The sequence below is a fragment of the Chenopodium album genome, chromosome 8 (genome assembly GCF_948465745.1).
Source record: "Chenopodium album chromosome 8, dcCheAlbu1.1, whole genome shotgun sequence".
Lineage (NCBI taxonomy): Eukaryota > Viridiplantae > Streptophyta > Magnoliopsida > Caryophyllales > Amaranthaceae > Chenopodium > Chenopodium album.
In genome coordinates, this window is record NC_137841.1 from 67,382,580 (window position 1) to 67,438,832 (window position 56,253).

General features: G+C 36.1%; 5 protein-coding genes across 10 annotated transcripts; 3 read left to right on the plus strand and 2 right to left on the minus strand.

The window, feature by feature from the left end:
* Positions 1-4,657: 4,657 nt before the first annotated feature.
* LOC145555382 (uncharacterized) lies at positions 4,658-5,596 on the minus strand. The gene has a single exon (XM_081617129.1). It carries the CDS (start codon positions 5,594-5,596, stop codon positions 4,658-4,660), a length of 939 nt encoding a protein of 312 aa, XP_081473255.1.
* A 4,082-nt stretch (positions 5,597-9,678) lies between these two features.
* On the plus strand, positions 9,679-17,039 carry LOC145556352 (uncharacterized). Its single transcript, XM_081618003.1, has 4 exons — positions 9,679-9,706; positions 13,534-13,646; positions 15,597-15,669; positions 16,231-17,039. The coding sequence occupies exon 4, from the start codon at positions 16,240-16,242 to the stop codon at positions 16,837-16,839; it is 600 nt and encodes a 199-aa protein (XP_081474129.1). The 5' UTR covers positions 9,679-9,706; positions 13,534-13,646; positions 15,597-15,669; positions 16,231-16,239; the 3' UTR covers positions 16,840-17,039.
* An 8,770-nt stretch (positions 17,040-25,809) lies between these two features.
* Positions 25,810-29,345, plus strand: LOC145555383 (splicing factor Cactin-like). Its single transcript, XM_081617130.1, has 2 exons — positions 25,810-27,032; positions 29,204-29,345. The coding sequence occupies exons 1-2, from the start codon at positions 25,810-25,812 to the stop codon at positions 29,343-29,345; spliced, it is 1,365 nt and encodes a 454-aa protein (XP_081473256.1).
* LOC145642067 (protein REVERSION-TO-ETHYLENE SENSITIVITY1-like) lies at positions 28,543-32,034 on the plus strand. The gene is made up of 3 exons (XM_081693146.1): positions 28,543-28,699; positions 30,399-30,811; positions 31,468-32,034. The coding sequence occupies exons 2-3, from the start codon at positions 30,515-30,517 to the stop codon at positions 31,888-31,890; spliced, it is 720 nt and encodes a 239-aa protein (XP_081549272.1). The 5' UTR covers positions 28,543-28,699; positions 30,399-30,514; the 3' UTR covers positions 31,891-32,034.
* Positions 32,035-37,043: 5,009 nt separating this feature from the next.
* On the minus strand, positions 37,044-44,104 carry LOC145642068 (uncharacterized). Of its 6 annotated transcripts, XM_081693150.1 has the most exons (9): positions 43,919-44,103; positions 43,202-43,358; positions 41,776-41,884; positions 39,813-41,666; positions 39,657-39,715; positions 39,340-39,562; positions 38,886-39,260; positions 38,408-38,602; positions 37,044-37,966 (listed from the first exon to the last, which is right to left on the minus strand). In XM_081693150.1, exons 4-9 carry the CDS (start codon positions 41,593-41,595, stop codon positions 37,290-37,292), a joined length of 3,312 nt encoding a protein of 1,103 aa, XP_081549276.1. In that variant the 5' UTR covers positions 41,596-41,666; positions 41,776-41,884; positions 43,202-43,358; positions 43,919-44,103; the 3' UTR covers positions 37,044-37,289. The 6 variants fall into 6 exon arrangements, with proteins under 6 accessions (XP_081549276.1, XP_081549277.1, XP_081549274.1 ...); XM_081693151.1 differs by lacking the exon at positions 41,776-41,884 and having other exon boundaries at positions 43,202-43,342; XM_081693148.1 differs by lacking the exon at positions 41,776-41,884.
* Positions 44,105-56,253: the final 12,149 nt, after the last annotated feature.

Sequence of the window (56,253 nt, forward strand, 5' to 3'; positions counted from 1 at the left end):
GAAATTGGCACCGGTTCAAACCCGGCCTAAGGCACCGGTTTGAACCGGTGTCAATGTGGGGGGTGCCAATAAGTGGTTTAAAAAGACACCGGTTCAAATCGGTGCCAAAACTCGAAATTGGCACCGGTTAACCGGTGCCAAAAATGGCCAAAAAAATTTTTTTGTTGTTTTTACCGGTGCCAAAAGTGCCAAAAAATATATAATTTTTTTTCCACTTAAATTAAATAGACTAAAATACATAACAACATCAAAACATAAAGCGAATATCGATTAAAACAACATCAATATTATCAAAAATTTGCAACATCAATATCATCGAAAATTTGCAATACATAATCAAAAAAAAATTACAACATATAAATACAAAAAAAATTACAATATAAATCAAAAAAAAAAAACCCATTCATTCTTGTATCTTTCTTCTTCGATTTCAGATCTAATTAACATACCTGCACTAATTAAAACAAAAAAAAAATCCATTAAAATAATTAAGCTTCGAAAAAAAAACCCATAATTTAATGCCAAAAATTGAAAAAAAAAAATCAAACCCAGAAAAAATTGAAATCGAAAAAACCCAGGAAAAAAATTAGAAATCGAAAAAAACAAGTATTCGAAAAAACCCATAAAACAAAAAAAAATTGAAATCGAAAAAAAAACGATTAAAATCTGAAAAAAAAAATCAAAATCGAAATTGATTAAAAATTTGATGAAAATAAAAAAATCGATTAAAAATTCGATTAAAATTAAAATCGATTAAAAATTCGATCAAAACAATAACCCAGAAAAAAAAAACAGAATTAAAATCGATTAAAATTTTTTTAAAAAAAAATCGATTAAAAAATCAATTAATAAAACAAAAACGTAGAAAATCGATTACAACAAAAACCCAGAAAATCAATTACAACAAAAACCCAGAAAATCGATTAAAACAAAACCCAGAAATTCGATTGAAATCGGTGTTGCATGTGGTCTTCAAAAACCCAGAAAATCGTTTAAAATTAGTGTTGCATGTGGTCTTCGTGGTGGTGAGGGAGAAGGAGATCGAAAAAGAAAAATAGAAATAGAAGGAGGAGAAGGAGATCGAGAAGGGAGAAGAGAAGAGGAGAGGAGAGAGAAAGAGGATGAGAGGGGAGAAAGAAGCTGAGAGGAGCGTTAGGGTTGGGGGGGTTTATTAAATGGGACAAGTTTTTTTAAAAATATGTTTATTGCTCCGGTTCACAAAGGCACCGGTTCAAACCGGTGGCCTTTAAGTTTTTGGCACCGGTTTGAAGTGAATCGGTGCCATATGTCTTGGTTCATTAAGCCGCGCATTTTTTAGCCCATTTTTGCCACCGGTTTGGCCTGAACCGGTGCCATTTGGGGGTTGTCTTTTTGTATTTTTCTACTAGTGTATTGGAACTGGTTTTAAAAGCATGTTTGTAAATAAATTGAGTTTACACTATCTTGCACTTATCGTACTTAGCATAATTTGCTAATTCGTATTTCATATTTGTTTTGGTTCGCCCTGTTTACCGTAATGGTAAGTAGTGTTGATTATTTTCACGTGGAGTCATGAATGAGCATATGGGAGTCATGAGATTTGCTTCACCTAGTTTAGAAATGTTGTCTTGTCTTTATTTTTTAGCACTCATAACAATGTTACTATTTTTATAAGTATTGATAAAAGAAAGTTGAGTTTCCGCTACAAGTTTTGTTGTTGAGTTAAGTATTTTGAGTAGCCTTGCGTAATCACGCGGCGGTAATACGCCCAAGTCTATCTCTACAATATAATTATGCGTATTATACTAGTATTTTCGTAGAGGAAGATTTGGGGGTGTTACAAAGGTACTTGCACTTTAGCAAAACAATTAGCACTTAGCTAGACAAAACATCTCAAAGAGTTCTCATCTCAAGGTTTTCACCAACATGAAAAAGACTAACTCAACCCCCACATTGCAGTGTAATACATCATAATAATAAATTATGCATACTCGGGGCACATATAATAAACATATATTATATAAAGTTAGAAAATATCAACAACAATAAATTTGAGAGGAACTTTCCTGATGTTTGGGACGAGTCCGATCACTGTTGCTACTTGCTAGCTAACATGATCAAATTCTCCTAGGCTCCTTTACTGGACCAAACTTGCTACTTGGAAAAGACCGAAAGGCTATTTCGAGCCTCGATAAATAACAACTCATAAGTCGCAGCTACATCTTCGACACCGTCACTTGCAACACCATTGTTACACTCGTCAATCTTGGAGTATTATTTTGACGCCCATCGTCAAAACAAGGACCCAGTTGATGGCACTCCATTGCATGATCATTACAATAACGTAATACTAAAATATTGCAGCAAGCAATTCCTTTTACACACTTTAATAAAGATCTCCAATTAGATGCAAGATTCCACTATCAACATCTTATAATTTTGGGATCATAGGAAACTTTTAAAAAATTGAATATTAATGATCAGTAAAGGGAATACAATTTTTTTCGATTGTCGTAGAGCCTTGATCACTTGATAATTCATATTCATATATACAATGGTTGGTTCGTACATCCGGGAATACCATGTGCATGGTACACTCGGATTAAAACAGAAAGAACATAACTTATAAATATATAGAATATCATTAAATTATAAAAGAACACATCATTGAAATATAAAGAACATGGTAAGTTATGAGAAACTAATTTAAAAAAATTTAATAGATAGTTACTAATTGATTTTTACCACGCATTTAATGTTAAATCATTTCAAAATATCGAGTTTTCCAGAATTATGTAGAATGTATTCCCCTAATGGATAAACAAAAACAAAAATGTTGCAAGCAAATGTACTTCAATACATACATAGCTAGAAATTGAAGGAAAAAAAACCGTCCATTTGTTCTTTTTTATTTGAAATCTTCAGTTCGAGAAAGGAGAAACTTTAATGAAATAGGTTTTTTTTAGGGAGAAATGATTTTTTTAGGGAAAAATGATTTTTCTTTAATACTGACTTAACTTAAGTCGGTCATTTTGCGCGCTTCCCCACATAATTTAACCTCATTTTACCCTAACTAAGGTTAATTCTAAATCAATTAACCATACCAACCTTAGGTAGCTTGTAATTGGACCACGTGTCAAACTTACCCCTAATGTTTACTGTTGTAGGTCCCTAATGTTTGACGTTTGAGTTCCAAATCAACAAACGTTTCCCTCAAGTTTGGTGTTTCAGATCCAAATCATCAAACGTTTCCCTCACGTTTGTCCTAGTCAACATCTAGACCACCCTAAGTAGTGGTTGAGGGACTAAATCCAACCATTTCAAGCATTAGGGACTAAATTCAAACAAACCCCAAACATAAAGGACCTTTTGTATACTTAACTCGAACCACTGATATCATTTGTAATGAAATTGTATTGAATGTTCCTTCGTTACATATTATGTGCAACATATTCCATAAACAGAAATTACACATTATGTGCAACAAATTAAAACTTTTTTTTTAGTAAACTTTTTTAAATAAATATTTGGAAATTTTGACAATTACCACCTTCTGTTTAGTCCATTTTAGCAATTACCACCTTGTATTTTTTTTTTTTTGAAAATTACCACCTTCTATTTTCAAAAACATCAAAAGTTACCACCTTCTTGCCTCTCAACTACCACATGACGTCATTTTGGTCTCATTCTTTCCCTTTCCTCCCTATTTCCCTCACATTTCTCATTCCTAACTCGATTCTCATCCCTCCTTTCACTTTTTTTCCCCCAAACAATAAAAAACACTTCAATTCACTCCTCCAAATCAAAATTGACGAACAATTATTGGTGGTTTGGGGGAAAAAAAGTGAAAGGGGAGATGAGAATCCAAATAAGAATGAGAAATGTGAGGGAAATAGGGAGGGAAGGGAAAGAATGAGCCCAAAATGACGGCATGTGGTAGTTGGGGGGCAAGAAGGTGGTAACTTTTGATGTTTTTGAAAGTAGAAGGTGGTAATTTTCAAAAAAAAAAAAATACAAGGTGGTAATTGCTAAAATAGACATAACAGAAGGTGGTAATTGTCAAAATTTCCTAAATATTTTTAAGTTATTAATAACTCAAATTAATCTACTCTGTAATAATTTTTAGCTACTTTAACCCCAAACTAATCATTCTTCAAAAAAAAAGGGAAATCTCATTGGTATACCCGTGGTTTTGACTTTTCCCATTGATACACTCCTAAATTTTTGTCTTCTCATCAGTACACCCATGGTTTGGTCTTTTTCCCAACCGTGACTAACATCGTTAAAAAGTATTTCCACTAAGTTAAAATAATTAAGGAAAAGACTATAATACCCCTTTTAAACATTTAATGTCTCGATTTGTGTGTCGAAAATTGTCCGGTTAAAGTTTTAGCAGTCATGTTAGTCCATAATGATCCAAATTAACCCCAAATTAGCAAAAAAAAATAACGTAAATGTCTCATATGTGTATAAAAAAATGTCTTGATTTGTGTGTCGTTACTTTTTTGTGATAGTAATTGTTCGGTTAAGATTTTAGGGGTCATTTTGACCCTTTGTGGGTCTAAATCGAACTCGAAATTGTCAAAAAATTAACGAAAATATCTCATTGCATGTCTCTGATTGCTTCTCTGTTGACATTTTGAATGACTTTTGTTTCCATTGTGCCTGCCTCTCTGTTTTAGCTTTTTTTCTTTGCTCTTTCATACTTCACAAAAGGGAATAGTCCATACTTCCCTGAGTGAAGTAGAGTCTCATCCTCACCATAAAGAGGCTTCCCTATCATCCCCATGAACATTGCCTTCAATTTGAACCTCTTTGATTGTTGTGCTCTGTAAGGTACCTCTTCATTAGGTCTTAGGTAAAAGGTCTTTGTCTTTGGGTTCAAGTAGAACCACTTTTCATCAATGTGAATTTGATGTTGCATGTCCATAAATGATGGGTCCCCTTCACTTGGTACTGGATTGATATGCTGCAACACCCATTTTAGCCTTGCAACTTTGTGATTATCACTTGAAGTTGGGTGATTAGTTGCTGTGATTGCCCTTAGTCTGCCTTTTTTCTTTAATCTGTGTATGACCACATGATTTACATTAAGTGCTGCACCATAGCTTATGTTTGTGGTCCTCTTGTACAGTGGCACAGACATAAGCCACTCATCAGAGTATTCCTTAGGCTTGGGACCAGTCTTGCCTAACTTCTTGCTCATGACATCTACAACATCACCCAATTGAATGTGTTTCTTAATTTCTTGGAACCATCTGCCTGTTGTTGATCTATGTACTCCATGTTTTCTTGCCAAAGAGGACAACATGCCACGTGGAAGAGAGTCCCTTTCCATGTGTAGTAGGATGCCATCTACTATTTGCCTCTTTTCATTGATGTTGAGTTCTCTGTTCTGCCTTGCATTCTGTTCTTCTTGATTATGACCCTCTGCCTCTGCATCCGAGTCCCCTGTTTCTGTGGACTCTGTCTCTTGCTGAGTACTTGCTTCACTGCTGCCTGAAATTGTTTCTATACTGTTGGATTCATGACCCAATTCTGTACTCTCTTGCATTTCTCTGTCCTGCTCCATGAGCAGTTGGCTGATGTTGTAAAATTCATCAAATTCGTCTTTCATGAGTCCCTTTTTTTTCAGATCTGTTGATAGGTGATGAAGTGGAGCTGTTCTGCCTTTTTTTGGGAGCTTACAATGGAGCCTAATTCTGTACAAAGGACTAATGCTGCTACTAACTCAGCAATTAGGAATTAGGACTAATTTTAGTGGACGGATGTTTTTGTAATTTGCAAACAATGGCAACTTTTGGTTTGTAATCTAACTTTGAATTATGCTTCCCCCCTCCCCCCCCAACCCCAAAACCGAAAACAGTGTTGTTGATGATGTATGGGAAATGAATGAAACATGTAATTCCCCTTTAAATAAGGAGCTTTTGGTATTGAAATTAGGAATGTCCCAAAAATTTAAAAGTGTTTTCTATTGATTTCAAACTTTTCATGAAAAGTTTGGAGGGAAATTAATTGGATGGAAAAAAAAACCCCTCTAATTTGTTGCCAGCCAAAAAGAGAGGGAAATAGGTAAGAAAAAAAAAGGGGTCACATGGGTCTCCTTAGAAATTGGGATCACATAATTTCCCTCTCTTTTTAACTCACCTAATTACACACCCTTACTATTTAATACACCCCCTTAAAAGTTTTGCATTGGAGTCCGCAATTCCTCCCTTTGTTGCGAGTAACTCGTAACGGAGGGAGTAAAAAGATTCTATTTTAAAATAAATTCTAACAAAAAAAATTAAATAAAATAAAAATATGAATTATGGTCCCTAAACTAATGCTGACTAGGCTAAGTCCCTAAACTATTTGATAAGAAAACACCACTCAAGGTGATTGAGGGACCAAAAATGCACATACAAAAGTCGAGGGGCTAAATATAAAGACTAGAATAGACCCGGTCTACAATAACTTATTGTAGATCCAACCTTCTAGTATACCATACGAATGTGATTATATCATACGAAATGTGATTATATTATTACAAATGTGATTATATTATTACAAATGTGATTATATCATCTTGAAACTGTTATGTAAATGTATCACTCAAAAAGTGAATTTATCATTATAAAAAGTATCAAATTAATAAATTACATCATTCATTATATAATCTCATTAAATGGTTTGATATGAGATCAAAATATGACTCACAAAAAGATAATTATATCATCTAAAAGAGTGATTATATCATCCAGAGTGTGATTATATTATTTGAAAGTATCAAATTTTGGGTCCACAATAATTTATTGTAGACCGGGTCCATACAAGACCAATTGGGGACTAAAAGTGCACAAATACAATAGTTTAGGGACTGTACTTGTGCTTTACTCTATTGATATGTACAGATGGTGACCTGGCTAAGGTAACGGACAATTTAGGACGTTAGAAAGGCCTTTAGTTACGTCGTAAAAAGAAAAAGAAACGTGAATCTTCATCCACAACAAAAGATTCGTGGATCTTCATTTGCATACCTCTGGTAGTCAATTTGGCCATTTGAAGAGATGACAGAGCTCGCAACAGAAAAGTCAATTTGGTCAGCATACAAGTTTGCCATTTGTGACACTACGATATATACAAATTCGCCATTGTTGTACAAGCTTGCTCTGAAAAACCTCCAAAAATTCTTCGAATTTGATTTGATTTCATTTGAAATTGATTTGGTTTCAATTGAATTGAATTTGATTAGACTGACTTAGGTTTAGAAAGAAATAAATTGAATTGATTTGATAAAATTGAAGTAATGAATTTTATTTTATTAGGCTGACTATCTGTTGTCTGATTTTTTTTATAAACTCTTCCGATTGGATGATCAGGTTTACTCTCTCTTTCTTTCATCTTTCTCATTTTGCTTCAGATTTCAGTTAATTAGTTGAAATTACTTTATGTTAAAACATTTGATTAGAAAATTATACTGCTTTAAGTTTTGTATGCATGAATTAATGGTAAATTTTAATGAATTTTGCATGTAATTTTACTCAAAATGATGCTGTATATCTTCTATATAGTTATGTTTAAGAATGTTAAAGTTATGACTGTGAATTTTATGTTGAACTAATCTAATTACGTAGTATATGTTTTGTGTAGATGGAAAGAGATGCTATGAAAGGCCTTGGATGCTATTGAAGTAGTTACATTTGACTATCTTGTGAGTTCAATCTCTTTAATTTTGAAAATCGAAAGGGCTTTACAGATTTGATTTCATCAGTTTTTTCGATTTCGAAGCCTGTAATGCATTGAGGGTCTCTCTCCTCTTGGTGGTTATCTATGGCTACCTTTACGCCATCATATGACTTCTCTTACTTTTTTAGTTTTTATTTTGTTTTGTTGTTATTTGTTTAAAAATGTGTGTGTATTTGTGTTGAGTTAGTAGGAAATGATCTGACATTTCGTAGATGAATCCTTCAAATTTGAAGTTGATTGTGTGTTGATGATCTGTGTGTAGCATTGGAGCTAGCGTCTTGAGATCAAGCCTGAACTGTTGATTTAGAATTTTGAAAACAATGTTTTGGAGTATTTGTACAAAAAATTGGGAATCAGCTGTATTAAAAGGAAGGTAAGGGTATTTGTTACCCAAAGTTTTTGAGAGGTAACAAATAAGGGGTAATCATTACCCTTAGGTAATGGTAATTGTTACCATGCCTTCAAACCAAACACATGGTAACGGTATTGGTTTAATCGAATCCGTTTCCAATTAAAAAAATACACCAACCAAACGCCCCCTAAGTGTTTGAGCTCGGAGTTCTACCTTCCCTCAGCTTAAATTTTATGCCTTCCTTTGTTAGTTTTGGTAGGTTTTTTTGGATTTAATTTGGGTTTAATTTTATGTGGGTATAACTGTTTTTTATATTGATCTGATGTTTAAATTTTCTGGGTCATTTTGTTTTGATGGGTTTGCTTTGATTTTGTTTACTGTTTTGTTCATTTGATTTTATAGCGGTTTAGGTTTTGATTATGGTATCTGTTAATTGCTTGGATCAAGGAATTGTTGTTTAGTTTAGTAATGCAAAGGTAAAAAAAAAGGCATTTAATCATTCCTCTGTTAATTGCTTATGATTTTTCTATATATAACTATAATTGCTTATGTACCTTTTCTTTTGCTTATGCGTCTTCTCCCTTTTGTGTCATTGGGGTTCAAAATATGCAAATTAGCTCCTAAGTTCCAATGTATAAAAAATTTAATGTCCGTCTAATTTGCGTCCAAATCTCTAGAGTGGTACTCACATGGCTTTTTAGTTACCTTATTGGCATTAATTAATGCATGTGCTTTGTTAAATTTCATAACTCTTGAACAGTAATGGTGGCAACATACAATAAACACTTTCTGATGTGTTCCAAGATGATGAAATAGGAAATAGGCGTTCTACTCTTTGTAATGTAATTTTGCTGCATGATTTGTTAGATTAAAGTCCATGATGTGAGCAAGGAAATGGATTTGGATCTTTTAAAACAAAACTGTCCGAAGCTTGATGAAAAGATCCCATAAAAATGAAGATTACATACATGACAGGAGCTGAGTTTATTGTGATAGTTTGCTGAGTTTATTCTGACATTTTTTTTTAGCAAAAAAGAGAGAGAAGAGCAAGTGAGGTTATTGTGTGATTGTTTTGTTTTGTCTGATTTCGATTTTTGTTTTTGTTAATGGTAAGATGAACCATAATTTATGAGGTTTTGATGTATTTTAGGTGGAAATTCTGAGTAGACTTTGAAGTTGCCTCAGAGAACTCCTATTAGACTTGATATTTTTAGTTCTGTGCTCTGTACTACTGATAATTTGAAAACTAAACAGGTTAATATATCAGGTTCTTTGCTATATTTCGGAACTCGTTTACTTTGATTTTTGGTTTTTTTTTTTTTTTGGTTAAAATTTCAACTTGTGTTTTGCCTTCTGTTGTATATAATGAGAATCCTGTCTTGTCAAGCCCTCATCATGAGTTTTAATCAGTAAGAAAACTTCATGTTTTCTACTTCTCCTAACTATAATCTGAGCATTATATCATATGCTATGAAAAGTATGGTTTTCTAATCTCTACGACTCATACAGGGGGGGAAAACTTTGAGATAGAGTTGGACGTGCAGTCGTGGCTGCTGTGCACAGATTTAGCTGTATTTGTAGGAAAGGTCTTACTTCAATTCCAAATGGTTTAAGCCATCCTGTCTTGGATTTCAGCCTCACCATTCAGGTACTTGTTTCTTGTGGGAGTCGACTTGTATTATCTGATGAAAGTATTTTGACATATTTGTGATATAATCAGCAACAGAATTTTGAAAAAATTACGTAATAAAAGTTTTTAATGCATGTTTACTTTAACTCCGCCAGTGGGTTTCCCGCTGCCAGTCCCAAGCCTGGATAAAGGAGGAGGGTTACGGTAGGCCAGTGACAGCCAGTATAAAACTTCGTCACATCCCATGACATGAGCCAAACAGGTTGGGATCAGGAGGGAGCGTGGGAGAAAAGAATTTAGTTTGCGGATTGGTTCTTGGAATGTGGGGTCTCTTACGGGAAAATCAGCAGAATTGGTAGAAGTAATGAAAAGACGACGCGTGAACATCATGTGCCTCCAAGAGACAAGATGGACAGGAGAAGGAGCTCGAGGCCTGGTTTTGGGGTATAAGGTATGGTATGTTGGGCAAGAAACGAGCCACAGAACAAGGAATGGTGGAGCTAGGAACGGAGTTGGTGTGGTTCTCGATGAGAGGTTGGCAAAAGAGGTGATCGAGGTCTATCGGAAGAACGATAGGTTGATAAGGCTGAAGTTGCTATGTGACAAGGAGATTGTGAATGTTATCAGTGCTTATGCTCCCCAAGTGGGTTTAGATGCAGAAGAGAAACGACAATTTTGGGAGGACCTAGACGAGGTGGTGCAGGGTGTCCACCACTCAGAGAAGTTATATATTGGAGGGGATCTAAATGGGCACGTTGGGGCGAGCCGAGATGGCTATGAGAGTGTCCATGGAGGCTTTGGGTATGGGCAGAGGGACGCCGGTGGTGAAGCTATTATGGATTTTGCCCAATCATATGATTTAATTTTGGCTAATACTTGGTTTAAGAAGAGGGATTCACACTTGATAACTTTTCGGAATGGAGCAAATGCAACTCAAATAGACTTCCTGCTCACAAGGAGCATAGATAGACAAAGTTGCATAAACTGTAAGGTTATCCCAGGGGAGAGTGTGGTCACCCAACACCGGCTATTGGTAATGACTATTCGTCTGAAAGAGAAGGCGAAGAAAAAAGTTAGACAAGAAGAACCAAGGATAAGATGGTGGACCCTAAGGGATGCAAAAGCTAAGGTTTTTACAGAAAAGGTAATTGAAGAAGCGGATTGGGATGGAGAGGTGGATCCGGACATGACCTGGTTACGAATGAAGAACTGTTTCCTAAGAGTGGCCAAAGAGGTCTTAGGGGAAGTAAGGGGAAGAACTTCGGTACAGAGAGATACTTCGTGGTGGAATGAAGAGGTGAAAGCAGTAATTAAGCAAAAAAGGGAATGCTATCAAGCCTTAGGAAAATGTAGGAGTGATGAAACCTTTGCAGCGTATAAGGAGGCTAAGAGTAAGGCAAAGGCAGCTGTTCGCCAAGCAAAAGAAAAGGCATATCAGGAGGTTTATGAAAAGCTTGATTCCAAGGAGGGAGAAAGGATCATTTATAAGATGGCAAAGAGAAGACAAGAGGCAAGGAAGGATATTGGCATGGTGAAGTGTGTCAAAGATAAGAACCAAATGGTCCTAGTGCAAGAGGAGGGCATCAAGGACAGGTGGAAGGGGTACTTCGATGAATTATTTAATGGAAGTAATGGAGTTGTGATAGGAGATACCTCTATGAGTGATGAAGAAATCAACATGGAGTATGTGCGAAGGATTAGGAGAGTAGAGGTGGAGATTGCACTGAGGAAGATGAAACCTAAGAAGGCGGTTGGCCCTGATGGGGTACCGATAGAGGTGTGGAGGTGTTTGGGTAAGATTGGTATTGATTGGTTAACAAACCTTTTCAACAAGATATGGACGGCTACAAGGATCCCACAAGATTGGAGGAAGAGCACCTTGGTCCCGGTTTATAAAAACAAAGGAGACGCTCAAGATTTTTCTAATTATCGAGGAATTAAGCTTATGAGCCATACTATGAAGTTGTGGGAAAGGGTGATTGAACAAAGGTTGAGGGCATGCACAAGCATTTCAGATAACCAATTTGGTTTTATGCCTGGGAGATCTACTATGGAGGCAATCCATTTGATAAGACAAATGATGGAGTTTTATAGGGTAAAGAAGAAAGATCTTCATATGGTCTTTATTGATTTAGAGAAGGCATATGACAAGGTGCCAAGAGAGATACTTTGGTGGGCAATGTTGAAGAAAGGTATCCCACGAAGGTATGTAGACCTAGTTAAGGATATGTATCGGGATGTGTCAACAAATGTGAGGACATGCGGAGGGTTGACAAAAGATTTCCCTATTACAATCGGATTGCATCAAGGGTCTGCATTAAGCCCTTTTCTTTTTGCAACGGTTCTAGACGAATTAACTAGACCAATTCAAGATGAGGTTCCATGGTGTATGCTGTTCGCAGATGATATCGTTTTGGTGGATGAGACTAAGGATGGGGTTAATGTCAAGTTGGAGCAATGGAGGCAAAGGTTGGAATCTAGAGGGTTTAAGCTAAGTCGGAGTAAGACTGAATATTTGGTATGTCGTTTTGGCACTCAGAGGGGGACAAGCAATGAAGTGGTGAGTTTGGATGGAAAGGATTTGACCATGAGTGAATGTTTTAAGTACCTAGGGTCGATCATCCAGAAGAATGGTGACATTGATCAAGACGTGACCCACAGGATTAAGTCAGGGTGGCTTAAATGGAGAGCGGCCACGGGAGTGCTATGCGACCGCAGCATTCCCTTAAAGTTGAAGGGAAAATTCTACAGGACTGCCATAAGACCAGTGTTGCTCTATGGTACAGAATGTTGGGCTTCTAAGAAAGAGCATATTAAAAAGATGGAGGTTACGGAAATGCGCATGTTAAGGTGGATGTGTGGAAACACTTTAAGAGATAGAATCAGAAATGAGGTTATTCGCAAGAAAGTAGGTGTGGCGGGCATTGTAGATAAATTAAGGGAAAATCGTCTGCGTTGGTTTGGACATGTAAGACGGAGACCCGAGGGTGCACCGGTGCGAAGAGTGGAAGAGTGGGACCATGGAGGGATTAAACGAGGAAGAGGGAGACCAAAGATGACTTGGTTGGAAGGAGTGAGGAAGGATATGAAGTGCATGGATTTACGTGAGGATGAAGTTTTGGATCGTAAGGGATGGAGGAGAAAGATTTATGTTGATGACTACACGGAATAATCAAATTTGGTTCATGTTAGCCGACCCCACTTTTGGGATTAAGGCTTTGATTGATTGATTGATTGATTGAATGCATGTTTACTTTGAGTCAAACAATATGTTTATGTTAATTATAAGCTTTATTCACTAAACAATTCTCTATAAGGTTATTTTGTGATTCCATAAATCAGTATAGTATGTTAAATTATAATGCGGTTGGGTGGCTAAATAATACTTGTATATGTTTGTAATAGTAGAAATCTTTATTATCTAAAATTTTGTTATTTATGATTTATGTAATGTATATTTTTTTTCAAACATTAGATTGACATAAATTATTAGGCTAGATATATAAAGGAGTTTTGTTATTCGGTTTGTGCTTATTTGAGGCAAATCAATCTTAGATTTTTTTTTTTGGACTATCAAGAAATTGTTTGGGACCGCTTAATAATATTTTTGTTATGTACTAATTACATGTTTTGACCAAGAAAAAAGGATATATAAATAAGAACGTAATTTATACTTTGTAAATGTGATTTATGTAATTGGGCATTTGTGTAAGGATAAGAAAAAAGAAAATGGTCTGTCAAGGGGTACATCCAGTGATAACAGGGTGTAGAGTTAGCATGCATGCATTGTGTTTTTGTGTTGTCTGTCTCACAAATTTATCTTAGCATTCCTCAATATTTTGCTGGTTTTCTGTCAAAATTTGGTGCAGGACTATTCCTATTGGTTCAGGTTATTTTACTGTTGGATTTCACTTACACATGCAATGATCCTTGGGTTGAGATTGATGAGCATAAATGGTATTGTTACTTCTCTTTATATTCTTTTGAATCTTGTCCACCAGGTTCAATATTTTGCCTGTCATTTTTTTTTTTTTTTTTTTTTTTTTTTTTTTTTTTTTTTTGTGGCTAAAAATCATTAATTTGATATATAAGAGCTGAGTGACATATTATAATTGAAATATTTGGCACTTTTACTAAAGTAATGAGAGATTTAATAAGCGAATTTGTTGCTTAAATTTTCTATGTGCAATTTATGCTGATATTCTCAAGCAAGAACTTTGTATGATTTTTGGAGCCTGATTTGATAATTCTAACAATTGTCTAGGGTTTAATTTCACATTATCACATATTTTAACTTTTGTATGTCCAATTAGGGGTCTTCATTGGTAAAGTATTGAAATATTGGTCATATTTACTGAAGTTATGAGATAATTAACAAGCGGATTTGTTGCTAAAAAATTTCCATGTGCAACTTACGTTGATATGAAATAAAGCATGAAGTGTGATGGAGCTAATTTATCACATAGTTCAGTCATTTTTGAATACTAATATGTTGCACCTTTGAGCCTAATTGAGCTCCACTTCTCATTCTAAGTTATTTTAAATTCACATAATTTAGTCATTTTTAATACCAATTTGATGTCAAGCTCCACTTCCCATTATGTCTTGAACACATGTTTATGCAGAACTGGATATTCAATGAAGTTCCCCTACCAGAATTTACAATTTTTAATGAAGAAAAAAACCCTTATTTTATCTTGGAACCTCTTTTCCTGCTTCATCTTAAGCAACATCAACTAAAATTTATATATTTGTATAAATTATATTGTGATTTCTGATTTGCTATGCTAAGTCTGGGATACTTGACGATTACTAGATTAGACCTTAAGCAACAAGTATCTCTGATTATAAATATTTGACTGCCTTAAAAGTTTATGAACAAACATGTAAGCCATATTTGTTACTGTTAATTTTCTACGCCATGTTTGAGATCATCTTGATTCCACTAAGGGGCATGAAAACAGATCATTCTAAAACTTTAGTGATGTTTGTATTTTGTGCTCCAATTAGTAATTTGCTTAATTATCATCATGTTTGGGATCCACTTTGTAAATATTATCTTGATCAAGTGTAACTGTCCTTTTCTCCTCTTTCAGACTTTGTTCACTTTGCACATACTTTACGTGTCATGGCGTTTTTGTCATACAAATCAAGAGTTTCTGAAGCCTGAATTGTTCTTCCCTCAAACTCATTAGGGTCCACCTGAGCATAAGAGTACATATGATGTTACCTTGTAGTTCTTTGCAGTTTGAATAATAGCTATGGCTCCCTTATACTTGACTTATTAGGCTGAAATAGTGTCTTGATTCGATTACACATTTTAATGCGTAAGACAGTAACGCTTAGTTTGGATAGCAAAGAAGGAAGGAAAAGAAGGGGAGGGAAAATGGAGGAAGGGAAGGGAAAAGAAAGGGAGGAGGAGGTGAGCTCCATTTTCCCTCCAAATCTCTCCAATTTTAGAGAGATTATGGTTATTATAGAGAAAGAAAAAATGGATCCCTCCCTCTCCTTCCCCTTCCCTCCCCCAATCTTTTACCCAAACAAGAGATTTTGTCCCCCTCTATTTCTCTTCTCTTCTTTTCCTTCCATTTCTTCCTATCCAAACAAAGTGTAAAGGGCATAAGTTTTATGCAGTGTTTACAAAAAGAAGATTAAGGGCGTAAATTTGTACTTAGAATAGGAAATAGAAATGGATAATACTCAACTCAACGTTGTTCTGTATCTGAAAAATCATAGTTAACATCCTTCTTGGAACCCTGGTTGCAATATTACATACTTTGGAGTACCTTTATGCTTTGACCTCTATTTAGGAAGGAGAAATTGGTGCTTAATTGTGTTAAGTGATCAGTATATATTTATGTTTTACTAAAGTTCCTTGTTCTCTCTTTGCTTTCAAATTTGTTTTAGGCATACTTGGCACCAGCTGAAAACAGATTGGGGAAATCATGTAGTCGTCAAGAGTTGTAATATTAGCTTTGAGGTAAGTTGATGATGTGTCATACTCTTATCTTTTTGGTCTTTTGATGCTTTTTATGGAGCTTTAATGTTGAATTTTGTGGAAATTATGTTAGTTAGCTCTTTATTGTAGTTCAATGCTTAGCTTGGGATCTTGATTGATTGAAAAGGGGAAAAACAAAAGTGTTCTTCAATCCCAAGATCGGTTCTTGTTCATTCTACAGATTTGAAATTTCAAGCAATTAATTTTTCTTTTGAGAAGAAATTAATTGGGGTTCAAAATAATTCAGTTGATTTAAATATTGTTGATGAATTGGGTTTTTACAATAAGTTTGATGAAATTGTAAATTTGGGATATTATGTAGACTTAATGGGCTCAAGCAATGGATTAATTTGTCTGTTTTTTTCATCAATTAATGAGGCATGGTGCAATAATTATGTGGTATATAATCCTTGCATTGAATCCCACATTGAAATCAAAGACCACCGTGAATTTGAAGAGAAAGAAATACAATATGGTTTTGGTTATGTTAATCTGCTGGCTGATTATGAGATCATCAATATTGATTTTGTGGAGGATATGCAGGACGCTGATATGGTGTTGTCGGTTTATTCTTTAAGGTCAAAACAGTGGAGACATAAGTATATTGAAAAAACACTAGATTATGACAAACAGCCTTGGGCTTGTAGTAAGTTTGTGGGAGAGTTAATCAAGGAAACACTGTACTGGGGTGTGATTGTAGGCAAGGAAGGGGCACTTACGAAGTGCATCTTTGCGTTCGATTTGGGTAAAGAAGAATTCAAAATCATGCCGTTGCCTAAACCGAATTTAGGGGATGACGATGGGGTTGGGCGGCGTTGGGGGTTTGGTTTGTGTAATATAAATGATTGTTTGTTTGCTTGGGGGAAGTATAACGAGGGTTATTTAGAGTTATGGAGGTTTAAAGATGGAGGGGTGGGGGTGGAATCATGGATTAAGCTATGGGCTTTTAATGTGATGGAGCAGTTGGGTGTTCAAGATTGTAGGGATTTGTTCTTGTTGAATGAATATGGAAAAATTATGATCCTCACCGGTGCAGATGCACTCGCGTTTGCGGACATCAACCACGATCCGCCGGCATCTGTGTATATTGACTGCAAGAAGATCGGTGCAGTGAACTATCTGTTCAGTCTGGTATCACCTACGCACCTTTAATTGGCATAAATACATAATGCATAGATAGGTTAGGTTTGTATTGTTGTAATAATTCACTATATAGTCTTCTAACAATTTGTGTAGGAGCAATCCCACATAGAATTTTTAGAGAAGTTTGTGTTGCTTTATAATGTTGTGTACTTTTGATGATGCCAACATTATAATTATTTGTTTGTTTCTCACATTGACAAAATAAAATGTAATTGTAATGTTTATGTTACTTGAATTATTTTATTGCTTGCATTATTCTATGTGTTTAATATAGAGAAAAAATTGTGCATGAGCTTAGTATTGAACACTTTGCACGACCGCACGCACCGCGGTCTGAAATTATTCTTAAGTTGATGTACTGAACTACTGATGTATGGTAGATGAAAGTTATGTTCATGGGCGGATCCGCGGATGTAGTGTAGGGGGGTTCAATGGAGCTGTTACTAGTTTTAATTTATTTTTTTTTAAATATTAAAAAAAAAAAAAAAAGGTTAGAGACATTTTTGTGAGTCAAATAATTTGTTGAGTATGTATGGTGCATTGGTAAGGAGCTCACTGTTAGATCAGCGTGTTCCTCCTAAGTCTTGGTTCGATTCTTTCTGCCCTCATTGTCAAATATGTGTTTATTAGGGACTTGGAATCCTCAAATAGAAGAAGATATTGTGTCTCCTATTGATGATGCGGACATTGAGTCGCAAAATTTGAACTTATGTATTAAATATTTAATTGATATATAATCATCGTTTTTTTAATATTTCGAACCCACGATTCGAAATTCCTAAATACGCCACTGGTTATGTTACATTTAATGTTTATAGACCATTCATTTGCAAGTGACGTAATATTAGTCCATTTCGTGTAATTTGACCCTCAAATTGAATCAAACTTTTGAATCTAAAACACAAAAATATAGAAATATTGCTATCATTTCTATTTATTTGAATTTGATTAATAAATACTTCATATAAAATATTAAACATTATAACCTTATTTATAACATAGTTTCCTTTTTGTGTGACTTGTAATATTATTGTCAACCTAAAGTAAGACGTTTTGACGAATATATTTACCATAATTTGACACTTATTATTTATACTAGGTTAGATCTCGTGCCATGCACGGTAATTTTTACCATTTATCATTAGTTTTAATATTGTGTCGAATTATAAAAATTTAAATGTAATTGCAAAATAAAATTAAAGTTTTGTAATTACAACAAAATAAAAAGAAAATTATATCATACTCAATAAATACTCTAAAAGTTAGGGAGTATTACATACACAACTAATAAAAATTATTATGAATTACATATATTGTGTGGTATATAATACTCGTATTAAATAAATGAATAATATATTTGTGGAATGTATATAAATAAAATATACTTACCTTATAGGAAGAGATTAATTACAGTATAATACTCCATATGAAATATTTGTGATTAATCTTTGTGGTTACACCTTAATCTTAGCTTTACTTGGTGTTGGCTTTGATTAAGACCCCTATTTCATCTATCTTTGTGAATTTGAGATAGGTTGTCTTGGTTTGTTGGTTTGAACTTGTTGTTACTTGATTTCTCCTCCCTTTTACTTGTCTTTCCTTGGATATTTCATATCATTTGGTATCAAGAGCCTAGGTTTTTAGCCTAGAAAGATCCTACCTTTTTTTATTTTCTCTTTCCCCCTCTCAAAAGATCTCATCTTTTCCCACAAAAATTTGAAATTTCCCTCAAAAATACAAGCTGTCTATCTTCAAACATGGGTGATAGATACTATTATGAAGATGATGAAGGTTACAATGAAAACTCTAGATTGGATGCTCTAGAAAGGAAGTTTGATAGACTTCTTGAGGTCTTGGAGAATAGAAGAAGTCCTAGAAGGAGGAGGAGCCCTAGTGAAGAAGATGACTCTCACTCTCCTCACCGGAGAAGGGAACACCGCCAACGACACTATGAGGACAACCATGACCGAGACATCAAGTTGGAATTTCCGGACTTTGAAGGTAATCTTGATCCCAATGAATTTCTTGATTGGGTTAGAAGTATGGAGAATGTGTTTGAATATAAGGGTTATAATGATGAAAAACGTTTCAAATTGGCCATCCTTAAACTCAAAAAACATGCTTCTTTGTGGTATGAGAACTTTAAGAATCGTAGGAAGAAAGATGGAAAATCAAAAATCACTTCTTGGGAGAAATTGAAGAAACATATGAACAAGGCTTTTGTGCCTAGAGATTATTTGCAAGATGCTTATCTTAAATTGAACTCTCTTAAGCAAGGAACTATGTCGGTAGAGAAGTATACTGGGGAGTTTGAAAAACTTTCTATCATGAGTGGAGTTGAGGAAGCATCGGAGCATAAGATTGCTAGGTATATTGGTGGTCTTGAAAGAAAGCTTGGGCAAAAGGTTGATGTGCATGCCCATGGAAGTTTTGATCAAGTGGTGCAAGTGGCTTTGAAGTTTGAGAAGTATGACAAGGTGAGTAGTGCTAGTGGGTATCCTAAGCCTACCTTCAAGAATTCTTTTGCTCCAAAGGGCGAGACAAGCAAGCCCATTGTCAAAGATGACAAAGGCAAGGCTCCCATGCATTTTCCTAACAAAGATGATCACAACAAGATGGGAAATCGAAAGAATTGCTACAAGTGTAGAGGCTATGGACATTTTGCTAATGAGTGTCCAAATAGTAGAGCTATGATGATTCGTGAAATGGATGATGATGAGTACGAAGATGAGAAGAGGGATTTTGGTGACCCTATATATGATGAGGAGGATGAAATTGTAGTTGACGCCGATGAGGGTCAAATCCTTGTAGTGAGGAGAGCACTTCACTCCATTTCCACCCCTTTAGCGGAAGAGCAAAGGGAAAACATCTTCCAAACTCGATGCACCATCAAGGATCGGGTTTGCAATCTTATCATCGATAGTGGCTCTTGCACTAATGTGGCTTCAACAACATTGGTGAGCAAGCTCAATCTTGAAACTACCGATCATCCTACTCCCTACAAGCTTTAATGGCTTAACAATCACAATGAGGTGAAGGTAACGAAACAAACTCTTCTTTCTTTCTCAATTGGCAAGTTATATAAGGATGAGGTGCTTTGTGATGTATTGCCTATGGATGCTTGTCATGTATTGCTTAGTAGACCTTGGCAATTTGATAGAGATGTGATGCATGATGGAAGAAAGAACACTTATTCATTTATGATGGATAAGAAAAAGATTGTACTCAACCCCTTGTCCCCCACCATCAAACACAAAGAACCCTTGGGTACGGGAAACACAATCAAAGAGAACCTTCTCATTGGGGAAAATGAGATGGGAAAGGAGATAAATCAAGGACACATTGTCTTTATTTGTCTTCTTAGGGAAACACAAGAGAGTGAGCGAGAGAACCCAATCCACCCCCTTGTCAAGGAAGTATTGGTTGAGTACCATGACGTTTTCCCCGATGATCTCCCACCCGGTTTGCCACCTATTAGGGGAATTGAACATCAAATAGATCTTATTCCCGGATCACAACTCCCTAATAGACCGGCTTATAGGTGTACCCCCGATGAAGCAAGAGAGATTCAAAGACAAGTTGGTGAGTTGATTGAAAGAGGATTTGTAAGGGAATCCCTTAGCCCTTGTTCGGTTTCGGCTCTTTTGGTTCCGAAAAAGGATGGTACATGGAGGATGTGTGTGGATAGTAGGGCCATCAATAACATCACCATCAAGTATCGCTTCCCTATTCCCCGACTTGATGATATGCTTGATGAGTTACATGGTTCCAAGGTGTTTTCGAAGATTGACTTGAGGATGGGGTACCATCAAATTCGTATGCGTGAAGGAGATGAGTGGAAGACCGCTTTCAAGACAAAGCAAGGCTTGTATGAATGGCTAGTTATGCCATTTGGGCTCTCTAATGCTCCTAGCACTTTCATGAGGCTCATGAATGAGGTACTTCGCCCATTCATTGGTAAATTTGTTGTTGTTTATTTTGATGACATACTTGTTTATAGCAAATGTGAACTTGATCATGCTAAACATTTGAGGCAAGTATTTGAAACATTGAGAAGTAGGCGGCTTTTTGCCAAGTTGGAAAAATGTACTTTTATGGTGGATAGTATTGTTTTTCTTGGTTACGTGATTTTAAATGTAGGGATCTCAATGGACCCTAGTAAAGTGGAGGCCATTCAATCTTGGCCTACTCCTACTACTCTCACTCAAGTTAGGAGTTTCCATGGTCTAGCTTCCTTCTATCGAAGGTTTGTGAAGAATTTTAGCACTATTTTGGCCCCGGTGACCGAATGCATGAAGAAGGGTACTTTTGAGTGGACACCATCGGCTCAAAGGGCTTTTGAGAACCTCAAGAAGAAGTTGTGTGAGGCTCCAATCTTAGCTCTTCCGAATTTTGATCAACCCTTTGAAGTTGAATGTGATGCTAGTGGGGTTGGAGTTGGAGCGGTTCTTGTGCAAGGAGGGAGGCCGGTTTCCTATTTTAGTGAGAAGCTTGGTGGAGCAAGAATGAGATATAGTACCTATGACAAGGAGTTATATGCTATTGTAAGGGCTCTTGATCATTGGTCACATTACTTGAGGCCTAGACCATTTGTACTACACTCCGATCATGAATCTCTCAAGTACATCAATGGTTCTCATAAACTCAATGCAAGGCATGCCAAATGGGTTGAATTCCTCCAATCATTCAATTTCTCTTCTAAGTACAAGGAAGGGAATAGCAATGTTGTTGCCGATGCTCTTTCTAGGAGACATTGTATGATCACTATTCTTGATGCGAAGTTTTTAGGGTTTGAGTTGCTTAAAGAGTTGTATCACGATGATGAGGATTTTGGTGGGTTGATGAAGAAGTGTGACGAAGGGGTCGATGGCTCTTTCATGGTGCAAGAGGGTTTCCTTTTCAAGGGAAACAAGCTTTGCGTTCCGAAATGCTCTCATCGACGGTTGCTTGTTAAAGAAGCTCATCAAGGAGGGCTAGCAGGAAACTTTGGGGTTGCGAAAACATATGACATTCTTCGAGATCATTTTTATTGGCCCAAGATGTTTGGTGATGTGCAAGATGTGATAGCTCGTTGTGGGGCTTGTCACAAGGCTAAGAGTCAATTCCGTGAAGGAATCTACTCTCCTCTTCCGGTCCCTAGTCACCCTTGGGATGATCTTAGCATGGATTTTGTGGTTTCTCTCCCTCGCACTCAAAGGCAAAATGATTCCGTGTTTGTTGTGGTTGATCGTTTTAGCAAGATGGCTCACTTCATTCCTTGCCATAAGACCGATGACGCTTCTCATGTGGCTACCTTGTTCTTTAGAGAAGTGGTGAAGCTTCATGGCATTCCAAAAAGTATTGTGTCGGACCGTGATCCTAAGTTCTTGAGCTACTTTTGGAAGACTTTGTGGAAGTTAGTGGGAACCAAGCTCTTGTTTAGTACCTCTAGTCACCCTCAAACCGATGGCCAAACCGAGGTGACTAATCGTACCATGTCCACCGTTCTCCGAGCTATCATTAGCAAACACATGAAAGATTGGGATCTTAAGCTACCTCAAGTTGAATTTGCTTACAACCGCTCTCATTGCATAGCTACCGGGAAAACACCATTTGAAGTAGTGTATGGTTTTAATCCCCGCCTACCACTTGACTTGTTGCCTAGTATCCCTCAAGAGGAGTTGAGCTTTGAGGCAAAAGATAGAGTTGAAATGATGAAAAGGCTTCATGAAGATGTCAAGAAGAGAATTGAGAAGACAAATGAGAGTTACAAGGCAAGGGCAAACAAATTCAAAAAGCCAAGGGAATTCAATGTAGGTGATCTTGTGTGGCTCCATCTTCGAAAGGAAAGATTCCCGGCTAAGAGAAAGAACAAGCTCATGCCAAGGTCCGAAGGCCCCTTTGAAGTTGTGGAAAGAGTTGGACCTAATGCTTATAAGCTCAAACTACCGGGAGACTTTGGTGTTCATGCTACCTTTAATGTTGGTGATCTTGCTCCTTTTCTCTTTGAAGATGATATTGGTGATGATGATCCGGAATTGAGGGCAATTCCTTTTGAAAAGGAGGGGTTTGACGCGGGTGCATGGAACTTAGTGGAAGAAGTGGAAGACATGCCACGTGTCATGACACGAAGTAGGGCCAAGCTCCTTGGAGGTCACCTTTCGGGGCTAACCATCATCACACTTGAAGAAAAGAAGCTTATCAATATATGATGCAGCTACTTCATTCAGCCATATCTCCTTAGTTACAAAGAATTTTTAGGTGATTCAAGTTGGAGGTGAAAGTAGAGTTCAAGAGCTTTTCAACAACTGGTCACATGCCAAATTTGAGCGAGAAACGAAGAAGTTATGAACGTTTGAAGTTGAGCTGTCCAGGAGCAGGGAAGTTCGGTCGAACCTACACTGTGGTTCGCCCGAACTCCCAAGCAGTTTCAGAGCTGATTTTTGCATCTTTGCAGGAGTGGCCAAACTCAAAAAGTTCGACCGAACCTACCCACAAGTTCGACCGAACTTACCCAGAGTTCGGCCGAACCTTTTCCCGTTTTTCTGCCAGTTTGTGCGAACTATTTAAGTTGTTTTAAGACGTTTTTGCACATTAATTTTTGTTGAACTTTGTAATCAAGAGACTTTCACTCTCTACCATAATCTTTGTGATTATCTTGCTTTCTTTGTGATTGCATCCCTTGTAATCTTTGTGGTTACACCTTAATCTTAGCTTTACTTGGTGTTGGCTTTGATTAAGACCCCTATTTCATCTATCTTTGTGAATTTGAGATAGGTTATCTTGGTTTGTTGGTTTGAACTTGTTGTTACTTGATTTCTCCTCCCTTTTACTTGTCTTTCCTTGGATATTTCATATCAACAAGTATATTAAAAAATTTCAATTATGGAGTACATAATTAACTGATTGATAGCTTTTTTATAATGTCACAATGACTATATTTCAATAAAATAACTAGGTCTATTTAATAATTTGTATGTTTAACTATTGTTGTTAACATAATAACCTTTATTAAAGCTCGTGTGACTAGGTACGCCGCTATGCTGAACATAGTGGCCCTCAATAGTCAATAGTACATATTCACATTATTATGATCAGGTCAAATTCAAATTCGAATAGAGTTCAATTCGGTTACAGATCGGGTTTGGGTCATGAGTTTTTTGGATTAAATCGGATCGATTACAGTTCAAAACAGATGATTTTGTTCGAATCGGCTCAATCTTGATACCTCTAGTTATGTGTGGTACGAAGTAAAAATATGTTAAGGGAAAAGGACCAGTTATTTGAAATGTTAGGTATGTTTAGTTGTATTTAACAAACCTCTTATACCTTACAACAAGTCTTACAAAAAAATTCCACTTTAATATTATCATGTTGTTCTCATATTAATTTTGAAATTTTAATTTATACGCTTCATTTCAATGGCGAAAAAATGGTACTTTCAGACTAAAAATTAACTTATATATAAACAAAATCAACTCTTTGAAATTCCAACAATAAAATGTATACACTTATAATTACAATTAGTATGACTTGAGTACTTCAGTCTTCGCATCAGACCCATGTAGCCCAACTTAAAAAAAAAAAACACGATGTAAAAAATTGAACAAAATACATAATTACTCCGTAAAACAAATTAATAAGAAAAGCAGGTTATTAAAAAAAGAAATGCATCGGATAGATTGAGCAAAGAAAATTAGGCGAAATTTTAGAGAAAAACCAACCTCATTCTTCTTCGTTTGAACACGGCAATATACATGCAAATTTCATCACTAGGATAATTTAAAACAAAAATTAATTTTACCACACCTAATTTAACCAGTCAAAAAATAAAGAACATAATCCCAAAATAATCAATCATGTACCCCACAAAACTAAACCCACCATTCTTAGAGCAACCCAGATAAATAAGAAAAAAAAAATATTAAGAACTCCTTACGAAAAAATCAATCAAGCCAGTTTGATCTGCTGAACCGGATGGCTATCTTATTGTATCCAATCAAATAATTTAAGAACTCCTTACAAAATACCCAATCAAGCCGCATGCAAATCCAAAAAAAAAATAAAAAATAAAAAACCTTCAACAATTTCAAATCAGACATGAAACTGCATTATTCCATATTTATTGTTAAAATTGAGGATATAACTTTTGCAATTTTGCGGTTTGGTGCGGTTTGAAAATTGCGGTGCGGTTTTTTAAAATGATCAAACCACGGTTTGCGGTTTCCAAAATAATTGAGACCAAACCGCATCGCAAACCGCACTTTAATGCGGTTTGCGATTTTTATACTATATTTTCATTAAAATTATATTAAAGAACTAAAATATATGAGCTAATTTTTTACTATTAGTTAATTAAAGGTTAATAAAAAGAGTTTAATATTTAAATTATCAACTAATTGTTTGGCATCATTTTTTGTTTTTAGTTTCCTGTTTTTTTGAAAACTAAAAACCAAAAACAGGAAACAAGAAAAAGGTGTTTCCACTTTTTTGTTGTCAGTTTTCAAAATTATCATGATTTTAATAAGTCTAAATAATTTTTGATTCATTATGTGACATATATAATATACTTTTAAAAAACAAAAAACTAAAAAACAGAAAACCACATCAATGCCAAACGAACCCTAAAATAAAAATTTTGGTTTAAAAAGAATAATTACAATTTTAATAAAATACGATTAAACCGCAAACTGCGGTAACCGCACCGCGAACACCCCTAATTATTTTTTTGTATGTTGCAATTGGATTCCTTAGTGGAGATATTATATCCAAAATCTACGACAAATATAAGGATACAAAATATATGCAGAATCTACCACAAATATTATCCTGCCTAATAAAATATCTATCAGTTTAGCTGTTTATTAGGATTGTGGATTCTATTACAGTATCGTATACATATTAGGTCGGTTTCATAATTCTATATATTGAGATAAAGTACCAAATAAATTATAAGATTAAACAAACTCATAACAAAAAAAAAAAACCAATCAAAATATGATGAGAGTGGCGAAGAAGAAGCTGAAGAAGAGTAGTAATGATAAGTTTTTATGGTGGAAAAAAATTGAGAGAGACGTGTCTCGTGTTGGAGTTACGGCGGCATTATTGGATGTTAAGGCCGAAAAGAAGAGGCAAAGGGAGTGTCTGGCCGAGCTAGAGAAGGTAAAGAAGAGGAGAGCAGAGACGGCAGGGCGAAACGAGGAGTTGTTTTTACAAAGAGAACGAGCTAAGGCCGCTGTGGCTTATCTTGACTATGACTTGAGTGTCAAGAAAGAGGACGCGTTTGTTGTTGAACAGAGTCTTGTTAGGTCCAGGATTCGCTTTCGTCGAGGGGCTGCCAAGCCTATTGACATCCTCACCTTAGTAAATCATCATGAGTTTAATGTTGATGATTATGATCAACTTTTCAAAGGCTTATCTCTTGGACAACTTGAAGAGCTTTATTATGATATTCAAGAGCTTCTTAACCATCATGTTAAGGGGGAGTTTTGGGAGGCGATATTGGTGATTTGTGAGTGGAAGATGCGTGAAGAGGCTATGAGAAAGGATGACAACTTATGTGTTGTTGGTGGTGTGCATCCGAGTGTCGAAACGGATGTGAGGGACTTCTTGCAAGGGATTTGTACTTACAAAGAGCTGCTTGCACTACAATCACAGATCGAGTCAGAGATGCGTTCTGGGAAGGCCAATGTGGTTGAGTATTGGGAGGCGGTGCTTAGACTGATTCCCCTTTACAAGGCTAAGATGTTTCTTAAGGACTACCAACACGAAAACTCGAAAGACTTCTCTCAAGAAACCATGAGTACACCAGAGTTAGAGGACTCCTTCGACGATGCAATAATAATCGATTCTGATGAAGACAGTGTTTTGTTGGATGAAGGCGACGTTGTAGTTGATTCCAATGCTCCAAGAAAGCCTAAGTACACGGTAAAGGTTCATACTGGTTACTCATGGAACATGTATAATAGGACACATTATGACCGAGATAACCCTCCTCCCAAGACTGTACTAGGGTACAAGTTCAGTATTTTCTACCCCCATCTTGTTGACAAAACTAAGGCTCCTACGTGCTCAATTCAGAGAGACGGAGATAGCACCGAAACATGTGTATTACGATTTCAAGCTGCTCCTCCTTACCAAGATATAGCGTTTCGAATTCCTAATATGGAATGGGAGTATTCGCCTAAAAAGGGCTATAGATGTACCTTTGAAAAGGGGTTACTGTGTGTTTTTTTCAACTTTAAGAGGTTTCATTATCGACGGTGATATTATATGTGTAGACATATATTGCTTTTATTAATTAAATAAAAGAATTGATACTTTGATTAATTACTATTTATTTTTACATTAATTAAATAAATATGTGCAGACACAAATTAGTACATACTTGAATTCATGCGTTATATTTATCAAATGTATCTGATGATCGTTGCTCCTAATTTAACACTAATGTTTTCCATGAGATGTGTTTTAGAGAACAAATATTAGCTCTCTGTCAATGTGTTAATCCATCTGCTAGCATTCTCTATTCAATCATGCTAACTTACTAACTTAGCTGTCAATTTTAATAATAGAAGCTGTTGAACACACTAACTTAGCTGGCCTGTTGAAGATGGTTTTAATTAGCTATCTAAATGTCAATTTTATTAGCCTATTGCCATATTTGTCTCAGATTTCGGATGCTACTTTTGCTGAAATCAACCCAACACTTAGCTTTTGTTTATGCTGGCATTATAAGTATGAAAAATAAAGTTTAGATGAAGAAACTTACAAGCATGGCAATAGGTAGGATTGGCTTATGGCATGACACAACTTGGTCCATCGTGTAAACAACATGGACCGGAGTAGACATGACATGTTACATTCCATGTTGGGTCGTGGGTTGTACTTAGATCATATCTATTAAAAAGCACGATATGATAAAATAAGTGAAATTTATTTTAGACATTGTGATGACACATGAGCTTGAATTATGCCTAAATTGATCTTTCAAAATATTCGACACGACATGACATATATCTAACGTGTTAAGATAACCAATCCTAAAACATGAATGTTCAATACGAGTTACGACTCACATACAACTTTACCCACTAAATCAGTAAACCTTGACAATATTCTTTGATATATACCCAAATAGTATTACCATCGACTCCAATCCCCAAGTGATTTAGGACCATCAAATCAACCGTATTAGTCATTGTTAATTAGGTCTTCAACTTCCATAATTTGCTGAACTAAAAAAATTTAGATATTTTCCATAGAAACCTCAAAACCACAAATTCACCCAAAAGTAACAGTTACAAATAGTGACATTAATCCTAACATATGACTACTGACTAGATCTTGTGGGTCCCACTTTCCATTTGCATTCTTCAAATCCTAATTTTCCTCTACAATCAACCTCACCTTTAATTGCTACACTAATCAACCTTTAATATCCTATCAAAAGACACGTGTCAAATACTCAGCACTAATCAAAACATAATATCTCTCAAATTACACGTGTCAAACACTCAGCATTACACCTCACCAACCTAGAGTAGACTCATGATCACAAGATCCAACCCCCTTTGCTAAAAAAAAGTAAAAAGTGGAATGGACCCACCAACCAAAACTTAGATAAAATAAAGAAAAAAGAGGTTCATGAACCTTTCCGTTTTTCCAACTTCCAATCTATTTTCTTGAAGAAGAAATTCACCCCCCTTTTTAAATTTTAATTATTTTATTTAATTATTGGGAAAGATGAAATCTTTGGAAATAAAAGAAAGCGGTGGTGGTTTGGCAGGTGGTTTTTGCAACATGAAAAACAGAAGCAAACACAACACCCTTCAACTGGAAAATAGAACACATTTTCTGATCTGTTCTTCCTTTTATGCTCTTCTTCTTGGTAATAATTCTCTTCAATCTTATAATTTTAAGCTGTATTTATTTATTTTATTTTATTTGCTTTGAATTTAATTTTTTCTTATTTAGTTGAAATTTAATTAAGTTGATTTGTTTGGTTGGTTTAGATTCATTCTTGTTGCTATTTTTTCCATTTTTCATTGAATGTCTTAGTCTGGAAATATTATTTTTGGTGGGATTTTATGTATTATTTTGTGGGTTTAATGAATCCAGTAGCCTGAATTGGGGAAAAAGATTTGATTTTTTTGTAATTTTTCGTGGGTTTATTGGGAAGGAGGGTATAATGCTTGAAAAAATTGAGTAGAGGGATGGATATTGAATAGGGTCACAATTTTTGTGCCTGTATATGTGTCAGAGATTATGATTTGGAAAAAATTATATAATGCTTGGAAAAAATCGAGTAGAGGATGGATATTGAATAGGGTCACAATTTTTGTGCCTGTATATGTGTCAGAGATTTATGATTTGGGTTGTTTGCATTGGAAAGGATATGGGGAAATCCTGCATTGACAAAAGTTTTTGGTAGTGGTTTTTCCAAGGCAATATTCATTGCTGTCAAGACGAGTATAATTGCAAGGAAAATGTTGCTGCTAAATGTTCGTCTTGGCTGCAACGAATATTGTCTTTGAAAAATTCTTGCCCAAAGTTTTGTGTATTGCAAAAGTCCTCCTCAATGCTCCTAGATTGAAGACAAATATAAGCATTTTAGCATAGTTTCTAAAGCTTAATTTTTATAGAATATTAAGCATTGAAACATGGAGAAAAGGGTATGGAAAGAAGGGATCATGTTTGATGTTAATTGGAGATAAAATCATGGTTCATGTTGTTGACACATCATTGGGATTAAGGCTTTGTTGTTTTTTTGGTGGTGGTTGTAATTACGCATTGAAACGTATTTTTCGGTTTTTGATTTGGTATATACAATGCTAGTATTGCAATTCACTTGAATTGGGTGTGTGTGTATGTGTTGTGGGGTGGGGGGGGGGGGACTCAGGTGACATTGTAGTTTCCCTTGTTTGCATAGTGTTGGACTTGACAACATACTGAGCCTTTGTATTGGGTTTGTATCCTAACAATTTAACCTCCAGAAATGTGGTGATTTTTCCTCAATAGGCATCATACACTCACACAATCTCTATTTCTACTTACTGGTCACTTCTCTTGTCACATCTCCTTAACATACCAGCAACTAAGGTGGTCTTTTTTGGGTGAGGTAATAGCAGGAAAACATTAGTGCAAGATTTTGAACCTTGTTCTCTCCTTCATGTTATCTAGAGTAATCTACAGTTGAAACAACCTTCACGAGTTGTGGATTTACAATGTGTAAACAGACGACTCCTTTTGCACAGAAAGCAGACATCAGCAGGATTATTCTTTTAGTCTCTTCTCAGCAGTCTATTATGGTATATTTGGTATATTGGCTTTATCCAAGACCCTAGCGATACTGAGGTTTCAACCTATGTATTACTCTTTGGTCCGAGTTTTACACGTTAGTTATAATTGGTTGAATGCTGAGATCTTGCAAGGCTAAAGATATTCCAAATGGAAGAACTACTTTATAAAGTTTTTGGTTTTGACAAATATTCAAGAAAAAATTACTTCCCATTTTTTTTAACTGGTGTTTTTAAATGTCTGTCTGCAATTGTACTGTAAATAAAACGCTCATTAATTTCTTCTTTCAGGTTTCTGAGTTGGAATGTGCGTGTGGGAATGCTGATTAACATTGGGAGCAATGGAATATGTTTGAAATCAATATTTGATATGTTACACATCTTCTCAAACCATCTAAGATAGCCTTATGATACATGCAACACTTTCTGGAATGGGTTTAGAAGCAGGTAGCACTGATGAAACTGTAAGCGTGCTAGATGAACTATGGCCTCTTGATGATATTGATCCAGTTAAGTCGAAGTTCCCGTGTTGTTTAGTTTGGACTCCACTTCCAGTTGTCTCATGGTTGGCACCTTTTATTGGACATGTTGGCATATGTCGAGAGGATGGCTCTATTCTTGACTTTTCTGGGTCTAATCTGGTAACTGTAAACGATTTTGCATTTGGTGCAGTGGCAAGATATTACCAACTTGACAGAAGACAGGTATTGCCCTGCTAACTTTGAATACTTCCACCAGCATTATTTGAGGCTGTTAATTCCTGTGCTATAATTAGGATTATTGAGAATTTATAATTATATCTTAATTAAAAGTCTAAAACTGTACTAAAATCCTTACAACTGAGAGGATTATTGCTTGTTTTCCACCACTTGTTTATTATTATGTACAACTTACATGTATAATGTCTTGTTTTTAGGCAAAAACGTTATCTCAAACAATATTATCTGTTTAAATTATACTGCAAGTTGTGTTTCTTCAAAATGGTATATGCTTATCTTTTTACTTGCAGACATGCAGTGATATGACATTAAATAAATAATTAACAGACTGTTGGTAAAATCTTTCAAGGTCAATGTTAAGGTTGCTTTATGAAGCTAGAACCTTCTTTTAACCATATACTACGTATATAGTTTATCTGATGTAATCTTTAAGATCTAATTGTGTTTTTTTTTTTTCTCTCTTGGAACTAGTTTGAAAATTTGATGAAATTTGGTTGATATATACATAATGGAATATTATTGTGCATTCAATTGGTGCATCTGTTTTGTTATTTTGGTTGGAATTAGACACTCTGTGTGGAAGAAATAAATTGGAAGATGATCATATATTCATTTAACCCTATTTGTGTTGTTTATTGTAGTGCTGCTTTCCTCAGAATCTATCAAAGCACAAATGCGAGCAGCGCTACAAACATCACGAGCTTGGCACTGCTATATCTTGGGATGACGCTCTAGAAACAAGTTTGCGTCACTATGAGAACAAATCATACAATCTCTTTACGTGCAATTGCCACTCGTTTGTGGCCAACTGTCTGAATCGCCTTTGCTATGGTGGATCAATGAGCTGGAACATGATTAATGTTGCTGCAGTGGTCCTATGCAAGGGAAGATGGGTGGATGGCATGTCAGTCTTAAGATCCTTTTTGCCTTTTCTTGCGGTTCTGTGCCTCGGCATTTACATGGTTGGCTGGCCCTTCTTGATTGCACTGCTATCTTTTTCTCTTATGCTTCTTGCTTGGTTTGTCGTAGGAACCTATGTTGTCAACAACATACTAGAATGCTAGGTGATTCGAGATTTGGTAATAATAATTCAAGCTTTTGTAAGTTGTAAATGGCAGCATGGTACAGGTGAACATTTGTAGAGGTTGCAACTGTAGACTTATGCAAGGCTGGGATATTTACAGGGAAATGAAGGGAACTTTTTTTTATATATAATTTCGGCGTTGCACAGATATTGATTCCATCTGGCTCTTTATGTTCTGCATTGATTTTTCCTCATGACAAGCTCAGAACACAATTTTATTCCAGCCATCTCTGAAACATAATTCAGAACAAGCATTCGAATGTTTTAGAACAGGTCCTGTTATAAAAAAATTGATATTGGCTAATAACACAGGATGCAAGGCCAGAACAATTTTGGAGCCAAAGAAAGGAGAAACTTCCATTGTTCTTGGCCATTTCATATATGAAAGGATGAAAGAAAGACAAATTTGTTCAGGAACTTGAAGAGCATGGACTGATGTATATTCGGGTGTTGGGTGAAGGAGATAATCATGCGTTTTTATTGGTCGTTGTTGGAATCTACATTCTTGGCATATGATAAGAACATTGTCTGAGAAAAGGTTTATAAGCTATTTGATCTTGTAGATGGTTATACTTATACACTGATCGTTGTGATTGTGCATAGTCCATATTTAACTCCAAACTTATGTTCCTCTTGCTTGCTTTTTGGATGAGCAAATGTCAAGAAATTAAGATTGAGCAAATCTAACATAAGTATAATCTATTTGGTTTAGTGCAGGTTTCTGTTGTGGGAACTATGTTACTTGGACTGTAGGTGTTACCTTATGTGACACAAAGGCGTCATATTTAACATGAGTTACCATGATGTCGAGTCTACAGTCTTGCGAGAAGACGTTCTTAATTTTTCTGTATCTTACTTAAAATAAAAAAAGAAAAAAAAAACCAAGAGGTCGAGTCTGAATGATGTTGGTTAGATCAGAAGGAGCTAGCCAGATAAAATTCTAATGCCCAATGAAGACGCAGAAATTTTGTTCCAACAATCAGACTGTTATGGTTGATGATTATGTAGAAGAGTATGGAATCTGGCAGAGGCAGGAAAAATTGTATTAGCATATAAACGTAATCCTCTAAGAAACTCTAGTGAATACTGGTTATTCAGTCATGTCACTCGTAAGCATAATATGTACAATAAATTATCTATCTTACTGATGCTTAAACATATACAGTACTCATAATATAAGTCTTTTTCCTGACATTGGTGCACATATTAAGCCAAGACTACACGTTTTATTTAGACTTATACAACACAATAGCAAATCTGCAGATTATGGTAGACTCACCTTCAATTTTTGACATTCATTCCTTGGATTTATTAATTCAACATTAAAGGACATGAAAATATGATTAAAAGAACATCCATGTATAGAAAAGGTACATAAATCGAGATCACATAGATCTTTATGTTTAACAACTAACGACAATTTTATTAGTTTCGCAAAATCCCCTGATACATGATTAATAATGAAATCAAGGACTTTCAACAATACAACTCATATCATATTACAATTAACAATCGACTTAGTTTAACTTGATACATCTAAGAGCTTCTAAGCACATCATAGTGTATCATAATCAGTTTTAACAGCCTTGGAATTATCCAAAGCCCTCTTCTTAGAAACCTCCCAATTACAACGACATCTTGATGCATTCGGCAACTGATTCCGGCAAAGAGGACAAGTATCATGACCACAATCCTTCACCCATCGATCAATACAAGCCTTGTGGAACATATGACGACATGACACTAATCTCACTACTCGTTTATTAGCACAATAATCCGACTCCTCTTCTTGTTGCGCCACTTCTTGATCATCATAATTCGATCTCTTCCTCTTCTTTGCGTTAATTTTAACCCCATCGAGACAAATAGCACACGTAAAACCCTCACCCTCCGTAGGCAAACCCCCTTCCTTAACCACCTCCATTGCGCGCCGTGGTTGAGGTTGTTGCTCCCGGTAATCAACCCAAGTAATCAACCGCTCTTTGTTACGTGACATACAATGTCTCTCAATATTGTTCACAATTTCATAGACGACACCAGTCTCGTACACTTTCGAGTTAGCAAGCCTAAGTCGAAGACTCGAAACCTTCTCGAACATGTCTTGTAGCACTTGATTAGGGTTAGGGTGAAACACGACCGATGTAAGATAATTCGATAAAAAACTTTTGCACGATTCACAATCTACGGGATTATAATTCCCAAGTAACTCCATTTTAGTTTTGACATACGAAGACGACGTTGTTTCGTCTAGTTGTTCGTCACACTTAACCCAACGCTCATACTCATCGTATCGTACGAAAATCTCCATATCTGTACAATTTTTCGGCTTTCGTGTTGTTGGTTGACGATGCTCACAATCGATCACAACGTTGTTAACTCGTACCTTCCCCATTGATAGCACAATCAAGTATCTTCACGTACTCTAAAATTCTTCGTATTTTCACTCTAAAAGAACTTGCCTTTAATTTTGTAATTTTTGTTAACAACAAATTTAGAAAAAAAATCAATGAACCTAACTACATTACATTATATATAGAAATGATAGTTCATGATTCCTTAGCTTGAGGATTAAGCTACACGGTAATTAAGTCGGTAATTGCAATTTTTGTAGATTTTTTTTTATTTTTGAATTTCATAGATGAAAACTTTCCTAAAACTATAAAACCGTTAAGAAATAGTGGGGTATTTGGGGGGGTTTTTGGGAAGTATATCAAATTTGTTTGGATTTTTGAGTTTCGGCCCAATTTAATTAAGTTGAAGATTTCCCTAAAAATTATTTAATTGTCAATTAATTTTCTATTTGTGTTGGTTTAAAAGTTTATTCTCACAATATTGTCCTAAGATTGGTAAAACCTGTGTTTTTTTTAGGTTCAACAAAGAACCGTACTTATAAAATCGCTAACATCGTTAGCCGTTCTTGTATTAGAAACCTCTTTTAAAACTTAATATAAAAATCGCTAACATTAGTTGCGGTTTTATATGTATAGAACCACTATTACCATTTGCGGTTCTTTACTGAACCTAAATTTTTATTTTTTATTTTTAAAAAAAAAAGCTTCAATCAATCCTACGTGGACCATATTGTGAGAATAAGTTTTTGAACCGACAGAAATAGGGAATTAATTTACAATTAAAGAATTTTTAGAGAAATCGTTCCATATATAGCGGGGGAAATTAAATTAGAAATAACTGAGATGAAAGCAAAACGTTGCGACCGAAATGAGCAACCTCTCTTTGCTTTGACATTTATTCTCTTGTCTGTTTGATTTCAAGCAGCATGTTGCAAATACAAGAACAAAATTTGAGTTTTTCATATTATCAGGTTATGATTGCAGTGCATTCCAAAAATAAAAATACAAATGAAACTCCTATAGCTATCACAACAGATCCGTTTAAAGTACTTGATGCATCAGTTATCTGTCTCGCTGTCATGTCAGAATTAGCTTCAGCTTTTCAGAAATGTCAATCTGAAGCTGGTCAGTGATGAACTGATGATATTAGTATAAGATTGGCATTTGGGCGTGGCTCAATTTACTGCATTCTTGATCAATACAGCTCCAGAATCCCATGTCATAATGCAGCTAAACTCCAGCTCACACTCTAAGCTCCATACTTGGGTGCCTTCCATAGTTTAAAGGCTATCTCATACAAAAATCTATCAGCTGCTATTGCAAGGTTTCCGCAATTCTGAAATGATAGCAAAAATTAAGTTATGGTTCTGTCTTTTCATTTCATCGTATTTTTTGTTAGATATCAGAAAGGGAAGAATTGAATTCTGCACAGTTGCAACTTTTGCATGGACCGTTTGAAAATTTAGTTATAGAGACAAACCTTTCTGAACTCAGTGAAAGAAAACTCTGGGTATCTAAGAAATCAAAGCAAAAATGTAGAAATTGAAATGAGAATGATAATCAAGGAAGGTAAACCTGGAGTAGGAGAGGAATCATCAAGGGCTAAGAAGCCACAGCAAGCTTTGGATGCAAGAGCATGAATGTAAGAGTGAGAAGCGGTGATGTGAGGTGCTAAGCCATAACCATAGAGCACCAAAGCTTTACTTGGTTTGTCCGCCATTAATACCTGTTCAATAACGCATACACGTACACATACACATACACATACACATACAAGTACACAGGGAAAAAGGAAAAGGGGGGAAATTTGATAGCGTTAGATTTATGCTGGGAATATTTGACTTCGTATACAGTAATGTGCTCCCTGTGTCTCTAATCTCTATTCTTTATTTCTTTTGCCCAGTGTCAATATATCTTGTTGGATACATCTATTCGTGATAATAAAAGATGGGCAGCCGTGTTGTGCCGTCGGGGGCCGGGGTGGGGCTCGTGTCGTGCCGGCATGACGGCGTATCATACCAAGTTTTGTCACACCCCAGCCCACGATCCACGTGCCTAGCGAGCTGTGTCGGGTTACAGGCCACCACGATTTTTTAATTTTTTTTTTAATAAAAATAATGTGCCGGCGTGCTGACAATCATGCCCGTGCCGTGTTGTGCCAATTTTCAACATTTGTGTTCACGGCACGGCACACAATGGGCCGCCGTGCCGGGCTGGAGTCATACCGAGCCTGTACTGCCCGCCGGCACGGGCCCGTGCCCATCTTTAATAAATATCATTTTTTTATAAATTAAAGATATTTACGTTTTATGACATATTTCAAAAACTGTGAAAAGTCAAATGGGATAAAAAATAAAACTAAAAAAAGCCATAGGGACAAAGAGAATAACCATCTTGATAAGCCATGAGTGGTTGCAAAAAGTAATGTAGAATTGATAATATTGGCAGTTGGTTAAAATATCTTAGAAGCGAGTACGTATAAAAACCATCTTACACAAGATTATTCATAGGCGAGGGCTTAGTGTTAATGGGAGTGTTTAATTAGAGAGGTTTGGGTACCCAAAAAAGGTTTATGAGTAGCCTAAAGACTCTAAACTAAGTGTAACTGTGTAAGAATATATAATTAAGTTATGTTTGGAGGATTTTCAAGTCTTTGAAAGAAGGATTTGTAGATGTAGGTGTGAAATAATCACTCTACATCGAGGTGACGAGGTAGATCAAATTTTCTACCCTAACATTAACATAATCAATATCCTTATTTCTCTTTTCACACAAGGTAGTCTTCAGCTAATAATTATTCACTACACTTTTAGACAAAGAACTAATACAATTAACTTGTCAAATAATCTAATACAACTAGCTAATACGACCAACTAACAAGCTAATTGCTAATTGCCAAACAAGGCCAAAGTATTATGACATTTTGAATAAAATAATACAGACATTTTGGCGCATCCAGCAATGTAATACTCTACACTGAAGTACAGAGAGGATAGCTGTATCTTTTGTTTCCTCTAAATGAAGAATGTTACATTGTTCTTAAAAGCTCAAGAAAACTATTGACATTGGCCTTGACAGTTTTGAGGGTAGATTCCCGTTCTGCCTTCGTCTGTTGAGCAGTAACCATAATATTAGCCTGCTTTTGAAGAGATGGAATAGTAACTGACCAACTCAACGAAAAATCAGCAAATTTATGTTGTTCTAGGGCTAGCTCTTGTTGTTTACTGGCTCTTAGTTGCTTCAGGTTCAGAAGTTTTGACTCCAGCTCTTCAATCTCCTTATCATATTCGTTACACTCTGCTTGAATTTGGTCTATTCGCTCTTGACTATTCTGAATACGATCTCGAAGCTCTTTGGCAGCACTGCTCAAGGTACGAAGGGTGTCGGTATTGCAGGTCTGTCTAGCTCCATCTCTATAAATATCTTGCAGCTGATCTTGAAGCGATAAGAAAATGTTCCGAAAATGAGCCAAATTAGGCTGAAACTGTGGAGGGGACACAACAGCAAGTTTATTTATCTGATTTGCGAGGTCAGCATATGCTGTGAGGTTCTCCATGTTGCTTTGCAATACATTCAGAATCTTCTCTGCATTTTCTTTCTCAACATCAAATGCTGATGGAATAGGAGCAGGGCGAAGGGTATCCTCAATGAGACATACAAGTGAATTAACCTCAGCAAGTGCCTTTTCAGGGGTGTAAGAGAGCCCTAAGAAAAGAGAGCATTGTCAGAGTTGAGGACAACTAAATGCTACCCCAGGTCTGAATTATGAATATAAACCATCAACCATCAGGAAGTAGGGGTACAATTCTCAAAACCCAGTAAAAAATATATAAATGAAAACACCTAAAACGCTACTTCCATTAAACAGTATACTCTTCTTATATGAACCATTCTCGACATATGGGTTACATGTGGCATTTGGTTCAAAATTAAAAGCATGAAAAAAGTGATTCATCATTCATGTAGAAATTGACACAATGATATAATATTGGAGGCAGACTATGTTTACTAATTCAGGGAGTTTGTTCCCAATTTTCTTAATAAGAGTTGGTTTGAAAACTTGACCCCTGCTGGAGTTTGGAATTCAGTAAATTTTCCTAGAAGAAAATTCTGAGAATAGATTACTTTAAAACTTCAAAAAGATACCTTGTGGGCTAAAAGGTTGCTCCATCTCCAAGAATGCGGAAGAACCATCAACAACAATAGCTAGAGAATTGTCTGAAGTGGTGGCACCTCTCGTCCCAGAGCCTTCCGCAGGCTCCACTTCTATTGATGGGCGATCTTCAGCTTGAGGAGAGATACTATTAAGGTTGGCTTCCTGGGATTCCAAAGCCATCTTATCTAAAATAGGCAAGTGTGAAGACAATGAGAGAAGGGCATAGAAACATAATCCCAATTGACATTTAAAAAAATAATAAATAAATAGATAAATAACAAATTTGTTCTTATTTTTAGAATGAAGAATAAATTTACTAAACTAATGCTAAAAATGAATTCCCTGGTAAGTTCTTTTACCATTACAGAAGATAACTACTGCATCCTTTTGGAAATTTCGCAACTTTGACTAGTAAGTCTAGACACAGGAAGTATAATAAAAGAACAAAGAAGGGATAACAGATGGTACTTAGGTCCATTGAAAGAACAGATGATGTCTCCTTGAGATTAGCAGAACCCAAACCACGAACCATCTCATGAGGTGGCTCAAGTGAGTCCTCAGGCTCAGAACTTGCAGTTTCAAATCCTATTTCTTCAGCAATTATTTTTGTTAAGCATTCTGGAATACCTTGGGTAGCATGGGAAGTATCCTGCTCTATAGCAGAGGTGGTTGCTTCCTCTTTCACTTCCTTCTCAAGAACCTTGAGAACTTTCAAGGAAACGTTATAAATATCAGGGCCAACGGTTTGTGAGATATTATTCGGCTTCACGTTAATTTCTTTTGGTTTATTTGAACAGGCCAGCACAATACTTGAACTCCTTGAAACTACTGGTTGATAATTGTCTGCACCAAAGAAAAAATTGTGAAAATTAAGTTTGAAATTACAAATTCAAAGAAAACTTGAGATGAAGCTAAGGCATACATTTTCTTTTTTTTCTTATAGTCCTGAGGGAACGCTGGAAAGATGGAGTAGATTCAGTAGAATGCCTCCTCCTAAAAATCCTGAGGGGAGTATTATCATCACATTCTTTAGACTCTTCCACAACAGCCTTCTTTGAATGCCGGGAAGTGGAAGCGGCCATGATCCTTTCACTCTTTCTTTTCAGTTCCCTCTTAGCAGTAGATGTTCGAGCATTTTTTTCTATCTAAAAGAAAGTACATAGATATCAGAATTAATATCCAATTATTCATAATAAAGGAAAAGGACATACAGAGGAGGTAGAAGAGATCCTACAGTACCTGGCTCGATGATTTTGTCTGAGGAGGATCAACAGGGAATCGAGCTCGACTTTGTTTATCTAATATTATTAAAAACTCATGAATTAAAGAGAAATAGAAAAATAGACATTTGAGTATTTGACAGCAATAAGGGTAAGATGGGTAAGAGTGAATTACTTCGCCTTGGATTCATAGCTTGGCCAGTTGATGGCGAAGAAACCATTAGTGGGCCTTGGATGTTCCGAATAAGAGTGGCAAAAGCCTCAAGCCATGAAGGCTGACACCTCTTGAGAAAATCAATCCACCAGAGCTCATAACCTGGGTCTATCTCAGCCCGTCTAAACCAAGGGATGATATGAAGAGTCTTTACCTCATAGGTAGGGAAAGACTTCAGCCATTTCTCAGTGAAGGCAAACTTGTTGTCCGCTGGTTTCAAGGCCATGTCCAAGAGATTGGGTCTGGTTCCCCAAGGACGATTTAAGGTCTTATAGTAGGGGATGCCCAGACCTTGAGTCATTCCAAATTGACGAGCCACAAGATTGGGATTATAGACTTCAATGCCAATAACTTGTGGTTCGAGGCAGATGAGGTCTCGAGGTAACAAAATTGATGACCAATGCGATTCATCCTCTTCACGGATCATCATGCAAGATATCTCTAAAAGCCAAATTGGGGTTGCTGCCTTCATGCATTGCCCTAATGTATCCTCCCTAGATTTTACCTCTAATGAAATATCCATTTCGTCCTCACCAGAAAAAGGATGCCAATCAGATTGATTTGCCTGCCTGGGGAACAAAAGTCCCCGTAAGACTTCTTCAAATGCTAGATGTACCACTGGAGAATTGGTATGAATAGCCAACTCCCCATAGCAGCAACATTCTTGGACAGGAAGAACTGCAGGCTTGTCAAAGTCTGCTTTCAGTTCTTCGTCATCTTTATGTTCAACAAGACGAGGGAAGTAAAAAAGTCCCCACATAGATATGACCCATATAGGGCCACCAGCAGTAGAAAGCTTCTCATGGGTTCGAAGTCGATAAAGACATCGATACACTTGTCCCAGGAACAAAGGGGCAAGACACAAGGATTTAATTCCCTTTTGATCGTGTCCTGAAGCCTCAATATTTGCCGCAAGCTTCAAGAAAGTTTTATTGATATTGCAAGAAGGAAACATCATCAATTTACATAAAGCAAGGTTGATAAACAATACCTCTTCTTTCCTAGAGATATCAGCTTCAAGATTTTTATTCTTATCAGGGTTATAAAAATCCACAATGGAGCTATATGACATGTTTGTTTTGTTCTTCCATGGCGTAATCTTCTCCATGTCAAGAGCTCCATCTATTAGAACTTGAGTGGGGAGGTCTATACCAGCAGGAGACAACCCAGTAAGAAAAGCTATGTCCTCAAGTGTAATAGTTTTAAAACCTTGACCAGTGACAAACACATTGAGGCAAGGGTTCCAGCAACATAGTAATCCCAGAGTCAAAGCACCATAAAATGGCAAAGCAGGATATGTAGAGAGCCTTAAAAACTCATAAATACGCATCTTCCTCCACTTATTGTGCTTGCTAGAAAGTCGATTGAACCATTGTCGAGTGTCAATGGTAGAAGTCCAACCATTGACTGGCTTGCCTGAGCTTTTCACCCAATCACACTTTAGCTTCTCTGGCTCATTCAAAAAGGGAGGCTTGGTAAATTCAGTCGGAAAACAGTCCTTAAGTGATTTGAGCACTTTATCAACCTTTTCAGGTTTGAAACAAGGGCCGAGCCTTACATAATTCCCATCATGACCCTTGAATTTTCCATGTTTAAGCTTCTTTGTCCTGATGGTCTGCTGCAAAGAATCCTCGACAGATTGCTTGCAATCATGAAGAACCATACAAAGCTTGGCAGCCTCAGAGTCCCCGTGTTCAACAGGCTTTGGACTCCACATTTTATTAGTCTTCTCAGTATCCGACATTACTTATTTTCCAGAAAGATTACGGTGAACGGCCCAGCTTAGAATGTTAGCACAGCAACAGCATGTCCACACTGCAGCAAAAGATAGCCATGGTCAACAAAATGTTTTCAGAATGAGAAACTCACCACATAAAGAGTAGCATTCGCCAGCATTAAAAACAAAAAAGATACCAGAACTCACACACAATATGCTTAAGGAACAGCACACGAAACAGCATCATTATCTCAATTCAGTAACCATCCTCAGGTTTGCTTTTGCTTTAGTTGTACAAGAAAGAGAGGTGCATAATCTATTCATATGACACATTGAGACAAAATTATTATGACAATTCTCCTCATAAATCTCAATGCATCCTAACTGAATTTTAAAGCGTATGGAAGTCAATTGATTGACAAATAGGCAGCAACAATTCCCTCCGGCTTCTCACAGGAAATCAAAATAGAGTAAACATGATATACTTTTATGCTATGTTTGGATAAAAAATTAGAAGGGAAATTGAAGGGAGGGAAATAGGAGGAAGGGGAAGGAAGGAAAAGTGGAGGAAATGATGAGCTCCATTTTCCCTCCAAATCTCTCCAATTTTGAAGGGATGGTCTTTATTAAAGGAGGAGGGAAAATGGATCCCTCCCTCCCCCTCCCCTTCCCTCCCCCAACATATTATCCAAACAAGGAACTTTGTCTCCCTCCCTTTCCCTTCCCTTCCTTTCCTTCCATTTTTTGTTATCCAAACATAGCCTTAAAGTGAAACCAATATGCATATTTTAAACAAATACAATCCAGCAAGTGAATCATCTTCAAGAGAAAAGAAACCATCATTGTCGGACATTAATTGGGAAAGCTTCTTGTTTATAAAAATCAAAACTTTTATCCACATGATACATAATTTTTAAATAAATCATGTTCCATGGGCTCAAAGCAACTAATGTACATCATTTATTGAGCATAATCACGCCCAGTAAAGAGAAAAAAGCCTTCCTTCTCATAAAGCAATCCTCACACTATGTTTTGAAACCCTTTTGATATAAAAACTAGTTGATGCACCAGATTATTAAATGTAATAAGAGATTAAAGATTTTTAAAATAAACAAAATTGTTGGATATAGTTGATCTACATATTCGGAGGACTTGCATGAAAGCTATGTTACTCAGATTCCAGTACGCATGGTGTTCGACTCGGCTATTTTCCAAATTTTGAACTAAAATGAATTGTCTAAGTGCCCTACCTACATTTGAGTGTCGAGGGTCCGACCCGGGTACTTAAGGTGAAATGAAGAGTCCGAGTAATTGAAAGGACTCGGTTTTCGAAATGAAGAGTCCAATAATAAAAATCATCTAACTAATTCATGTAAAGAGCACTAATGCAATAGTCAAGAATGAGGTTCATATATGACACATTGACATCTATCCAGAAATGGAAAAAACAATCAATTTCAATAATATCTATCTTGGTTTCAATTTCAATTCACATCAATTTCAACTCAAACTACGAACTACCTCAATGTCACACGTTAAAAACCATCTAATTATCTAAAATTTAAAATCACCATACATAATTAAACAAAAAAATGAAACAAATGCAGCCTTGTAATGGGAAAATTGGACATACAAATATACAATAAGAAATTCAGAATACTGAATTCAGTATGGCCTTGTGCCACTGTCGCCGTAGCCTTCAGATACCTCCTTTGCTCGTAGGTTCCGCCTCAACCATCGCCGTGTTGGTGCTGCCAACTAGGGTTCAGGGAGACTGGAGCAAAGACACACTGATCTGAGTGTGTTAATTAACTTAAATTAAATTAAATTGGAACGGGCATAAAAGGAAAAAATGACGATCCATATATTTGGGACAAAGGGAGTAAATAATCTAGATATCATCCAACAAAATAACAACAATTATGATGTTTGTCGTATTTGGCTAGAAGAGTACCCTCTTGAAATTCGAGGCAATTTGTAATGATTCCGCTAACTTGATTACTTAATAAATTTGAGCCTTTGGGTGTTGTAAAAAAAAAAAAAAAAAAACAACAACAAGGAAATCACAACTTCTCAAAAAACAAAATTAAGCATGCAAAAAAGAACCCAAATCAAAATGCATAAATTATTCTAAATAGAATTACAACAAAAACATATATTCTGTAAACATTCACACAGAATTCAGGGTTACCTAAACCTTAACTAAAACCTTCAGTTACAAATTACAGTGACAAAATTAACGGAAATTGAAAAATCCCATACAAAAATGAACAGAAATTAACAAAGTAAATGGTTTGCAAAATTGAAAATAAAAAATAAAATTGAGTGATTTAGAGCAAAAAGGTGGTACCTTTAGCTAGAGGAGGGCAGATACTAAGTGAAGAGGGGCAAGAGACAACTCCAGAACAGCGGCGTTGTTGAACTTGATAGAACCAACGAGCCAATTTCTGTGGGGTTTAGGCAAGGAGATGCAGCATTTCACCCCTCTCTCTTTGGGAGAAAATTGATTTTATTACCCGTCTCGTTCTTTTGAATTGAAATAATCTAAATCGATATGTCGTAATTGGACACAAAAATAATACTTTCGTATTTGGTAATGTAAATAATAGAGTTGTATTAAATAAAATTTGACCGGTCTAAATGAAACTTAATTACTAAATAGAAACGTTGAGGAGCAAGTCTAAAATAAACGAGTCAAATTCGCTCTCTTGAAATGACACGTGTTACTCAAAAGAGTTGGGTCTCATCTGTTTTATTGAAATAAAACTTGTATGGTTTAATAATAGTTAGGTCTTATTTGCTATGTTGAAATGTCGTGTGTTGTTCTGGTCTTACTCAAAAGAGGCACGTCTCACTTAGGGGTGTTAGTCGAGTTGAGCAGCTCACGAGCAACTCAATCTGGACTTGGTTAAAGCTTGGTCAAAACTCGACTTGAGTTGGCTCAATTCGAATTCGACTCGACTCTAGAAGTTAACGAGCATGTTCTTTCACTTGCATAATTTTGTGCATATGGCTATAGCCTATGGCATTCTTAAACATATTTGAGGCTCGGAGCAAAAGGTTAAACAAAGAACCCCTAAAATACCTGTTTAATTATTTTTTAAATTTTATTTCAAAGATGTAGGATCCAAGTGGTTGTTTTCCCCTTAATAGCCAACTTTGGCTGTGAGAGATAAATTGGGATAGAGATAGAGTGTACCATTATAGGAAGTTAAGTATGTAAAACACTAAAAGGGGTCAAGGATAGTAATAAGTATACTAAAAATAGAAGTTTTAGTCATATTATCTTATTTGAATATATATGGTTTTCCGACTAAAATTATTGATAAGTTTTATTTTACATGAATTGGATAAAATTAGTTGAGGACACTTTTATGATCGATTGAAATAATATTATGCTTTACACTAATTTTTTAGGGCGCATTGTAATTTTATAGGTACACTCTATGATAGTTTAATGACTTGAGCATGTTTTAGTAAAATAATAATAATAATAAAATATCAATTTGCAAAACACAAATTATGTACACAATTAATTGAGCAATAGAGGATTTTGCAATGAGCAAATGGGGATACTTTAACGGTTGTCAGCCACATATAAAAATTTGTCATAGAAAAAATGGGGTTACTCTTATGAATAAATGAAGTTACTCATACAACAAATAAAAAATTACTCTTATAAACCAATATGGCCACATCATGTGGTTGGTCGAACAAAAAACTTGTCGTTTAGTAAAAAAAAAATGCAAATAAATTAACTTTAAGAGAAATAGAGGCTTGTCAAGTATATAAATTCAAAGAAAAAATATCTTGGTTTTGTTAAGATCATATTAGTGAATAGTCGGGTGAATATAACCTACATTAAGAACAATATTGTCACAACAAGGTCGATAATTAGTACTGTTCCAGTTCAGATCCGACAGCTCGTATTCGAGATCCGTGAAAACCCTATCGCCTGGCTAAGCACCTACACAGGAAATGAGGATTAGCTAACCTCGGGGTGAATTCGGGGATAACCAATCCGATGATAAAGTTAGAAAGTGTTTAAGAGAAAGAAGATATGATATGAAGAGAGAGAGGGGGTAAAGAAGAGAGAAAGAAAAATAAATGCTACCCTTCAATTTAGATGATCTTACCTATTTATAGTGACTTCAACTGCCAGGTGGTTGCATGCCATGCAAACCACTTTATGCCAAGTGTCGATTTATCAACGCCAAGTGCTGAGTCTTAAGAGGTGTCGATATCAATGTCATTATGTGATGTTATCGATATGGGTTTTATGATTATAAACCCGTATCCGTTTAGACTATACATGAATAAATATCGGTATCCTCCCATACAATTACTCCCTTTATGTTGCATAATAATTAATAATTTATACACTTTGTCATTTATCATGAATATCATGTTTGCTAATTGCTATTACATAAAATATTACGTAAAATGTCACTTTTAATAAGTAACATGTTTAAGATTTATCTTAATGAATATAAATCTATTATTAAAATGTTAAATTTTTATAGTATTTAGACTATTTACTAATACATATTTAAAATTTTGACAGTCAAAATTATTATACAAGTGAAATATAGTCATTTTTTATGAAACGGGGAAGTATAAATTGCCAACAAGTGTGGCCTTTGGGCCATATAAGGAGGTAGCCTATCAACATAACTACATATAATTACAGGCCCAGAACAAAAAAAGTCCACCTAAGTAGGCCCATCACATGAAACAGCCCAACAACCTAGTAACAGTTGCTTCGACCATAAAACAAAGGGGCATAAAGCCATAAACTATACCACACACTAAGGGCCTTTTCTTTATTTTCATTTCAATTCAGTTCACTTTAGCTCCTAATTTCCTTCTCTTATAAAATATTAATTTCATTTTAGTTCAGTTTAGTTCAGCTCAGCTGATCAGCTCAATTCAGTTCAGTTCAACTGAGTTCAGTGTATGAGAACAGGCCCTAAGAGTCTAAGGGTCTGCTCTTTTCAGATTATTTTAAGTTCAGTTCTAATCAGTTCATTTTAGTTTCTAATTTCCTTTTCTCATAAAATATTAAATTCAATTCAGTTCAGCTCCAAACAGTTCAGTTAAGTTCAGCTCAATAAATCAGAACAGACCCTAAGAGTCTAAGAGTCTTGACACACATGCATGCATTATTGATGTTCGTAAGTTATGTTTGAGGTAGAGGTAACAAACAAGTCATTTTGAAAATATTTCTCTAGAGTTGGAGTGATTTTGATTGGATAGGATTCTTTTATTTTCATTCAAGCTAGAGTACAATGATAGATTATTTTATATGTCGAATTTATTTAGTAGGATATAATGGCAAAATTGAAGAGAAGCCTCGTGAAAATTAAAGTTGAACGCTCTCCATTAAGTTTTAAGTCAAGCATTCTATGACTATTATTGATACTACTTTGTAGGATTAATGTTGCTTGTGCTATCTTGCGTAACGTTTTTTTTTTTTTTTTTTTTTTTTTTTTTTTTTTTTTTTTTAAAGATGAATACTAATATGCTTATGAGGAATGTGCATCACCAAGCTTTTTATAATTTAGTAAAATTTGCTTCAATTTATACTCTCTTTTTTTAGTTGCTTGAGACACCATGCAATGTTCGATACTGTTAAACGCGGGTCTGGGCCGCACCTACAAACTAAGAGAGAGAGTTCACTTCACAAGATCAAAGGAGGTTTCATCCCAATACCATATGGCAATAGGAGGAGTACCCCCTAGCCTTATAATGCGTTTAACTCTCTCTTCTTCAACCAATAATTTGGGACACTTACATGTGCTGACACTTGAGAGGTTTATTCTTCAACAGATACATTCTCCCATAATATCAACTTTCTATAATTTTTACGGATTAATAATTTAATATATTACTACTTAAAATAATACATTGATTAACATAACATTAAAAATATTAAAAAGAAAATGAAGAAGTATTAATAAAAAAAAATTGGGGAGCAATATTTATTGGAAACCATATGTAAAAAGTTTGGATAAAATATTTATAATCGAAAGTGGGACCCACACGGTTATGTAAAAATGGTGTTATGCATGGGCATAGCATTAGTGAGACAGTTAAAATGGAAGTGGTGGTCAAAGAAAAAAAGCCGTTAATATGATGGATTTGGATTTAGGATGTACTCAGTCGTAGTACGTAGTAACAATATCATATTATTATATTTTTTGACACAAATATCATATTATTATTGGACCTACCCCCTCCCTCATATCATGTCTCATCTATGTCCTACCATTGCCATTTGCTATCTTTTTACGCGTTTCGGTGCTATGTCCTTTCTCAATTTCCATCTTACTTAGATTCTTAACCAATGCAAATTTTTCAAATATGTTTGTAGCATATTGTAACAATGTTTCACTTATTTGTGGGTGTGTCGTATATTTAAGACTATTTCATCAATCATATGTATTTGTATGTACAAGAGAATTTTATTAAGCAAGAAACGGTTGAACTTGAATGTATTATTTGTTAGTCAAAACTACCGGTCTATTACGTAAATATTAGTTCACGAAAAATCATTATTCTTTATTTTTGAATTTACAAAGTTAAATGTAAGGGGAAAGATTTAGATTTTTATTACAACAAAAAAAATATACATAATGGCACATAAGCAAGTGATATAAACAAATTTGATTTAATTTCTTTCTTATATATATCTTTTAAAATTTTAGAGATATGACATTAATACAATGGTGCAAACATCAAGCTTTTTAACACATTAAATTTTTTTATTACTAGTTGCTCAAAAAAAAAAAAAAAAAAAGAAAAGAAAAAAAAGGGGGCCTACTCATTCCTATGGCCCTATTGACATTGCAATATTTTTTTTTTTTTATCCAAGTATATTAATTAATTGATTATATTAATCAAGATTGTGAATAGTTATACCTTCATTATTACATGTTCTTGAATCCCATTACAAATATTACATTGTTTCTCTCAAAAAATTAAATATTTGATACTTTTTCCCATCATTTCAAGCATATAGAAACCTTGACTTTTATATGTTTAACCAAAGTCAAAACTAAACAATAACTTGTCTACAAGTCTACAACGTAGTGCTATCAACTATAGGTGAATGTAATTAAGAAATGGCTGAAAACTCTCTCGTCCAAAAAACCACCGCTGAGGAACAAGACCTAATTTCTCGCTCCATCAAAAAACCAAAAAGAAAAATAAATCAATCTAGTTTTAATAATACTCAGCCTATCCCCACTGCTAATGTGCAAAATCAATTCTTTCCTCCTGTTCCTAATACTGTCTCATTTAGAGATTTGGTTGCAAATGCAGAATTGAGTAGAGGGGGCGTTACTAATGGCCGTATAATCCAGCCTCTAGAGGATGATGATGTTTCGGATGATGATGAACCCCCGGAAGGAATGTTGGAAGATCCAAAATGTCCGGTCATTTTGTTATCTAAGGAGGAGAAAGCCAGGTTGCGCAAACCATGGAAACATACTCTGATCATCAAAATGTTCAATGGGAAGATTGGATATATGTCTCTTATGAAGAGATTGAAAAGAAAATGGGAGCTAAAAGGGGGATTGGTACTCACTGATATTGGGCATGATTATTTCATTGCCAGATTTTCAAGTATGGAAGATTACAATCATGTAGTCACCCAAGGACCCTGGATGCTGGATGATAACTATTTAACCATCCGGAAATGGGTGCCTGATTTTATACCGGATGATGCTCCAATGCGCTTCCTCACAGCGTGGGTTCGCATCCCCCACCTCTCAGTAGAATACTTTGATACAGAGTTTCTACGTATGATAGGTGGAAAGATTGGCAAAGTAGTCCGAATTGATAACAACACCGCAATGGCTCAACGAGGTCAATTTACTAGACTAAGCGTAGAGCTGGATCTAACTAAACCTCTTCTGTCCAAATTTTGGCTAAAAGGAAAGGTGTGGCAAATACAGTATGAAGGGTTGCGCATGATATGTTTCAAATGTGGCAAAATTGGCCACAATGGAGATCAATGCATTCTCAATGAGGCTAATGGGAATGATCAGTTGGAGCACAATGCTCAAGACTATCAGAATTATTCTAAATGTACTCCTACATTTGAAAAGCATGATTATGGTGATTGGATGATGGTTAAAAAACCGCCACCGAGAAAGAGACCAACTAAGCCTGATAAAGCACAAGTGGCAGCCACCACCACTGGTGGTCAATCCAAGCCGTTGACTCCAAATGCTCAACAGCACATCAATAATTTAGGCAATAATCAAGTAGGGTCTAGATTCACAATTTTGAATAATCAAGATAAGGAAGGTTTTGATCCCTTGGGAGAAAATCAAGACAAAATCTTTTTCAATGCTGAAGATCATGTTGAACCTTTGATGGAAACGGTTGACTTGGCCAAATCTTCTCAACAAAATAATCTTGTTCCTAAAGATAACTCCTCTTTCTTAGGAAAAGATTCTCCCAATCCTAAAGTAGGGGGGCAATTCTTAGGGGGGATCAAAAAAATGGCAGGAATTAAGGAAACCAAATAAAAGTATCCCAAAAGATAATTTGAAAAATAGGCCAAATAATAATTCAAAGAATATCCTCAAAGATAGCTCCAATAATCCCTTGAGTCCAATTACCACCACGATCCCTACAGCTATTCCTACAGGCAAAGAAAATCTATCCTTCACTTTCCAAGCCGCAAACCAAGACCTACCCATTGTCAATCAAGCAGCAAGCACAGAAAAGCCAACAGATTCACCATCCTCACTCCAACTCACTCATGTCTCAGCCACTCCCAACCCCGATTACCCTTCGAATTCCCCCGGAGAAAATCCTTTGCATGACCGAGCCAATTCTGGACCCATACTTGGCCATTGTAGACCCCCTAATTCACAAATTGGAAGTGGAGATTCACTCATGGAAGGCATCGAGTCAGGAGATGACGGAATTGATGGTAACATTGAAGTTACCATGGGAGGTTAACCAAGCATTCCGACTCCTAAATAATGCCTATTGTGCAACTTTTCCAAATTTGCCTAGTCTTATGAATAATAATCATCATATTAATGTTGATTCCTACCCCATCACGTGCATGGTGTGGAATATCCAAGGGGCTGGAAACCGTGATACCCTTGCTGCTCTTAGAGAAATTGTTCGAATGAACAAGCCTATTGTCCTTGTGTTGGTTGAAACCCATATGGGGGGAGACCAAGCTCTTCGTGTTGCAAATCTTCTTGGCTATAATGGTCACACCCGTGTCGATGCTCAAGGCTTCAGTGGTGGTATTTGGGTCTATTGGAAATCTGATTTAGTCACAATTGACCCCATTGCCTAGTCAAATCAATACATTACCATGACGGTAAATAAAATTGGGGAGGATCCTTGGTACTTCTCCGCTATCTACGCTAGTCCTGACCCTTCGAAGAGGCAAGACTTATGGAGGGATCTCTCGGATTTTGCTGCAAATAACAATAAACCGTGGCTTCTTGCTGGTGATTTCAACGAAACAAGATTTGACTGGGAAAGAAACTCAAGTTGCTCTGAGACTTCGCGTCGAAGCCGCAACTTCAACCATTGGGTTCATGATAACCAATTGATAGAGGTTGAATTTTCGGGCCCTACTCACACTTGGGCTCGTGGCACCTCTGCTGATACAAGAAAAAGCGCACGCTTAGATAGAACTTTGTGTACTGGAGAATGGGGCTTGAGGTTCGACAAAGCCCGAGTGAAGCACCTTCCTGCCATTCAATCTGATCACTGTCCCCTGCTTATCTCCCCAAATGGTTTTGCTCCTCTTGATGAAATAAATAGGCCTTTCAGATTTCAAGCTGCTTGGATGTCTCACGAGAAATTTGAAGAATTTTTATGTGAAAAATGGGATAAAGATGCTCCACTTGTCCCTCTCCTTCACTCTTTTTCGAATGAACTGCAAGATTGGAATAAGAATGTGTTTCATAATATTTTCAGAGAGAAAAGACATTTGTTGGCTCGAATTCAAGGAATCCAAACCAAATTAGCGCTGCAAAGAGATTCTAGTTTAATTAAACTGGAAGCAAAACTAAGAAGGGATTTAGACACCGTTCTTCATCAAGAAGAGCTGCTTTGGTACCAAAAGGCTCGTGTGGATTGGCTACAATATGGTGACCGCAATACGACCTTTTTTCACCTTAGTACTGTTGTTAAAAGATGGAGAAACAAAATTGTGGCCATTAAAAATAACAATGACCAATGGGTGTATGATAAAGAGGAGGTGAAAAATACAGTGGTGAATTACTTCTCCAATTTGTTTACTGATGATGGTGAATCCCCTGTTTATGATATTCCTAAGGGAGTATGTAACTTAATTCTTGCCTCGGACTGGGAAATTCTTGCTCGGCCCTATTCGAAATGTGATATTGATTTGGTGATTAAAAATATGGGTTCTCTCAAGGCCCCCGGACCCGATGGTTTTCAAGCCCTATTTTTTCAAAAAAATTGGGAGCATGTTGCACCGAATGTCTATGCTATGGTGCTCAAAGCATTGGAGGGGAATGGGCTGCCGGAATGTTTGAATGAGACTTTCATTGTTCTTATCCCGAAAATTGATAATCCGGAGCAACCTTCTCAATTTAGACCAATTGGTTTATGTAATGTGGCTTATAAAATCATAACAAAGGCTATGGTGAATAGAATTAAGTTGGTGCTACCAAAACTTATTGCGAATTCACAATCAAGCTTTGTTCCGGGGCGTCAAATCACGGATAATATAGTGATTGTGCAAGAGGTACTACATACTATGAAGCGCAAGAAAGGAGGGAAGGGGTATATGACAATCAAGATCGATTTTGAGAAGGCCTACGATCGACTAAAGTGGGATTTCATCCGCGATACTCTCATGGAGATGAGGTTCCCTATGGTCATGATTGAAGTAATCATGGAATGTGTCTCTACTGCTTCCATGAAAGTGCTTTGGAACGGGGAAAAAACTGATTCTTTTACTCCTTCTCGGGGCATTAGGCAAGGGGATCCCTTATCTCCTTACTTGTTTGTACTTTGTATGGAAAGACTCAATCAAGTGATTGAAAAGGCTATTCTTGATGGAAGATGGAAACCAGTGTATGCAAGTAGGGGTGGACCGCTGCTCTCGAATCTCTTTTTCGCGGATGATTTAATTCTTTTTGCTGAAGCTTCAATTGAACAAGCCTCAATTGTGAAGAATTGTCTTAATCGATTTTGCTCAGCCTCGGGTCAACGGGTCAGCTTATCCAAATCAAGAGTCTATTTCTCGCAGAATGTTGATGTTACTGCTCAACAGAATATTTGCCATGAACTTGGAATGGAGCGTACTGATGATTTGGGACTATACCTTGGTATGCCAACCTTGACAAGCAGGGTATCTCGAGAGACTTATGCGCACTTGTATGAGAAGATTGACAGGAGACTCACGGGTTGGAAAACCAAGTACTTGTCACTTGCGGGTCGAATTACTCTCACTAAATCGACCCTCACAACCATGTCAAATTATTCAATGCAAACAGCCAAACTGCCGAGATCAATATGTGATGAAATCGACAAAAAGGCTCGACGCTTCATATGGGGTGGGTCTGATGAAAGTAGACGGATCCATCTACTCTCCTGGGATACCTTGCAGCTACCTCGTGAGAAGGGTGGACTCGGATTAAGATCAGCAAGGCAGACAAACGCGGCTTTTCTCACTAAGCTTGGGTGGAGAGTCCTTTCGGAGCCCAATTCCTTATGGTCGAGGGTGCTTAGATACAAATATTGTAAAGGACGTTGCGACATCGACATGTTCCAACCTACAAATTGTATGTCGAATGTGTGGAGAGGGATTTCTGAAAATGCTCCTCTGTTGAAAAAAGGTTCGAAGGTTGCTATAGGCAATGGGAAGCGAACTCTGTTTTGGGATCATTGCTGGGCAATAGATGAACCTCTTCGTGTCCATGGTGTGGCTGCTATCCCTGATGAGATTGATGGTGCTACTGTTGAAGAAATGTGGGCTGCTGAGGGTGATTGGCGTTGGGATTTATTTGCACATCTGTTACCTTCGCACTGCTTGAAACGAATTGCCTCTCACAAGTTAGTTGAGGACCCTGAAGCTAGTGATTTGTGTTATTGGAAGGGACCTAACAAAGGTAAATTTTCAATCAAGTTTGCTTTGAAAATTATGTGTAACGATGACCAATTCCCAACTGATAAGAAATGGGAGCTAGCTTGGCAAACCCCGGTACAGCAGCGTATTCGCACCTTTTTATGGCTTGCTCTACATGATAGAATTCTCTGTAATGCTAATCGAATGAAGAGGCATCTCCTGGATGATCCTCACTGCACTCGTTGCTCACTCAATACTGCTGAGGATCTCATTCACTTGTTTCGTGACTGCCCAATTGCAAGGCAGATTTGGAAAAGTGTTGGAAGTGCAGCCCTGTACCCTTCCTTCTATAATGGAGGTATCACGCAGTGGCTGATCAGGAACCTTGAAGCAGAGGGGCTAATTTTCTCTGAGAAATGGCCAACATGCTTTGCAATTTCGCTGTGGTGGATCTGGAAATGGAGAAACAACTCCACTTTTGGCAGAGGGGAGAAGATACCTGTAGATACGGGAGCTTTTCTCCACTCTCAAACTGAAGAAACTTGGAGAACTTACTCCCTGGAAGATGCTGCTACTGCAAGGGTCAGAAATAGGAAAGAAGTCTTCATCAAATGGCTTGCTCCCCCAAATTTTTGGCTAGCTCTCAATACTGATGGTGCGGCAAAAGGAACACCAGGACCTGCTGGTGGGGGTGGAGTGATTCGAGACTGTACTGGTCGATTTGTACGAGGTTTTGCAGCCAATTTTGGAGTGTGTAGTGCATACAAAGCTGAGCTACTAGCATTAGAAATTGGACTCAAGATGGCTGTGCAACTAGGAACTACCAAGATTATGATTCAAATGGACAATGAAGCATGTGTTGAAGCTATTCGAAGCAAGGATCGAAGTGAAGGAGAATGCTTTTATATTCTGAAATCTTGTGACAACCTTTTACAAACTTTTGGTAGTAATATTAATGTAGTGCACTGTTATAGGGAGGGCAACAAAGTTGCGGATAAGCTAGCTAATATGGGTGTACCTCTTGAAGAGCGTGTTGTTTATTTCGATGAGCCTCCGATCGAAATAAGGAACATCCTTTGGGAGGATACCATAGGAGTGGCATTGCCACGTCTTATCGTGTAATTGTTCTCTTTTATTAAATAAACGGGCTTGCCCTCTTTTGCACCAAAAAAAAACTATAGGTGAATGTATAATTTTGCAATTTAAAGCTTTTTTTTAAAATATATATATATATATATATATATATATATATATATATATATATTTAAAATATTAGCTATTTATAATCTATTAATTTATTAAAAACCGTTTTTAACAAAGAAATATATGTGTCATGCGTGGGAAACCTTAAGTTTATACATTAAAGTTTTAACAATCAAACCATTCATTAGTTGATGTTATCATCTTAATGTGAAATATTAATATTTAAACATTTAGGAGATATATTAGCCCGAGACCTCGTTCGGGCCTAAAATCAATTTTTCTTGAATACAACTTCGTTTATCCCAATTTAGCGTATCTCCTATCCTTATCAAAATTTCAAAAGTACATACTTTAAAGTAGAGTTTTGGGGTGTAGTTATCCACTATTATACTAAATAACATGGTGGTGAAATATTTTTTTTAATAGAATAAAAGATAGAATGATACCCTAATTTTAATTTAATGTTGGTAATACAAAGTATTAATTAGAATATTGTTAGTCCTTGCTAAAGACAAACAAATTGAGACACATGATAAAAGAAAATGGTACAATAAGGGCATGTTCTCATACGTTTATTTTCAGTTCAGCTCAGTTCAGTTCAGCTCCTGATTTCCTTCTCTTATAAAATATTCATTTCAGTTCAATTGAGTTCAACTCAGCTCAGTTCAGTTCAGTTCAGCTGAGTTCAATCAATGAGAACAGGCCCTTAACTGGGATATAGGGAGTATGAAATTAACCTATTGGATGTTTTGGTCCTCCGAAATGGTATTAGAGTCAATATATCAAGAAGTTTATGAGCTCAAATTTCCTTCTCTTATACAATATTCATTTCATTTCAGTTCGATCAGTTCAGGTTCAGCCGAGTTCAGTTAATGAGAATAGACCCTAAATTGGGATATAGGGAGTACGAAATTAACCTATTGGATGTTTTGGTCCTTCGAAATGGTATTAGAGTCGATATATATATCAAGAAGTTTATGAGCTCTAATTGCTAGTGTCCAGACTTACACCTCTCACATTCCTTACTTTTAAATAAACAAGCCTATACTCTTTATCTAATACTTCTTATGAAGTGATTTTTAATTCCCTAATAAACTCCGTCCATTTGCACAATATATTACTCCATTATCATTCAATTTAATCTCCTAAAACCCTGTAGTAATCAAAGCATACAATTAATAATATAACAATGTACTAGTACCATATATATGAACCTTAGCTTTAATAATTTAAAGGAAGAAAAAGTAGAAAAATACAAGTAATTAGTACATGTACGGGCCAGGTATACGTTATCTTAATTAATTAAGCAGTGGTAGAAATGACTTTAGCAGATGAGTCTAAAAGGGCAAAGCAAAGGACATGCTTTATATAGAAAAAAGCTTAGCGTAGATAAGAGGCCT

Coding starts and splice junctions, on each gene's coding strand:
- LOC145555382 (XM_081617129.1), bottom strand. CDS start 5,596: ATGAAAGACGAATTTGATGAATTTTACAACATCAGCCAACTGCTCATG.
- LOC145556352 (XM_081618003.1), top strand. CDS start 16,240: ATGGTGTTGTCGGTTTATTCTTTAAGGTCAAAACAGTGGAGACATAAG.
- LOC145555383 (XM_081617130.1), top strand. CDS start 25,810: ATGAGAGTGGCGAAGAAGAAGCTGAAGAAGAGTAGTAATGATAAGTTT. Junction 27,033..29,203: donor ACCTTTGAAAAGGGGTTACT/GTGTGTTTTTTT, acceptor TGCATTGGAAAG/GATATGGGGAAATCCTGCAT.
- LOC145642067 (XM_081693146.1), top strand. CDS start 30,515: ATGATACATGCAACACTTTCTGGAATGGGTTTAGAAGCAGGTAGCACT. Junction 30,812..31,467: donor ACCAACTTGACAGAAGACAG/GTATTGCCCTGC, acceptor TGTTTATTGTAG/TGCTGCTTTCCTCAGAATCT.
- LOC145642068 (XM_081693147.1), bottom strand. CDS start 41,595: ATGTCGGATACTGAGAAGACTAATAAAATGTGGAGTCCAAAGCCTGTT. Junction 39,261..39,339: donor TATAAGAAAAAAAAGAAAAT/GTATGCCTTAGC, acceptor TCTTTGGTGCAG/ACAATTATCAACCAGTAGTT. Junction 37,967..38,407: donor GCAACCTTTTAGCCCACAAG/GTATCTTTTTGA, acceptor CTCTTTTCTTAG/GGCTCTCTTACACCCCTGAA.